Consider the following 72089-nt stretch of genomic DNA (forward strand, 5'->3'; position numbering starts at 1 on the left):
ATTAATTAGGCAGTTTTATTATTTGGGCCCATTCAGCTAATTTGATGTTTTTAATCTAATTTCAGGAATTAATGAAGCATTGGGCTTGAATCTAGGTTTGGGCTTGAATCCAGAATTGGGCTTGGACTTGAAGAGGGCAGACTATTCTACAAAATTAGATCTTATCTTATCTAATATTAATTAGATTTGATCTCATCTAGATATTATTTCATCTAGATCTTATCTTATCTTATCTTATCTAGATTTGATTTTATTTTATTTATGGGCTTGGATTTAAAATAGATTTGTAAGCTTTGGGGCTGGAAAACTATATAACAACACCAAGGTTCTAGTTTAGGCTCTCTCTCTCTCTTCTCTCTCTCCTTTTTTGTTTTTAGTTTTAGGCCTTTCTTCTTCTTTTAGACACTTTTTCGTTTGGGAAGAATAATTCTAGTTTTCTACTGATTAATGGAAGGCTAAGTCCCTAGCGTTGTTTTGTCTTGAGGATCAAGCATAGTTCTCTTTGAGGTTCTATTATTACTGTTAAATTCTGTTCAGTTTTTCCTCTTCACTAATTACTCTGAATTTATTGCTATTAATTCATGCATGCTTAGTTCTTGATTAATTGTCTCTGCGCTTAATTTACGTTCATGCTTAATGATCGTTTGAGTTATTGGTGTATGTGTTGCTTAATCACATAATGAATGTCTTATGTTAAATTTCGCTTAGTAATTTAATTTAGGGTTGGATTAAGTGGTTAAACTGATAAAGGATAAATTCTCGCAACCTAGGATAAGAGACTTGCTTGTGAATCAAGGGGAAGCAACATGTTTTAATTTTGATATTTTCTAATTCATCTATTCGCTGTTTAATTTACAAAAGCAAACAATCCCCCCCCCCATTCATTACTTTTTTCCTACTATCTGTTATGAACATTTGGTGTATCATTGCTCGTTGGGAGACGACCTAGGATCACTTCCTAGTTACTACATTTTAATGTTTATTTGATTCGGGTACGGCCTTGATCAAATTTGGCGTCGTTTCCAGGGAGCAATGTCCAAAAATTCATAATAGCTAGTGTTGTGTTAGTGTTTAATTCTTTCGTGTTGTGTTAGTATTAGTATTGTGTTAGTATTGTTTAGTACCTTGTTATTTTGTTTATAGTGTGTTCTGTTTTAGTTTTTTTTCTGTTCAATGCTTCCCCTGTTTCAGTTTTGGTGTTTTGCTGTGAATAGTGTTTTGCGACGGATTTAGCGACCACTTTTGTTGAATATAACACTTACTGGAAAACAGAGTAGTAGTGGAAATCTCTTAGCGACGGATTTTAGAGACCACCCTTGCTGAATTAATTTGGATTTTTTTTTGGTAGCTATAGTTGTTATTTTTGGCTGAATTTTTTTGTGGTCACTTCTTTTGATCCATATTTTGTGGGGAAAATAGTTGGAGCCCTTAGTTTGGTCAGATTTTAAAGTTCCAAAAAAGTAGCAAATTTGATTTTTGTCAAAACCTCAAACGACCATAACTTTTGCTCCGGTTATCAGAATCGCAATTATTATATATGTATTTGGGGTAGAAAAAAATTTCCCATGCCGTGGCAGCCAGTTTGAGGTCTCCTTCTTCCGAAAATTGCGATTGTGTCAAAAGTTTTTTTTTTCCAAGTACTATTCTCTTATTTTTCTTAATTTATCATTTTTAGCTTCTATAGTTAGACTTTGAATTTTTGTTTGAAATTTTTTGTGCTATCTTCTCATCATTTTATAAGGTTGCTCACAAAATTTCAAGTCATTTGGATATCATTTGATGGTAGCTGTAGTTCACACCTACACTGTTACTTGCATAAGAAGACAACTAGTTGTGCATGCTGAATATAGTGTATGACTAGAGGCAATCCATCTGACTTACAACCCTTCGATCCTGAGATAGATAGGACATTTCATAGATTAGTTAGACACCATTTATTACCTTTTGAGCATCCTGAGCATTCTGTTATTGGTGATTTTGAGCATTATAGTTTGGAACATTCTGAGAACATGACACAACCTCCACCCTGTGAGAGGACTCTAAGGGAAATTACTGCACCTGATTTCACCTACCAAAGCTTGTGCATCCAATACCCTGATGAGGATGTCCCATATGTTCTTAAAACTGGACTGATCCACTTGCTTCCAAAGTTTCATGGCCTTGCAGGTGAAGACCGACAAAAGCATCTGAAAGAATTCCATATTGTCTGCTCCTCCATGAAACCACCAGATGTCTAGGAGGATCACATATTTCTGAAGGCTTTTCCTCATTCTTTAGAGGGAGTGGCAAAGGACTGACTTTATTACCTTGCTCCAAGGTCCATCACGAGCTGGGATGACCTCAAGAGAGTATTCTTAGAAAAAAAATTTCCTGCTTCTAGGACCACGACCATCAGAAAAGATATTTCAGGAATTAGGAAACTCAGTGGAGAGAACTTATATGAATACTGGGAGAGATTTAAAAAATTATGTGCCAGTAGCCCTCACCACCAGATTTTAAAGCAGCTTCTTCTCTAATATTTTTATGAAGGACTCAGTAACATGGAGAGAAGTATGATAGATGCTGTCAATGGTGGAGCCCTTGGAGACATGACCCCTGCTGAAGCCAGAAATTTAATTGAGAAGATGCCTTCAAACTCCTAGCAATTTAGTGCCAGAAGTGATGCTATTGTCATTAGAGGAGTGGATGAAGTAGCCATGAATTCATCTTCATCAGCCGAGACTAAGAAGCTTGAAGGTAAACTAGATGCCTTGGTTAACCTGGTAACCCAACTAGCCATGAATAAAAAATCTGCACCTGTCGCCAGACTCTGTGGTTTATGCTCCTTTGCCGACCACCACACAGACCTTTGCCTTTCTGTGCAACAATCTGAAGCAATTGAACAGCCTGAAGCTTATGTTGCAAACATCTACAACAGACCTCCTCAACCTCAGTAGCAAAATCAGCCACAACAGAATAATTATGACCTTTCCAGCAACAGGTACAATCCCGAGTGGAGGAATCATCCCAACCTTAAATGGTTGAATCCTTAACAACAGCAACAACAACAACCTTATTTTAAAAATGTTGTTGGCCTAAGCAGACCATACGTTCCTCCACCAATCTAGCAGCAACAACAACAACAGCCCCAGAAACAACAAACAGTTGAGGCTCCTTCGCAACCTTCCCTTGAAGAACTTGTGAGGCAAATGACTATGCAAAACATGCAGTTTCAACAAGAGACCAGAGCCTACATTCAGAGCTTAACTAATCAGATGGGACAATTGGCTACACAGTTAAATCAGCAACAGTCCCAGAATTCTGACAAATTACCTTCTCAATCTGTCCAAAGTCCCAAAAATGTGAGTGTCATTGCATTGAGGTCGGGAAAGCAGTGTCAAGGACCTTAACCAACAACATCTTCCTCATCCACAAATGAACCTGCCCAACTTCACTCTACTCCAGAAAAAGATGATGTCAAAAATTTAAAGAGTAAGTTACCTAACAATTTCTATGTAGGTGAATCTAAAGAGAAGCAGCATATCCCTCTTCCATTCCCTCCAAGAGCAATTTCCAACAAAAAAATGGAAGAGGCAGAGAAGGAGATCTTGGAAACATTTAGAAAAGTAGAGGTAAACATACCTCTGCTGGATGCAATAAAGCAAATTCCAAGATATGCTAAATTCTTGAAGGAGTTGTGCACTAATAAGCAGAAGCTTAAAGAAAGTGAAAGAATTAGTATGGGCAGAAATGTCTCCGCGTTGATTGGTAAATCTGTTCCCCAAATCCCTGAAAAATGTAAAGATCCAGGTACATTCAGCATACCATGTATTATAGGGAACAGTAAGTTTGACAATGCCATGCTAGATTTAGGAGCTTCTGTTAGTGTTATGCCTCTGTCTATTTTTAATTCTCTATCTCTTGGTCCCTTGCAGTCAACTGATGTGGTAATTCATTTAGCTAATAGAAGTGTTGCCTATCCTGCTGGTTTCATAGAGGTTGTCTTAGTTAGAGTTGGTGAACTGATTTTCTCTGTTGATTTTTATATTTTGAATATGGAGGAGGGATTTTCTAAAGGATTAGTTCCCATCATTCTAGGCAGACCTTTTATGAAAACTACTAGAACTAAGATAGATGTATATTCAGGCACACTATCTATGGAGTTTGGTGATATAAATATTCATTTTAATTTTCTCGATGCTATGAAACACCCCTCTGAAGATCTTTCTGTATTTCGTGTTGAAATAATTGACCATATTGTTGATGAATACATGACTTATCTTCATTCTAATCTACATGCCTGTCACTCTTCATGCATTGAATCTAAATTTGCACTTGATCTTATGACTGAATTTGATGCTGAGAGTGAATCTGTGACATCCTGGAAATTTCTACCCGGAATTTTTGGAAACAATGTATTCTGAATTATTATATATATATATATATAAGTATTATTCAGTGTATATGCCTATATGTTATTGGTAGAAGTAGGAACAGTGGGGGCTAGATATGCGGGTTAGGCTGATTAAGGAAGAGAAATCCATAACTGGAAGACTATAGGTAAATTCTTAATTAATTAGTCTAAAAATCATTGTTTTGCGTGCGACTTAAAATTTAACGAAACCAACCTCTGAACCACGCTCGGGGTCTTATTCTGAGCGTTTTGATATATATATTGATTTCTTTCGAAAACTGGCCCCGACGGACGTAGAGAAACGCGAGGAATTGGAACCAGAGAAACGGCATGCAAATCGAGGCAGGATTTTAGCGTTTCAAAGGTCAAATTTTTCTCACTTTTTGTGGCTGAGTATGGGTCACAATCAAAAGAGAAAGTGGGCCCTTTTGCTCCACTCAAATGGAGACATGTGGCATAGCTTAAATAAAATAATAGAAAAAGAGAAAATTTTTTTTTAAAACCAAAAAGCAACTCTCTCTCTCCTCACTCAGCCCCACATTTTCAGAAGCACTCTCTCCCTCTCCCTCACGTTGCTTTTCTTTCTCCCTCATTCTCCATTGAAGCTCCAAACAAAGCTTCAACCTTTGGTGCCCATTTCTGCTCCAAATCGCAAAAGGAGGGCATTTTCGGAGTCGTGAAGCGCGTCTCTACGTGTGGGACTTCGAAATTTCAGGTTTGGGTGGACTTCTTTCTCCTTTGATTTTCGTGGGTATGGGGTTTTGGGAGATATGATGGGTAGTCTTGCTAGGTTTCTGCTTTATGATGATTATTTGTGAAGAAATTTGTGGAAAGCATGTTGAACTTGCCATGTTTGGATGAGTTAAACATACCCATTCTGTTTTAGGGTTTTTATGATGATGCTTGTGATGTTTATGTGCTGAGATTGCTTATGGAAAACTGTTAGAGATGAAGGGTACAGTTAACCTAGGGTTAGAAGGTGAGAGTATGGTGTTGTGAGTGGAAAAAGAGTGAGACCTTGAGGGTTGGATGGTTAAATCTGGATTCTGTGGTATTTGGAGGTTAGAGTGAGTTAATCCTAGCTCAAAATGTCTTTTAGGACTTATGAGAAAGCTTGGGCTGTGATAGAGAGAAAAACAAATGACCAAAGTGAACAAAGAGCCATTTCTAGGGTAAATTTGGGTGTTGAGGAGTCAAATTTTGATTCGATGAAATTTTAGGTGTAACTCCAGTTTGAACAAGCTTAAATTGATGTTATAGACTTGTGTGAGGTGAGAGTTTGCTTCAAATTTACCTCATCCTCAATTTCACTTCTCAAACCTAGAAAATCCATTAAATTTAGATTTTGTGTTGCTGTGTTTTGAAGCTTGACTTTGGGTTAGACATGATTGATACATGATTTGGGACTTGTAGGAATTGATTTGGGCAAGATTGGATGAGGGGAAGTGTGATTTTCGAAATCTGCACTTATGCAGAATTTTGCTGTCAAATAGGTGCAGCAGGATTTTGGCTTTGTGCAGAAAAATGTTTGTGTGTGGTTGGCTGTGGAAAGGGCAGTGCAGAATGAGTTCTGGATGTTTGCTAGCAGATTCCAACGGTCAAAATGTAGGCTTATGTACTAAAGACTTCCAGTAAAATTTTCGAGTCGATCCAACGGTTAACGTACTGGAACGAAGGAATTGTTACTGGGGTCTTTAAGTGAGAAAAGCTGTGATTTTGGTTGGTGTTTTGGGCAGAGTTTTCTGCCTTTGCCTTGTTTTCTTGGCTGTGATAGTTTGTGCTGTTTGAATGTTGAATTACTTGGATGTTTGGGAAGCTTGGGAGGATTGATGGGGACCCGGTGTTGAGAGAAACGAGGATATGGGCTACGTGGGAGTACGTGAGCTCAGTTGGAGGTGGGCAACATGGGATTGTGGGTTTATGCGCGATTTGTGGATGTGGAAAAACTTGTTGTGCACCATCGCCCGACCTCCACCTAGTACCACATGTGATGGGTACCCCATAATCCTACAAGCTTGAGATGAGGAAGTGTAGAAGGGTGAAACTTCCTGCTTTTATTCGTTGACCACAGAGTGGTACCTAGAGATATGTCACGGGGGTCAGGAGACCTTGGGAACGTCAGGTGGGGTTCTATTGCCCAAAACCAAGCTTGACCAATCCCGACCCAACCCGGGCATAGTCAGTCAGTGAGAACCTGTGATGTATCTAAACAGGCGAGCTCCTGGCAGTCAACAGATAAAAGGAACTAAGACCACAAAGCAAGAAGGCCTGTGTGGTGGCTGGCCAGCTGTGAACTTTGATTGATATATGGGATATGGCCTCTGGTAATCGATTACCAAGGGTGGGTAATCGATTACAAGGCTTAAAAATGAAGACAGGAGGCTAAGATGGTCTCTGGTAATCGATTACCAAGGGGTGTAATCGATTACCAGGCTTGAAAACGAGGTCAGGAAGCTAGGAGAGCTTCTGGTAATCGATTACCAAGGGGTGTAATCGATTACCAGGCTTCAAAAAGGAAACTGGGAGATTGTGGAGGCCTCTGGTAATCGATTACCAATCTGTGTAATCGATTACACAGAGGAATGGGTCACTGGTAATCGATTACCAGGTATGTGTAATCGATTACACAGTGCCTTTTTCAGGTTTTCATGTCCTGAAGCTGTGTAATTCAAGTTTGGCCTCTGGTAATCGATTACCAAGGCTGTGTAATCGATTACCAGAGATGAAAAGCTTTAAGATACCCATTTTACTTGCATGTAGTGGTTATGAGACGAATTGTGTGCGGCGTAGTTAGATTCTTGTGAAAGAGTCTACCCCTTTCTTTTATTCCGTGTAGATCGTGATGGCGGCGCAGCTAATCCATGATCGAGTAGAGATGGAGTGCCTAGAGGGAGCTTGGGAGACCCTCGAAGGCAACACGAGGTGCCGATTTCGGGGCACGATTCGATTTACGGCTATTTCATTGGTGCATCCAGATGAACCCGTGCGCACGCTTCAGCGCACTGTGGAGTGGATACTACCCACGCCTACACCATACCGTCTAGTGGAGCCAGTCCAAGTGATCGAGGTGACGTCATCCGAGGAAGACCCTGAGGAGGATCCCGAGGAGCTACCTCCTGAGCCTGTTGTGGATGCTCTTGACTTTCTAGAGGGTGATGAGGACCCACTTCCTGAGGTGGATCCTCCCGAGGAAGTCATGTCGGCATCTGAGGCAGACTCTACGGAGGATAGTGGCCCGGGGGAGATGGCGATCAGCGGAGGCTCTTCATCCTAGTGGACAGCTCTTCGGACTAGTTTTATATACTTTTTGAGGGTGGGTGTATCTAGGACTGACTGTTAGGTTTACTCTTTTGTTTTTGTATGGGTAGACCTGTTGTATAGGAATTTGATGATTGTATACATGTGGCTGAAGCCACCACTGTGGACACCTTTGCTCTGGATGACACTATGTATTTTGTAAAACTCCCATATTTTGGACAGCTTTAAATGATGAATGTATTTATGATCAATCTTGTTATTTGAAAAGAAAGCATTAGCAACTTTATTTGTAAAAGAGTTTATCGACCGTATTTTATTCTTTTATTTTCACGTGACGACCTAAAGTAATGGTTGGTATACTCTTCCTTTTGAAACAGCAAAATAGTTTAGAGATCACGAGTGGTAAGAAAGAAATGACTCCGAATAGAGTTGTGAACTGGCCATTCAGGACTCTATAGTGAGGATTTTCCTTCTAAACCTAGTTATGGTGAAAAGAGAAAGAAATGAAAAAGAAAAAGAAGAAAAAAAAGTTACCATGGTTTTTGTTATTTAAATCATTACTATCAAACCAGTCATTAATTTAGGGACGCCACAGAATCTGAAATTGATATTGATTACATGTCTGGTGATGTTTTACCTCTTGAGATTGATTTTATAGAGTCAGATAGAACTAACCATGTTTCAGGAAGTACACATACCTTTGACTTTCTTTATGAGGTACAGGCTAAGAAACCATGTCTTTCTACCACTATCCAGCCAACCACACCAGAATTGAAGCCTTTGCCATCAAATTTAAAATATGCTTACTTGGATGATAGCAAAAGTTTTCCAGTGATTATATCTGCCTCCCTTGCTGATGAGCAAGAGGAGAAGTTGTTATCTGTTCTCAAGAAGCATAAGAAGGCTATAGGCTGGACCCTGGCGGACATTCCTGGTATTAGCCCATCCACATGTATGCATCAAATAAATTTAGAGGATGGGGCTAAACCAGTAAGACAGTCATAGAGAAGACTCAACCCGGTGATTCTTGATGTAGTGAAGAAGGAGGTAACCAAGCTTTTGCAAGCTGGAATCATTTATCCTATCTTCGACAGCCAATGGGTGAGTCCCGTCCAGGTAGTCCCGAAGAAAACCGGCCTCACCGTGATAAAAAATGAGAAGGAGGAGCTGATTCCTACTCTGGTGCAGAACAGTTGGAGAGTTTGCATCGACTATAAGAGGTTGAACCAGGTTACCAAAAAGGACCATTTTCCGCTGCCATTTATTGACCAGATGCTTGAATGCCTGGCAGGTAAATCTCACTACTGTTTCCTTGATGGTTTTCCTGGTTATATGCAAATCACTATTGCCCCTGAGGATCAGGAAAAGACCACATTCACCTGCCCTTTCGGAACTTTTGCCTATAGGAGGATGCCTTTCAGCCTGTGTAATGCCCCTGGTACCTTCCAGCGGTGCAAGATTAGTATTTTTAGTGATTTTTTAGAAAGTTGCATAGAGGTGTTTATGGATGATTTCACTGTATATGGATCCTCTTTTGATGTTTGTTTGGATAGTCTGGAAAAGGTTTTGAATAGATGCACTGAAACTAACCTTGTTCTAAATTTTGAAAAATGTCATTTTATGGTTGAGCAAGGTATAGTTTTATGTCACATTATTTCCAATAAGGGCATTGAAGTAGATCCTGCAAAAAAATTTGTTATTTCACAATTGCCTTTCCCCTCTTGCGTGCGAGAGGTGCGATCTTTTCTTGGTCATGCAGGATTCTACAGGCGCTTTATAAGAGAATTTAGCAAGGTAGCCCTTCCACTATCCAACTTGTTGCAAAAGGAGGTGGAGTTTGACTTTGATGATAAATGTAAAGAGGCTTTTGATTGCCTCAAGCGTGTGGTGACTACCACCCCTATCATTCAGACACCTGATTGGACAGACCCATTTGAGTTAATGTACAATGCATCCAATTACACATTGGGGGTTGTCCTTGCTCAAAAGATCTCCTTACTTCAGCTTACTTCTTTTCCACCATGACTTAGGGAGTTTTTCTTTTCTTATCTCCTCCTTTACTTTTATTACATTTGTCCGATTCTATTTGATGGTTTAATTGTCTTTAATCTTTTAATCGTGCTACATTGAGGAAAATGTGTTGTTTAAGTATGGGGGGATTGTTCTTTGGTTTTGGTTTAGTAATTTTTTTAGTTAGTTTGGTTTTCCTAGTTTTGTTAGTTTTGTTTTTAAGTATGTTGGGTTTCTAGTTTAATATTTTAGGTCAATTCTGTTTGCATGTACAACTTTGCATATTTTTCTTTGAATTATAGGATATGTTCAAGAAATGGGTAATTGTTCTGAAAATAAAAGTCTCTTGACATTTTCTGATTTGAAATCCTTATTTTTCCTCTACATGTCATGATAGTTTTGAAAGCTCAATTTGAAAGTGGTGAGAATTTGAGCCATGCATCATCATAATCTTTTGGTGTGTTTTGCCTCATTGATTGCTTGCACAATAGCCTTGGCTTGATTCTTGTTGATGCTTCCTAATTCACATGCATATTTGGAAATGATTTAGGAAATTTTGTTCTTATAAGCTTCTAGCCAAATGGACTTACCTTGAATTAATTCCTTTGATAGCCCCTTTGAGCCTATGTTCCCCTTTCTTTGTTTTGAAGCTCATTACAAGCCTTAAGTGAAAAACCATGATATTACCTTACCCTTAAGGAATTTTGGAGCTTTGGAATTGTTTTGGGAATAAGTTTGGAATAAGTGTGAGGGGTATGTTTCATTGGAAGATATAATTTTTGGCCATGCTTAATGTTTTATTTTGGCCATGCTTAATGTATTTGTATATTGCTTAGTTCTTGCTTTAATCTTCAAATTCGTACTGTAAAAAAATTGAAAAAAAAAATTCAATTGCTGCAAATTCTGCAAATTCGTAATGTTCAAAAAAAAAAGAAGAAAAGAAGTGAAGTTGAATAAATGAGGTCTTGTTATGAGGACTTGATTTGGGAGCTTTGGTTGATTTTGTTGATATTAGAGGGTTTGGGTTTACTACTTGTGCTTAATTTCCACTTATTCCCCATTGCTCCTCTATTCCTTTGGGATTTAGCTACTTATTCCATATTTTTCTTCTCTACCTTGTCCTTGGCCCCATTACAACCTTTAAAGACCTTTTGAAGCCCAAACCACATTATTAAGACGTTCACCCTCTAGATATGCAAAACCGGCAGAGAATGTCATCCTAGTTGGTGTCACCCCAACAAAATAAAGCTGTGGGAGTCTGTACCTGTTGGTTTTGTAGGTACTGTCTATCAAAAACACCAAATTACATGCATTGACTAACTTCACTGCATCAGGGTGACACCAAAAGATATCATGAACCACGTCTTCATCATTTAATTTGTGCCAATGAATATACCAATCATGTTTAAAAAGCTTCATTAGATGTTGCATTTCAATATCACTTCCTCTTTTGGAAGAACAGTATGCACTTCTTGCATTGTATATTTGTTTGATGGTCGTACAACGATTGGCATTGTGCTCCTTCAGAGTTAGCAGAATGTTTCTTGGTTTCACCATTGACTTGATCATATCAGCAATAAGTGTCTTTTTAGCTTTAGCCAATCACCAAACATATGGATGTCCAACTAATGACTTGGCTAATTCATGATTATGAATCCCACACATCAACTTCACCATCCAGCCTTGTCCTCCAACCATTGGCTTGCCACGAAGCTTGAAGGGACACCCACATTTCCTAGTCCCAGTATCTCTTCTAACAAATTCTTTCTTCCTACACCTATACTCGCCACTCCTTTCACAACCAATTAACACAAACAAAGTCCTTCCTCTACTACCAGTGTTTGTGTCAGACCTTATAATCACCGCCACAAATCCGTTTTCATGAGCAACGGATCAAGCCCACTGCAAAACATTGTCTCGACTGTCAAACACCTATAAAGCAATCCAAATAATTTCAGTTTTCTACAACATATTCATTTCATTTAATCACTCACAATCATGAACATTATTACCTGAGAAATATTGAACGCATCCGAACAATCAACATGTGGTTCATTCACACCACATTCTTCTTCATTTTGATAATCCATATCAACTTCTTCAGACATTATATTACCATACATCCATGGATCTTCGTCCATCTTAACAATATATCATAAATTTCAACAGAGACATACAACACCTAATCGAACTAGACATAACATACAAAACTATACATAATATTTTGCTATCAGTCACAACAACTCATTATTAGTAAAATGCAAAAAACCCTATGTCATTCTACATACAATGAAAATCAATTACAAGTATAAACAATTAAATTATTTTTAATTATGACAATACAAACAAAGTAATAATTAAAATAATTATAAAATTAAATAAATTTTACAAATTCAAAATTCGTATAAACCTTATGGATCAAGTTGATCCGTAAGGCTTATATGGATCAATTGTGGATCAACTTGATCCGTAAAGCTTTTACGGATCAAGTTGATCCGTATGGTCTACGGATCAACCCACTCACGAACACCCAGCAGAGAAGCAGAGATGCAGAAATGCATACCTCGTACCTCGTACCTCGTTTGTCGCTGACGTCGAACAAACCACCGCAACAATGAACACCGACCCCTTCACCTTCACCGAAAGCACACCTAGGGCAAGGAAATATCGCATGGAAGAGAGAAATGCAAGAAAAAAAAGCTCCACAGCGGAAATCACTGTGCACCTAGCTTTTTAAAGAAGATAGGGGAAGGGGCATTTTTGGCATTTTTAGAAAATGTTGGGTGCACTAGCAATAATGCTGGGTGCACTTAGCATCTCTCCAAATTCAGCCACATGCCCACATCACCATTCTACCACAAAAATAGTCAAGTCCCGTGTGGTTAATTTTCGAAACAAATTGTTAAAAACAAGTAATTGTCAAACAATAATAATTAAATGATTAGGTAAGTTGTAAATATCAGTGGTTAGTGTTATTAATTTTTGTTAGTTGGTTTAACTTTTAATTATGAAATTTAGAGTTTAATCTTAACCTAAAGTAAGTTTTTTTTTTAATTCTATAGGAAAAGTTAAATAATTGGAAATCTTTTCTTTTAACACAATAAATAAACAAGTTTTTAACATCGGTTATTAAAGACTTTCAACATCGGTTAATAGCCGATGTTGAAATTATTGGCATTACAAGTTTTAACGTTAACATTGATTTTTTAAAACCAATGTTCACTAAACTACACAATATCGGCTTTTTATGAAATTTGATGTCGTATAGTAAAAAAATAACAAAAAAAGCGTAAAATATGTAGAAAATCACATTAATTTTTTTTTTATAAAACTTGATGTTGTTTCTAAAAAATTAGATCATTTTTTTATGAAAACCAATGTTGTTTTATTCTTGCCAACATCGGTTATTAGGAAAACTGATGTTGTCAGTCAACGACAATATCGGTTTTGCTAAAAACTAATGTTGTTTTTGAGAATTAATATCGTTGTTTCGGAAAATCGATGTTGGCAAGAATAAAACAACATCGATTTTTATAGAAATCGATGTTATTTTTAGAAACAACATTGGTTTTTAAAAAAACCAATGTTGATTTTTATAATTTTTTTAAATATCCTATTTGTTTTTTTAATCACCTTAAATTAACTTGTAAACTAAAGAGCAGTCCATATAGTTTTTATCAACCAGTTTAAATTTTTTCCATGATATATAATTGAATATTTACTATGAATTAAAAGAAATATTTGAAGTAACCAAAGTCAACACATGAAATCATTTGTAACCTACAATTCTAAAATTACTTAAACTCCTGGTGTTTGATTTTTAACTTTTAGATAATATCATGTCCAGTGAATGTTAATTGCCTTCATCCTATATGGTTTCAATGGTCTTTGATCAATAAAATACTGTTTGATATAATAAAACATAAGTTAATATATAAGTGTAAATAATGACAATCATAACAAATTGAATTAGTTTTGAAGTAAAAAATTATCATTTCTCAGTTATCCTTAAAACCTCCCAGGACTATTGTTGGCATTTAATGCATTACGTAATACCCACACTCAATGTTTCCTTTTTGCTTGTTACACTAAATTGAATAGAATATTTAGATATTAATTCAAAGTTAACTGAAAATTAGTGTATAGAGTAATAAAATTTAATTTTTAAGGCATGAAACATTGTTGAAATGACTTACTTTAATTACAGTTCATCTAGCAGTAGCCTTGAATTTATTTCCTTGACTGTCGGTGAATCCCTTCAAAGCACTGATTAAGATAAACATGCATGCGTGTTGTACAATTAAAATATTCATGTCAAATTGTAATCATAAAGTAAATGTATTCTAAAATACAACCGATCTGTTAATAATTCATTCCAAGAAGTTGTCGGACCTATTGTGCGAGGAACAAAACCAGATGACAACATTGTTCTTAGGCAAAATAATTACCATTTGCTAATGTGTACTACATTGGAGAAAATTAAGTTATTATAAATTAAAGCATACATGATTTAAATTCATTTGTTCATTTTAACTTACTCATTTAAGTAGGCTCATAGGTACACATCTCTTTGTGAATTCTGCATCCATTTCTTAATATAATCTTCTGATTCAAATTGCCGATTGCCCAAATTTTTGTATGGACTGTGACTTGAGGAATTCATACACATCGGCATTTCTTGTTTACATACTTATCTCAGTTATATGCCTATTGTTGTTAAGATAAAGTAAATTATGCATGAATTTAAAACAATTAGTTTGATAATATACAATAATATAAAATGACTTACAAAATCCACAATTGTATAACATGAATGCTTAGACATTGACCACTGTGTGCTATTTTAGAAATATCTTCATTCTTTATGTACAATGAAAATTTATCATTATATACCCCAAACACGGTAGCATCCCACGAGATCACTAGCATCTACTAAAAAAATCTATCCCTCTTCTTCACAGCTGCAAACCTTACTTCAATTTCAGACTATGGAATGGCCTTTGAAAGAAATAGTCAGAGAATATGAAAAGGGCACGAAGGGAAATTCCAAAATATTTAAATGGATTTAAAATTGGAAATTTCTTAAACCAAAGAAACAAATTTCGTACAAAACAAAGGAAAGGTTAATTGGTGTTGTTTCATTGGACAACAATGCTTATTTTCTCTCTCCTATCAATGATTATTCACATGTTTATTGGTTGATTTTAGAATTGGTGAGCCTTCTTGCAAGAATTTTTTTTTGTAAGAAATAACATTTCGCTTTACAATTTTATTAAGTCCGTCAACTACACGGTATATAATGAAAAGTTATGTTTCAAAACGGAGAGGAGACCCATGCAATTGTTACAAACTTCTCATTTGTGTAATTTACTCCAACTTAAAATAACATTAAAAAAAATGTATATGTACTCCTGAAAGTTGTATGTTAGCATTAATCAAGCAACACTTGTTCTTCAAGCTCAAAACTTCTCTCGCCCCTCTCTGCTCTTCGGAACGCCATTCGCATTGCACTTTCCCCACACCACACTGCACAATCAAATTCCAAAGTGCAACCCATTTCATCATTTCCCCCCGTATAACAACCATCCACCCACCCACCAACCCATCCCATGAATTTCCCAAAAAGCCCTCAACCCAGACCCTCATCTCCTTCCTCTTCCTACATTCCACCCCACCGTACCCAACTGCACCCTCGCATGATCTCTCTCTATTCTTCTTCTTCCCCAAATCCAAATCCCAACAACAAACCCCACACCACCAGATGCCTCTTGTTTTTCTTCGCCCTCCTCTTCTTCACCGCCCCCTTCCTCTTCTACCTCTTCTCCACCGCCCTCCAAATCCACTCCTCCCCAAAATTCGCCGACTCCCGCCCCGCCTCCTTCGCCCTCGCCCTCCGCGCCGGCCCCCACGCCCTCCGCCTCTCTGTCTTCCACTTCCTCGGCCCCGCCCGTGCCCTCCTCGCCGCCGCTCACTCCGCCGCCGCCTCCCCCGGCTTCGACGCCGGCCCTGACGCCCTCCGCGGCACCGTTGCGGAGCTCATCAAGTTTGCCAAGGGGAGGGTGCCCAGGAGGGAATGGGGCAACACCGTGGTGCGGCTGGACGCCACTGAGGAGGTTGAGGGGCTGGGCGTCAAGGAAGCGGAGAAGGTTCTGGAATGTTTCAGACAGGCTTTGAGGGTGTCCGGGTTCTTGTTCAAGGATGAATGGGCACGAGTAATTTCGGGTTAGCTGTGTTTCTTTTTAGTGTACAATGTTCCCATTGAAGTTCGAACCTTTTTTGTTTTTTTAATCGGCAAATGTTATAGGTTGGTTCTTAGTTTTTGTTAGTGGGAGGATTCAAACCCATGACCTCATGTGTACTACCTCAATCCCCAATTACTAACTAGGCTGACACTAGTGGTTCAGATTAGTTGGGGTTTGGTTCAACTTATTAGAGAAAATTTATATACTAATTATTTTTTTTTAAAATTAAGTGAAATGCACAGTGTAATTACAATGTTAGCCGATCACATGTATGGTGAATTTATATACTAATTTTTTTAAAATTAAGTAAAATGCACAGTGTAATTACAATGTTCTACTTTAGAAGTCATATTTAGGATCATTTCTGATTGGTTGACTGTGAAATTTATTTTATGCTAATAATAATGCACTGAGATTAAACTCTGAAGTGCTAACAATTTTTTGTGTTATGTTTTTGGTTTTGGCGTGGTTGTGACTGCAGATGTGGTGCCTCTAGGGAAGTGTTGGGCAATGCAATTATAGTCTTCTAGATGCTTGTTCCATTTTATTATTGAAGATTTTTAAGATGCAATAATTTGTAGTTTAGTTCCTGAAAGTGGTGACTTGTATTGTTGTGGTAGTACACACTCATGTTTTAAATTGTGGTTGTAATGAATAATTTTGCGAAAAATTTGTGAGCAAATGCAGCTACAATTGCAGTTGTGATATGGTTATCTAGACCTTCAAAGCTGCAACATTGCAGCTCTGGTAGTGATTGAAGACAGCAATTTAGAACCATGACTATATATGTCTCTACAAATTGATCTTTGAGAGTGTTAATTTCATAGGAAGTTTACCCTATTAAGTTGTTACCTTGTACACAATTTCTTCCTCAATAGACTAGTTTATGTAGATGTCAGGGAACACAAGTTTCTAATTTCAAAGACTAAATTATACTCAGATTCAATGTTAGTTTTTGCTGGAATTTATGCTAGAATTGGTGATTCTGGTTGTCTTGAAATGAAATTACGTTCTTGTATAGATAGCTGTTTCATTTATGATTTTAGTTAAAGTTAATATTTAATTCTGTCCTTGAAAGTGCACATCTATGCAAATTGGTTACCAGAAGTGTCAATTTGCTGACGAGTTTACCCTATCAAGTTGTTAATTTCAAATAATTTCATCCCTCAAATGATTAATTTGTATAGATCATAGATGAAAACTTTTAGGATTAGAGCAGCACAAGTTGACACTTCCATGAACCAAATTGCATATTAAACTCCTTTATTTATGAATGAGGGAATAAATAATAAATTATGGTGCTGTTTTACTCATAATGTAGCTGTGTGATTAGCTTTTGTCTTTCACAAGTTTTCGAGATTTATTGGAATTAGGATCCTGTTCCAGGAAACGTACGAGACTTTGCTGCTTGGTAAATTTGAATTTGTCTGTGGTTAGGTGGTGGTTTATGTATTAGAGCTATGGTGAGACTGTTCATTGTTGTCAATTGTAATTCTTAGTAGTTAATGTTTGGAGCTGTTGTCTTTACTGTGTGCTTGGGTGTTGCACATATATAAAAGTGGTTTTTTAGTGTTGGAGAAGGGATTCTAGTTCTCTGGAAAGTAAACTAGAGATATTATGAACTAGATAACTAAACAGTCACAAGGAGATGTAGAACACCCACCTGAATTCACTAGGCACACATCTTAGAAATTATATAACAGTGTGATTTATTACTACTGTCTCTTATGAAGTATTTGGAAAGTTTTACTGATTTTATATTTTTTACCATTGATTTTGTTAGAGATGAAGTTATTCATCTCAATGATGAAGTTTATAATCTAAATATAGGGGAAGAACAAGGCATCTCTTCTTGGGTTGCTGTAAATTATGCTCTTGGAAACTTGGGACGAGAGGCTCAAGAAACAACTGGAATAGTTGAACTTGGTGGGGCTTCTTTGCAGGTTTTTTCATTCACTATGATGACAATTTCATTTACTTTATACGGCAATTTCATTCATATACAGATAAATACATATGCATCAATTCTTATTTCTGCATAGGAACATGTATCACTAGAGCTTTCTTTGCACACCTGTTGTAATTTACATTTTGTGATGCATTGGTATTAATTGCTTTTTTTTTTCCTCTGCAATCTTGATGATGGGCCATGATGAAAAAATCTTACTGGCCCAAGAACAAGTGGCGATGATCAGAATATTTTTTGTTAGTTTTGCTTTTAATCACGGTTACTAGGTCAAAGGTGTTTAATTTTTTCTATGGATGGTGTGGGGATTGGATTATAAATCACTGTACATAATTGTTGTTTTGACATTGTTATTTTGATATTTGTTTTACCAATAAAATTCCTTGTCTTATTCCTTTTGATGGACAGGAGGGAAACCTGGAGATTTGGATAATTCTTTTTTCATAATCATTTGTAAAGAAAATTACTCCTAGCATATGTTTTCTTGACCGGGTTATATGGCTTGTTTTGTTTAAAAGTAAATAGTTACTGTTAGCCATAGTTACTGGTATTGTGAGAAGCTTTAGTTACTCTGTTAGCCATAGTTACTTGTTTTTATAGCTTTGTAGCCTGGTGTCACGAGCTTTATATATTAATCAAGGATCACACATTCCCACAGTTGCATTTTGTATTTCATTTTTGTTCTATGATGCATTTTGCCTTTTCTGTTTTGGAGATATCTTAGTCTCCTTTTAGCTCAACTTCCCATTGTTTAATTTATTCTATAATACCAAAAGTTTCTTTCAGTATCCAAAAATAAATTATTCTTTATGGACATATCTGGTCAATTTCTGAATAGGTTTTGAACTGTTTTTATTTATTGTTAAATGTTAGTTGTTAGCGGAGGGATTCAAACCCCCATGACCTCTCCCTGCTTCCCTTCTCCTTTCACCACCAACACCAAGTGAACCTTATATCTCCTATACGTTTTGAACTGTATATTGATATTTGCAGGTTACATCAGCTAAACTTAATGCAGATTTAGCTCAGTCTTTGCGAACTATAAGATTGTCTGGGGTTACGTACAACCTTTACACTCAGAGTTGGCCCCAACTGGGTCAGGTGCTCTTTAGCTTTTCTGAAGTCTGAAACCAATTACATGTATTTCAAATTTAATTGTTTTGGTTAGAAAATGCATATTAGTATGTGCTATCAAATTATATAACTTTTACTTTTCTACTAATGCTAATGAGATTAAGTTTATGATTTGTCTACTTTTTGGAAAAATAAAAGTATATGCATAGTCTGTGTCCACTGCTAGCTCTTTTTCAATTTATGAAATCATTAATATGTTTTTCAAATTTCAACGTTTTCAACAATTCATATTATGATTTCAAATTATATAACTTTTGCTTGCTTTACAGATGCTAATTTTGCAATTTATGTACTTTTTGGAATAGTCAAGTAAGTATATGCATTGGTGTGAGATTATGAATCTGTCTTGAGCAAGGGGCTGACTTTTTATAATTATTAATTAACTAATTGAAATCAATAATGTATTGAAAAGTTCACAACCAAAAATGAAAAACATCTGAAAATTTGTGTAATAAATCATTTTACATATCAATATATAAGTGGAATTAAAAAGCTTACTCCTTTGTAACACTCAGATTGAGTGTTTTAGCTATTCTAGAACATTGCTTCAAAACCAGATGTGGAAAGTGAATAAAAAAGCAGCTTCCCCATATTGGTCACACTGGACCTAATCAGGTCAGTGTAATAATAGAAGTATATAACTGGGACACCAAGCAACATAAATTATGTTGTGTCATGATTCCTGTAAGAATTATTTACTGTGTGTTATCGCTTCGGACCACCCAAATTATTCTTATTTATAATGAAGGAGGTTTACTAAAGAGGGAAACAAAATAATGAGTAATAATCTCATACGAAACTGTTGTAATTAAAACATATCAAATCATATCTGACACTCCCCCTCAAACTGGAGCATATATGTCATATGAACCAAGCTTGTTACAATGTGGTAAACCCAACAGAAACAAAGACGGTTCCAGTTGTGTGGTTGTGCCGAATAAACCTCAGCAGCAGCCAACGAATGCCTGTAGTGGCGACGGGTATTTTTCCGCTGTGAATAAAGCATGCCCTGAGGCAGAAGGAGGCGGTTTCAGTGTGACGCGTCATGCATCGTGTTCATGAACTTCTCTTGCCGGAAAAGGGCCCTGTGTGGGGTCACTGTGGCAGTGTGCTGAGTTGGCTGTGCACGTGGGCAGCATGACGGTCTTTGGAAAGGACACTGGAAAAGCTTAAACAGGTCACTGAAAAGAGATAGAGTCGATGGTGTGGTCACACCGGACATAAGAGTACTAAGAGGCGGACATGCAGCGTATTGGTAATTGGTAATAGAAGCGAAACTATCGGAAGCCACGAAAAAAAGCCAAACATGGTCTGTTGGAACCAAACAGATGCAAACTGAGGTGCTGGGTTCGCCAGAGAGAGACACTTCTGATCGGAGAGAGGTGCTCTTATTTATAATGAAATAGGCTTACAAAATAAGGAAACAAAATAATGAGTGATAACGGAAATAATTGCATACTAAACTGCTGTAATTAAAACATATCAAATCATATCTTTGACAATTCCGAGGAGCCTGTCCATGATGCCAAGCAGCCTTTCTTGATTCATAAACCCTTCACTTTCAATTTGAATTGTGAATTGTATGAATGTTTTCTAGCATATTATACCCATTATCTATTATACACATGACACAAGATCTGTTTGGATAAACTTCTTCATAAGCACTCATGGGAGAAGAAAATAAGAAGGAAAATAAAATGAGTTTCTTCATATGCTAATATGTTGAAGCTCTCATATTTTCTTCTCTAAAAGATGATTTTTAACTTTTTGCATAAGCTAATTTTAGCTTCTGGAGAAGCTTATTTCATTTTTCTTATTTTTTCTTCTAGAAGTGCTTATAGAGAAGTTTATCCTAACAGACCCATAGTCATGCAGTGTTAGGAACTCAAACTGAAATTGAAAGGTGAAATGAAAGAATAAATCTTTATTATTTTGGATGAATTGAAACTGAACATATAAGGAATCCAAGGAATTCCTTCCTTGTAGTGGATCAATGCTTTGTTATCCTCTACTTGTAAAAAACCACTCAATACTCAATCAGTTACAACTACTATTTAGCAACTTTCTCAACAAAAATAGCTGTCAATCTACTAACAATTTTACAGAACTAAGTACTGGGCCATTTCTCCATTATTGGTGTCTTCCTGTGGCCTAACTAGCTGTTTTTGGAGTTTACCTTCCTAACCTTTTTTTTAAATACTAAAAGATTTGTTGTTCGTGTTTTCTATTGTTTCGCAACTGTTTGTTTCAATCAAATTTAGGTCACCTATGTTTGGTGATATGCCATGTTCTGTTGTAACCAAAATCTAAAATCCTTGTGCAGGATGTGGTATGGAAATCATTAGAGGAGGGACTGAAATATAGAGAGTTGAAGCTTTGTAAGTATTGAGTTACTGGTTTTATTTGCTAATAAATGCTTTTCTTGAGCAGTAATCACTAGCTTGAGAAAAAATGTTTTTTCATCTTTAAATATGAGATTGGAAATAATTGTGAATATTTTACTGTGCAAAAAGTCTGAAGCCATAGGGAATGATGTTTTGGTTCTAATAGTAGCAAAGATTAATTTGATGGCTTCCATAGTATATTGTCCATCTTCCACTTTCTATAATTGAAGGACTAAATTTATCTAAAATTTTTTGGGAGGATCAAATTATCGACACCTTTATATGAGGGGCAGAAGTGGATTTTCACTTTTAATTTATCAGCAGTCTCATTCTTATTTGATATAACCTGTTTGACTTTCTTGGTGTAATTTTCTTTGTTCCTTTGGTGATAATATTGATTATTGAGTTCCATGGTTTCTTTTATAGATGATGATTAGTTCAGTTTGCTATTCAGTCGATATGCTGGTTGCTGGCATTTATTTGTGCATATAGAAAAAACTAAAAGAATTAGAATAAAACTATTGTTCAAATAGATCAATGAATTTTTTGCTTTGTATGCTTAAGTTCTAAAGAAAAATACAATACCACTTGTGAATGATTAGTTTGATATGCTTGAATAATTAACTGCTAGTTTTTGTTTATTGATTTTGCAGCTTCAAAATCTAGCAAAAGAAATATAATTAATCCTTGCATTCCTAGAGGGTATGAGTATCCTCAGATCACCAATGCAAGTGATGTAAAACACCCAATCTTCCAACCAGCTGGAAATTTCTCAGCATGCAGGTCCAAAGCTGTGTCATTGTTAAAGAGAACAGAAGGTTGCATAATATATCTTTTGATATTTCACTGTTTTAGCATAAATTTGATCATGCATGCTCCCTCTTTCTTTCAATATTTTTCAATGTGCTTTAATGTGGCCCGCTGCTTCATAAATAAATTTAGCCTTGTCTTGTGTCTGATGGATGTTAATATTTTTCCCTGTAAAATGTCTCATAATTCTTTCTTATGTTGATAGTTTTTAATTCTGGACCAGTCTTGGGGTTGGTTTAGCACTTGATAGGTCCAGCAAACTGTCCCATTCATGTTCATATGTATTATGATTTATGAGTAATATCTGTTTAGTGTAAAGGGCAATGCAAATAATCATATATAGTTACACGCTTACTATGCTTTTGCGACAATAGAGGATGGATATTTTAAACTGAAAGTGCTGAAGAATCTTTTGTTGAACCATCGGTATGTCCTCAAAATCTGTTGATGACTTGATTTGGGGGGTTTGGAAAAGGAAAAGAAAGATCTTGGGAAGAACTGCAATGATTATTGTGCCAAGTAATTTAGTAGTGTCAATGGTCAACTCAAATTGCTGAACTTTTAAGTGTAGTTATCTTACATTTTAAGTATAGACAGTCTTTTTGGTTTCTTGTAGTAAGCTGTGTTTTAATTTCTCCAACTTTGCAAAGCCTGTAATTTGGCATTTTTCTTTCACTGCTTTATCCTTTTTCCTCCTGGGAATGAGAAGGTGTCTTATTCTCTTTATTTATGTAAATTTTTATTTTAAATACATTCACCAATGATGTTTTCTCTTTATACAGATAGATGCCTGCATCCACCTTGTAAAATTACTTCTTCCTTTTATGAGTTATTAGGTGAACAAGTTTCAAAAAGCTTCTTGTATACTTCTGAGGTTCGTAAGCGGTGACAATAATTTGGTTTTTTGTGATCTTTTCTACTATTACTATTAATACTGGTTAAGTTGTTTATTATTATCATTATTATTTCATAAGTAAGGTTTGTAGAGTGGGCTGGTTAGCTGTTCTGTTGCCTTTTTTTTCTAAAGCCATTACAAACCAAAAAAGCCCATGCCCCTTTTCTTCTAAATCTATTACAAATAGAAAAAAGGCTATGACTATTATTATAGATTGTATTCTTTCTACTATCATTTTTTCAGGTTTGGTCAACTATTTATATTTAATCTGACAGACTGCTCAATCTAGTGAAAAGATACAAATAAATACACTACTGCTGCCAGATGCCACAATTCATGACAAATTATTTTCAACCTATTTAAGATTTCAGTCTTGTTAATATAAAAACCACAATAACCTCTTTTGTTACACATTTATAGAAGAAATAATATATTCTGATTTGGGCAAGGAAAAGATGTCACCAAGCTTTTTTATTATGATCATCATCTACTAATATGGCTAATGGTTATGTATTAATGAGAAGTGGTCAACTTCTCTTTACAAATATGCATGCCTCTATGTAAAATGTATGCCTTTATCTTATAAATTTGTGTTAATCTATTTAGGCCATAATGTATTTTGAACTATTGAATTAACCGTATCACTGTATATGTGTTGCATTGCATCATATCCATGTCGTATTTAGTATAGGGGCTTCATAGGTTCTAATCTAGATGAGATTTCTGTAAGTGATGTTTCTAGACATGCATATTGCATTTATATCGAATATTTGATAATTGAGTACTGTTTAATGTGTATACCAAACTTAGCTTCTTACTATATCCTTATTTTGCTTTGTCACCAGTCCTTTTCATTATTGAATGGGAGAAAAAAAGCTGAAAGCTTAATCTCATCTGACTTATTTATGCCTTGTTTGATTTCTGTCAGATTCTTAGGATGGCTCCTAGGACTTCTTTGTTTCAATTGGAGGCAGAGGGCCGACATTATTGTGAAGATCATTGGGATGCTCTTAAAGATCTGCATAATGAAGTTGATTATATGGATTTATTGAAGTATTGTTTCTCTTCTGCGTATATGCTGGCATTATTGCATGATGTTCTTGGGATTGCTATGGAAGAGAAAAGGTATTATTACTTTATAAGAAAGTTATATGAATCGAAAATGAAACCATAGACAGTCTATGTGACTAACTCAATTACCCAAAATATATAAATATATGGATGTTAATGTATTGTTTTTTAATTCAGCCAATGTTAGTTGTTAGATGTTAGTTTTTGTTAGTAGGGAGGATTCGAACCCACGACCTCCCCTCTCCTCCCTTCACCATCAAATCAATCTTATAACCCTCTGGACTTTCATTGTCTTTCTTTATCTCTCACTAATTTTATTTGGTATATTAAAAGAAAAGAGAAATAGCTCGGGAATTTTTTAACTTGTAGTTGGGTTTCCCTTCTTTTTTTCTTTTCATAAGTGCATGCCAGGTAGCTAGTACATAATTTGTTGCTGTAATTGAAATGAAAAGAATTCATGCTGTCCACTTCTATTCAATTGAAAAAATATAATGATCCTTTAATGTGTATTGTAAATATGTGATCTGTCCTCATAAATGCTTTCTGCCTTGTGATTGTTGAGTATATGAATTAAAAGCTATATTTTGAAGTCATTATTGAATTTGCTTCCACTGTGTTTCACTCAATGATCTTTTGATTTACCTCCTCAACCCTTCATGGAAGGACAAGTATTGAGATAATACTTATCTGCAGGGTTGGATTTGGGAACCGGAAGATTAACAGTGATGTTGATTGGACACTTGGATCTTTCATAACTGAAACAATGGCAGAACCCCTTGAATTGGAACATTTAGATACAGGGATGATTGTTGGGAATGAATCAGTCACATATTTTTCATTATTTGCATTTCTTTTCTTATTCATGCTTGCTGCATTCTTTGTACTGCAATGGAGAAAGCCACAATTGAAGACAGTATATGACCTTGAGAAGGGACGCTATATTGTTACACGTATACCCAGGTGACACTGTTACCTCTTCCTAGAATTTGTTAGATTCGATTTTCTTCATTTGTGAAGCACATGCAAGTTGATGTTCTTTTCATGTTCATCCTAAACATCTCAGAAAGTTATGCTCCAGAGCAATATTGATATTTACTTACCAGATTACAGCCCCTATTATGACACAGAAAAGGATTTTTGGCTGTTTCATGATTATAATTTTTTTCTCCTCCTTCATATGGCTTTCTTTTCCAGATGTGGGAGAGGGAAGGCGAAAGAGAAGCCTTAAAATCTTGCACATTATATTTGTAATCAAAAGGGATGAGTAGTTAGATGGTTATGGTAAATTAGGTAGTTAATTAAATTTTATCTAGTATATAAGTCCCACTGTATCCTAATAGTTATTTTCTTTTTAACAATTTTGTCAAATTGATATTTTCTTGATTTTAATTTCTCTTTGTCTTGGGGGCTCTTGCCATGTTTTCCTGCAGAGGCAAGAGGCCTTAAATACTGCCGTTGTAAATGTGTAGTTTGGTAAGAATTTTTATTGGTTCAATTTTACGTTGTATTTTAATTGATGAACAAATGATTTAGTATTTTATGCAGTAAAATAGTTCAACTTTATTATTTTTATTATTATCAATTACGACTTGCAGAATCAAATTTTGCATGCCCTAAATTATATTAAATAAAAGGGTAATATGTATAAAATATTTTATATGATGCATTTTCTCGTTTTAAATTTTTTTGGGCCATAGTAAAAAAATATATACAAAAAATATTCAATATTCATTGCATTATAATATAAACAAACTGTTGATTATGGAGAAAACGTGTTTCTTTTTTTGTTTTTAAATTTTATTTATTTATATAGATTATTGCAATTTAATGGCTTGACTAAAATAGATTGACAGTATCTTTATCAGTTTCATAATTTTGTCAGTGTTGTATAATTTGGAACTTATTTTATTTAAGACTTGTTTGTTTGTTTTCTTGAGACTTGCTTTTGTTTTAGCTACTACTTTTTCTAATAAATTAACAATTTCATATCTCAACATTTATTTCAACAGGTGACTTTTTTGTTTTATTCATGATGTCTAATCCTCTGCCATGTTGGTTTAAGTGTAATAGGGTTTAATCTTCTTGAGCAAGGTTTAATTCGAACCTTGTGGGTAGTGGCGAAGCTTCTTTGGAACTGAGAGGGGCCATTTCTCCTCGAACTTTTTAAAATTTTATACTTGTATATTTATCTGAACACGCTCTTTCTCTCTCTCTCTTTCTTTCTTCTTTCCTGCTGCAGAGGTGCTTCTAGGTTTAAACATAACACTAGTATACACTTATTAATAACGGATGAACTTGAGCATATTTCAATGCAATTCGTGAAACTTAACTAGACAATGTAAATGTGTAATTGAGATACGAGACATATACAACAGCCCACGGAGGATAACTTTCTTTGGAATGTAAGAGAAGAAAGTTTACAAGCAAGCTATCAATATTATATTAAATAGAGTTCTCTTTGGAATATAGTTCATAAAATTATAAGTGAATGTTTTGTTATGGAGTAAGTGAATGGTCAAAACATCTTTTAACATATTAGTTCCTTCTAATGAGATTTTTTTAATAATATTCTTAAATACTTTTAATTTTTTCTACTAGATTATTAACTATTTTAAGCATTAATAATATTTTTCACACACTAACTATTTCATTAAATAGTTATATTTTATAATAGAATTATATTATGTATTCTTCAAACTCATTTCTTGTATCACTTATGTATCTCATTTTGTATAGGAAAGTATCATATAACTTAAACCTTCAAAGTTTTATTGTGTGCAGATTTTCCATGTGAGTTTTTTCATGAAAATTATTTTTTATAATTTGTGATTTTCGTGCAATTTTTTCTACAAAAATTACTAAGTTTTGGCAAAAATGCGATTATATTCTTGATTTTGTTCAAAAAATCAGAGAAAATTTTAATATTTTTGTGCATTCTTGTACAAATGTTCTTTTTTATTCTTATTTTCGACAAAAGATTTTATTTTTTATATAAAAAACTTAATATATCCTATTGATCTTTCACAAAAATAATTTACAAATAAACTTTAATGTTTTAATTCAATATCATATGAAGGTATAATTAAAAATAGTAATTAATTAAGAAAACAATTAATATTTCTTTGATAAGCAAATGTTATTAGTTAGTATTGTTTGTTTTAGTTGATATAAACATGTGATCTTTGTCCTCTTTACTTCACTTCTAGACCAACCTTATATCTGCAAGAATAATTAATATTTGAATGGTACTAAGTTGTTAAAATCACCCATATAAGAACATAATCAAAATGATTATTATACATTATAATTTTAAATGTTTTAGCTCCTCCAGGGCAGGAAGGGGTCAAAGCCCCCCTCCCTCCCTTGACACTTCTTATGTATATAAGTATATATTTCTAAGTTAGTTAATGTAAAATTAATTATCTGTTATTATTTTAATAATTATAATAATGATTAAGGTTGATTAATGTAGAATTAGTTATGTTTGTTATTATTATTGAAATAAAATTATGTAAAAGTAGTTTTGTGTTTGTTGTCTTTATGATGATCACAAAGGTTATTATAATTTAAAATAAAAAATAATTTTAATTTTATGCATAAAATAGTAAATATATTTTTAAAAATCATTACTCATTAAAAGTTAACATTTAAATAATTATAATGGAAGAAAAAAAAATTAGCTCCCCCTCCCTTTTCATAGGTTTCTAGATTTGTCCCTAAACTTTTTCTCAAGTGCTGCCATCAACACCTAAGGAATGTTAAGATGAGGCATGAAGAAAGCCAAGTAATCTTTCTAGGAACTCAGTTAAAAGAGGTTGAACAATCGCTCGTGATCCAAGTTTTGGATGCTAATGTCGATTTGTTCGCATGGTCGGTAGTTGATATGCCTGGCATAAACCCAAACTACCATTGCCATCGGTTGTCGATATGCCAAAATGTTAAGCCGATAGCATAGATGAAGAGATAAGTAGGAGAAGAAAGACGAAGGGCCATCCAAGAAGAAGTAAAAAATCTTATCATTGCAAAGTTCATCCGAGAAGTACAATAATTTGTTGTCATGGCTATCAAATGTTGTCATGGTAAAAAAATCTAATGGCAAATGGCAAATGTGCATGGATTACATAGATCTTAACAAAGCTTTCCCAAAGGATGATAACCTTTACCTACCATAGATAGACTGGTAGATGGGGCAGTAGGCCATCGCCTTCTTAGCTTCTTTGACGCATACTTGGGGTACAACCAAATTTGAATTCATCCATGAGATGAAGAGAAGACAACCTTCATAATTGAGTTTGGTACTGATTTCCAATATTTACTTCTCCCATTATTTTTCCTTTATTGTTGTCTCCAAAAGTGACATATCCTCCATCTTTTGACACAAAGTTAGTGAGTTTGGACTTGTCACCCATCATGTGCCTAGAACAACCACTATTCAAGTACCATAGTGAATCCCTTGCTTTTAGACACACCTACAAAACAAAATCAATTAGAGAGAGGTGGTACCCAATTTAAGTTGGGTCTAATGGGGTTAATCTTCATAAATAAATCTTTTGAAATCTAGATACATTTTCCTCTTGGAACATCAAATCTCCTAACATAGCATTTATATGATGCATGACCTCTTTTCATGCAATAATGACATGTCTTTACATTTCTCTTAGAATACACTATGGTCCTCTTTTTGGAGACCTTGTTTGGGTTCACCCCTTTTGAGGATATAAACTTTTTTTTCTTTGAAAATGAGGTTTGCTTGTTATACCCCAAGCCTGTCTTATTTGAAGTATGCTTTTGCACACTAAGCATGTGATTGAGATCACTCTTTCCTTTGTTTAATTTTCCAAACAGACCTTTAAGATAGGAACGCTTAGTTTGCAACTTCATACGTTCAACATAGTGATCCTTTTTGAAATTTTCAAACTTGGTTTGTAAAGACTTGCAATCATCCATGTTAAAAGAATTAGAGGAACAATCACAACCAACGACTTTATATTTTGAAACAATTTTTTCATTTTCTTGTTTCAATTTTTCTAGCTTACCTTGTGTTGAAGCCAATTTAGTGATATGCAATTTCATATCGCTTTTAGCTTTTTGTTCAAAACAACAAGCCTTTGAGCTTCTTCATGCATTTCATTAAATGCTTCCAAAACTTCTTCAAATTCAGGATTTACCTCAGTTTCTTCAATGGTTGATGAGTCATACATTGACTTCGCCATTAAGCATACGTTTGCAGTTTCTTCATCACTAGAAGAATCAGAGGTTGTTGATGCATTATCTTCCCAAGCTATGTAGGATTTCTTTTGTTTTTTGTCCTTCTTTCCTTTTTGCCAACATGTTTTCTAAGGTAGATAGGACATTTAGATTTGATATGGCCTTGCTTACCATATTCGAAGCATGTGAAGTTATTGTTGTTGTTGTTCTCAATCTTCTTGGATGATTTAAAGAATTTTGTCTTTAAACTTCTTGAGAAATTTTCCAAATTTTCTTACCATCAAATTGAATTTCTCTGCATTTTCCTCACTGCTAGAACTATCCTTGTATTCTTCCTTTGAGGAGTTAACTTTCAGTGCAATTCCTTTCCTTTTCTTTTCTGTTTCTTCTACATAAGATTATTGGGTTAGTTCATGTTCATGAGAAAGCAATTTACCAAAGAGTGTAACGACCCGCCTCATTGCTACAATATCACCATTCTAATAACTGAAAAATTAAATTCTTTTTCTTTCTTTTATGAAAACTCCATTCTTTTTGCTTATGAAAATCATAGTAAATTTGAATTTCACAATTATATATACATAAATATTCATTCATTCATACACACACACACACACACACACACACACAGATATATATATATGTGTCCCCAAACACGCACCAATGTTTAACCGAATACATGAATATTAATACAGTAGTTCAGTATACATCATACACATAATGAAGATTAAACCAGTTTGTAGATATAATTAAATTTGTGATTTACATCCTTAATCCAACAAAAGAAATCATGAACCACTGTGGAGGAATTGATTAACAAAACACAACTCTCTCCCCAAAATAATCCCAACGTCATCACGTCGGCTTGGCGGCTCCTCCACAAAATCTCATCCTTGCACCCTACTGCTGTCATTCTGCTCCCACAAACAAGGTTCGCGATCATCACAGGTATCAACCACACGATACAAAATTGCAAGGGTGAGTTCATTATAAAAAGAACCAATGTTAAATCAAAATAATCACAATTAGCAAGAAAACATAAGCAAACATCATGAGCTTACACAACATTCATTATCCAATACTCACATCCAACAATTGTTCATTGTCCGCATTCAACAATTACTCATCATCCATATTCAACAATTTCTCATCATCCATCCATGGATCCAATCAAGACTGCACAGAATGATGCATGCACCTGACTCAACTCTCAAATGCAATGTGGTACGTACCAACAACCAAATCCCAAGAAATAGCCTAAGCATGTCCACACGACACTCTCACTTAGGAAACCATTCAGAGATCATTGAGACCACCCGGTTGTGCACGTAACTACCCCCCCATAGGTGATCAGCCTGGGGCCCAAAGGAGTTCCCTACCAGGTGACAAGCCCCCTCAGTACAAAGTACACTCTGCCACAATTATTCTATTTCCTGTGTCATATGAGCTATGAACATGGCCAAAAGCAAGTGCCAAAGACCATGGACCAATTAAAGCGCCTAAGCATCCCCTCAGAATTGCTTAGATTCTTTAACCAATTTAGTTTCCTACACAAGAGATGTCCGACAAGGTCAATGCACCCCCCATGAACATACACTACATACGACGTATGAACGTGACCAAAAGCAAGTGCCAAAGACCATGGACCAATTAAAGCGCCTAAGCATCCCCGTAGCGAATGCTTAGATTCCTTAACCACTCTTGTCCCCCACGAATGGGCCATCCGACAAGGTCAGTGAACTTCGCCCCCCACGAACATACACAACATGCACTTGTCAATGCATTTCAAACATCATCAACATTTCATTTTAATGACATCACCAATAACCACAACAACCTCATTCTATATTGACATAACCATCAATAATAACATCAATTCATGTTGACATGATCACCATTAACAACGTCATCTCAAATCAATATCATCGTAAATATCAACATCACCACATATCAATTAAAGTCACCAATAGCAACATCTACAATGAGTCGCATTCCGCATGTAAATATATTTTCCATGCCTGAGGTTCACACTCCCCAGGTCTTTAAACAACACAAGTTTAATAAACAATAATGTTATTCATCGACAATAGATGTATCGCATCCCATTCGTTAAAAACATAGTTTTTCTTGAAAGAAAATCAACATGCAACAGGGACAAGCAGATATTCTCATAGCTAGGTTCCCTGACCCTAACTATGGTGTCAAAACGGTAAATTTTATAATAACTCCCTTCACCTATCGTGAGCTTCCTGTTGGCTCCTCTTTGCGTCACTTAGAGGTCTCTCTCTCGTTCGTGCCTGTCGGTCCAACGCAAGTCTCTATTACGCCAAAACGAAAGGAATTTTAGCATAGGCTTCAAAAACAAGGTCAAAGGCAACATTCGGGGTCAAATACCGTTGTCAAAACATAAAGGGATGAGGGGTATTTCGGGTTCTACAGAAAGGAAACATGTTTTTGAAATTCCGATCACGCTAATGTGACCGGGGTTTAGTGAATGCCGCAAAAATAACCTCATGGTTATAAAAAGATAACTTTTACAATGTCTCATTCTTTAGGGTTTTTCAAAGGAAGTGTAAAAATACCCTATTACAGTACCCAACACATAAGAGACACTAAAAAGAACTCAAACTAGTTAGGAGAAGGCTTAGAAGTCAAGATTACCTAAGAGAAACTATGAAATGGAGGATTGAAGGATTTTCTCCATCGAATCTTCGAGGAGGATTTTGAGGATTCCGCTCCGATTAAAGTGTTCCTCTTGGTGTGGGGGTTCAATGGCAAGTAACGGCGGCTCATGGCGGCCACCAGTGGTCTTGGGTGGTGGAAAATAAGGTTTTAGGGTTTGGGAGACGTTTTTGAGGGAAGAGGAGAGTGAAAATCGTGTTTTTCACGCTAAAGACGTATTTATAACCTGTAACTTTCGCTTAGCGGACCTGTATCGCTAAGCCGAAGTCCACTTCTTGCACTTAGCACAAGGATTTAGGCTTAGCGCAGCCCCCTCTATACTAGGGCTCGCTTAGAACACCTTCTGGGTGCTCAGTACACTTCCTCTCGGTTGGAATTGGGCTTAGCGTAGCTTTGGGCCACTCAGTGCAATTCCCCTCGGTTGGAATTGCGCTTAGCGCGCCTTTCTCGCTTAGCGGGAAACCAAAAGTTATTATTGTCAAGATCCCAATGGTCAGACTGTAGAAACATATCTTAGGGATATCCAGACAAAATATGAAGACGATCCAACGGTTAACGAATCCGGTATCACAATTTCATTGAACTAGGTTTTGGTAAAATCTAAAATCTCATTCTTTCAACTTAGCTCAACAAAACTCCACATAATTCAACATCCATATCAAGAAATTCACACATGACTAGTTCAAGTCATACTTCAACTCATTCAAGTCTATCATATAGTCAAACAACACAATAAATACAATTAAACATCGATTTCTAACTTATAATATTTCAAGGTGTTACAAAGAGAGCTTTCATCATCATTGTAGCTAAATTCTTGGATTCCTTGATTGCTATAATCTTTGGTTCCCAAGTTATTGTAAGACAATTTAGAATCTTAATGTTCAACTCTTCATCTTCAAACATTTTTCCTAGACCATGGAGATGGTTCACAATATGAGTGAATCTTGTTTGAAGTTCTGAAATGGTTTCCCCATTCTTCATTCGAAACGCTTCATACAAGAGTGTGCTTTCTTGCTCTTCTCATATTCGTTGTGCCTTCATGATTGAATTCAAGCATATTCCAAATTTCCTTAACACTTTTGCACCTTGCAGTATGAAAGAATTCATCAGAATACAAACCAGAAGTTAAAATGTTTTTGGCTTTTTGATCATCTTGCACTTTTTTTTTTCATCATCTCTCATATGATCCCATTCTTTAGGTATTAATTCACCATTCATTTCTTTAGTAGGAATGAAAGGACCTTTAATGATCGCATTCCATGCACCGAGATCAATTGATTGAACAAAGATTTCCATTCTCTTTTGCCAAAAACAAAAATGTTCACCCTCAAACAAAGGAGGTCGATTCAAAGCTGCACCCTCTGTGAAAGTGATTTGTTTTGAGCCCATCTTGATAGAAAAACTATGATCTGGAGTAACTTTCAAGACTTAGCTATGATACCAATTGAAAAAAGATGATGGAACTCAATAATCCAAGAGGTTAGGTGTCACAATGTTGATGGAAGCTTGCTTGTGGGGCTTCTATGGAGGCTGGATCTTTGAGCTTCAATGAGGTCCTTTAATGGTGATTTTCCACCATGGAGATGCAGCGGAAGACAAAGGAGAAGAGGTGAGAGGAGGCGCCATCCACTAGGGAATAAGCCATGGAAGAATGAGCTTCACCACCAAGATGAGCCTTGGATAAGAAGCTTGGAGAGGATGCTTCAATGGAGGAAAAGAAAGAGGGAGAGAAAGCGAGAGGGGGGAGCACGAAATTGAAGGAATAAAAGAGGTAGAGAAGTGGAACTTTGAAGTATGTCTCACAAGACTCTCATTCATCAAAGTTACAACAAGTGTTACACATGCTTCTATTTACAGACTAGGTAGCTTCCTTGAGAAGCTTTCTTGAGAAAACTTCCTTGAGAAGCTTCTTTGAGAAAACTTCCTTGAGAAGCTAGAGCTTAGCTACACACACCCCTCTCATAACTAAGCTCACCTCCTTGAGAAGCTTCCTTAAGAAGATTCCTAAAGAAGCTTGAGCTTAGCTACACATACCTCTCTAATAGCTAAGCTCACCTCCTTGAGATGAGAAGCTAGAGCTTAGCTATACACCCCCTATAATAGCTAAGCTCACCCCCATGACAAAAAACATGAAAATACAAAAAAAGTCCTTACTACAAAGACTACTCAAAATGCCCCGAAATACAAGGCTAAAACCCTATACTACTAGAATGGCCAAAATACAAGGCCCAAATGAAGGAAATACCTATTCTAATATTTACAAAGATAAGCGGGCTCATACTTAGCCCATGGGCTCGAAATCTACCCTAAGGCTCATGAGAACCCTAGGGCCTTCCCTTGGATCTCTAGCCAGTCTACTTGGAGTCTTCTACCCAATGCCCTTGTGGGGTAGGATTGCATCATTCCGTCCACCTTGGAAAGGATTTGACCTCAAATCCCGAGGTTCTTCATACTCTGGGCTCCTTCCCTCAACACCTGTAAAAAGAACAAAAACATATGTAGTAGTGGTGTTTGGTATGTTGAAGTAAGGTAAGGTCTAAAAACCCATTTCCTGGGCATCTTCCCATGAAAGAACATGGTTTCTCACCAACTCAATGAGTGGTGCTACAAGTATAGAAAAATATGAGACAAACCTTTTGTAAAAGTTTGTTAAGTCATGGATGCCCCAAATTTTTCTTATACTTGGTGGAGTGGGCCACTCAGGAATGACCTTTATTCTCTTAGGGTTCATGGGAACCCCTTGATCACTATTTGAAAAATTAAGAAAAGTAACGCAATAAAACATACCTTTTTCTGTATTTTCATATTGATTATTCCTACCAAAAAGTATGACAAACCTAAGGTGTCCCATATGAGTACCTAAGTTTGTATTGAAACTAAAAATAAGAACAAACCTACCTAATGGGTCCCTATGTACACAAATCATGAAGATGTTGGGTGCATGAGTGATTTTACAAAAGAGTGTTGCACCACTCAAAACATTCATCATACCACCTATTTTAGGGACTTGGTGCCTAATAATACCTATTTTGGGCACCAACAAAGCACAAGGATTTAAGTTCTTGCGAACCAAACCCTCATCCAACAACTTCTTTACTTGAGGAATAAACTCAAGCCCAAGAGGTGTGGCAATGCTAGCAAGTGCCTTTTTACAAAAGAGAAAATGTGGAGGTTGTCTAAGAGGGAAAGTTTCTTTAATGTTTGTCTTTATTGTAAAATGAGTTTCCTTCTTAGCTAAACTCTTGGAGGAGACACTTACCTCCTTACACTTCTCTTTAACCACTAATGGTTGTCCTTCTTCTTGGGGGTAGATTTCTTCACTAGATTCTTCCCCTTTTGCTTTTTCACTTTCACTAGAGGAAGGTGAAGTAATAGCCTCATCTTGGCTACTATAAATGTCTTGGCCCCTCATAATCATGGTTTTTGTGGTGGGGCATTGAGAAGTAATGTGCCCTCTTCCAAGACATTTAAAGCACTTTATAGAGCTAGTTTTCTCTTGCATACTAGCCTTAGGGGCTTGCTTTTCTATTGCCTTCCCCTTATCATCTTTGGGCTTAGAAGGTGTCACCCCAAAGATGCCTTGACCTTGGTCTTTCTTTGGATAAGAGTGAGAGCCATAAGATTTTGACGTAGACTTCTTTTTAAGTTGTTGCTCTACCCTTATTTCCCAATCTAAGTTAGCCTCTACATTGTCCTTCCTATGGAGGTATGGGAGGTTAATGTTATCCTCTTGAGGCTTTCATTCCTTTTTCTCTCCTATGGGAGTGAAGTCTAAAATGTGACCTATGCCTTCCTTCGTAATAGTCACGAAGTTCTTCACTTAGGCTCTTGCAAGAGTTATGACTACTATAGGAGGCATATTTTTCTCTTTTCATTTCTTTCATTATTTTTCTTCTTTCTTCCTCTCTTATTTTCTTTCTTTCATCTTGACTTATTTCTTCCACTCTTTTTTTTTTTCCTTTTTCTTTTCTCTCTTGTTTTTCTTTCCATAACTTGAGGGAACTCAACTCATCTAAGATTCTAGATAAAGGGTCTTTATGACTAGTACCCTTGCCATTAACACTAGATGAATGATGACTCATGTTGGTTCCTAAGTTGTGGTTCTTTCTTGTTGGAGGTTTGAAAACAAAAGGCAAAAGAAACTATGGTTGAAACTAGCCAAAATAAACACTAAAAGAGGTGTGAAAGATAAGGTAAAAACTAATTGGTAAAATGCAAGCTATCTAGGCGGTTTGACAATGGAAGGTAAAAGAAATAAGCTACGAAAGTAAGCAAGAAATGTAAACTAGGCGAATCCTAAGAGTGTTTGGATGACCACATTTAAGGTTCCCAACAAAACACTCACAATCCTAAGGGAAAATTGCCTAAAATTATTACACACAAAGGGAAGTAGGGTGACCTATTGGAGGCTCCCAACTTACTTCCAATGAAAGGCCTTTTTGTTACAAAATTTGAAAGCAATGAAAGTAATGTAAATTGTCAATTACAAAATTGCAAAAAGGTCCTCAATTTTGGTGGTTTTTCTCTCTTTGGTGATTCAAAAAATTTGGAGTGCTTCTTAGTCCAATAGCTCATAAGGTGGTTGGCCCCTTGCTTCTTGACTCAAATTCTTCAAGGGATGGCACCAATCCTCCTTTCCAATTCCCTATATGGCAACTCACAAACAAGGAAACAAAGAGACAAGCAATAACCAAAGACCAAAAAATGAAATGAAAGTTAAACCAATGGAATTTTAACAAGACATTTTTTCAAGGATTATTCAAAAATTAAAGCAATGAAAAGGACATAGAAGCAAGTTAGGACTCAAAGATAAACTTAGAATGACTCTAGAGTAGAGTAAAAAAACTAAAAAAAAAGACTCAACAAACCTCTAGCTTTGGCACTTGTTTTCAAACTAATTTTCTATTGAAATTTCGGAACTAAGATTGGTATAACATAGGTAGCAATTATAGAATAAATTTTGAGCCAAAACAACAAGCACACTTCCCTTTCACTTTTTTTTTGGATACTGATTTTTCTGCCAACTTGTGTTATTTTTATTATTTTTTCCTTTTATACAAACCACCTGGTTCTTTTTTTATAACTCTTTTTCAGATGTCTAGAAAATTCAGTAAAAATTTCAGCTCAAAATTCAAAGTAACCAATTCTCAGTAATTTTTACAAGTTTCTATGTCCAAGCTGCCAGCACCAGCGAGTTTTTTTTTTTTTTTTTTTTTTTTTTTTTTTTTTTTTTTAAGCGTGGTATATTGATTGCCTTGGGCCTACTTTCAACCTTCCTATGTATGTTGAACTCACTAGGATTGTTTACCACAGTTTTAGGAGTTCAATATTCACTTAGGATCAACATTTCAGCCAGCAATTCAATCACCAAAACTCAAATTCACAATAGATACAATCAAAAGGAAACCTAAAAGTTCAAGAAAATGTTCACAATCAAAGACTCTCTAAGAATTTTGCATGAACATGTTAAGGACTAATTAACATGAAAGATTTGACTCAAATCAAATAATAGGCTAAAAGAATTTCATACACTCATGAACAAATGAGTTAGACAAAGAAACAAGAAAATAAAATTCAGCACAACATAAGAAATCTTATGTGACAAATTTCATGACTAGACATGACTTCTATGACAAAACTACAATAGGTGAACAAGTCACTCTTGATTTTTGAGCTTTTCTTCTACTTTAATATTTTTGTAAGAATTTTATGGTTTAGGTTTCAGCCACAAAAAATAACAAGAAAAAACTCAAAGGAACCTAAACTCAACACAATTCATGGTTCAAGAACAAGAACAAGAAATTTGAACCATAGAAAATCAAATCTAGCTTATATAGCAAGTTTAATCGGTGGAAACTCTAAAGAATCATGTTAAAAACATTTAGCACAAGACATGTGAGGAGATACATGGAGAAAAAAATGAAGAAACAACAATGGAAGAGAAGGTAAAGCAAAAAAAATTAATGGAGGTTTAAGGAGCACCTAGTTGAAGCTCTTGTGCTCTGATTACCACTTGATGGAAGCTTGCTTGTGGGGCTTCTATGGAGGCTGAATCTTTGAGCTTCAATGAGGTCCTTTAATGGTGATTTTCCACCATGGAGATGCAGCGGAAGACAAACAAGAAGAGGTGAGAGGAGGCGCCATCCACTAGGGAATAAGCCATGGAAGAAGGAGCTTCACCACCAAGATGAGCCTTGGATAAGAAGCTTGGAGAGGATGCTTCAATGGAGGAAAAGAAAGAGGGAGAGAAAGAGAGAGGGGGGAGCACGAAATTGAAGGAATAAAAGAGGTAGAGAAGTGGAACTTTGAAGTATGTCTCACAAGACTCTCATTCATCAAAGTTACAACAAGTGTTACACATGCTTCTATTTACAGACTAGGTAGCTTCCTTGAGAAGCTTTCTTGAGAAAACTTCCTTGAGAAGCTTCTTTGAGAAAACTTCCTTGAGAAGCTAGAGCTTAGCTACACACACCCCTCTCATAACTAAGCTCACCTCCTTGAGAAGCTTCCTTAAGAAGATTCCTAAAGAAGCTTGAGCTTAGCTACACATACCTCTCTAATAGCGAAGCTCACCTCTTTGAGATGAGAAGCTAGAGCTTAGCTACAACCCCCCTATAATAGCTAAGCTCACCCCCATGAAAAAAAACATGAAAATACAAAAAAATTCCTTACTACAAAGACTACTCAAAATGCCCCGAAATACAAGGCTAAAACCCTATACTACTAGAATGGCCAAAATACAAGGCCCAGACAAAGGAAATACCTATTCTAATATTTACAAAGATAAGCGAGCTCATACTTAGCCCATGGGCTCGAAATCTACCCTAAGGCTCATGAGAACCCTAGGGCCATCCCTTGGATCTCTAGCCAATCTACTTGGTGTCTTCTACCCAATGCCCTTGCGGGCTAGGATTGCATCAAATGTACCTTTCAGCGGGAGAGCGAGGCGAGATAGAAATGTGCTTCTTCCAAAAAGGAGAATGCCCGGGAGTCACCACCAACGTTTATTCGAGAAAAACGTTAGAAAAACCAAAAAGAGGTATGCGAATTTTGAAAAAAATAAGGGTTTTAGAGTTGTTTACGTGTAGGGAAGGTATTAGCACCCCACACACCCGTCACAAGGGATGGTAGCCTTTAATCGAGTGTGCACAACATGACTTCAAAATTATTTATTTTCCCTTTTTATATTTTTTACTTTTTAGGGTTGACAAGGCTGTTGTCCTTGCTCCTATGTATCCTCAGGTGCGATGAAGAATTTAGACCTACGTAGTTCTTTAAGGTATGAAAGTTTGTGTGTTAAATTGATTTTATGTTTTTCTGAAAGATTGATTCTAATTGCAAACAAAAGTAGTTTAAGGCATTGGACCTTGAAACAATGTTTTAAACTTTGAAAAAGCGGAGAGAATCGTTAAGGCGTTAGACCTTGAAATGATCTTATGATTTTTGAAAAGAGGAGAGAGTCGTTAAGGCGTTGGACCTTGTAACGATCTCAAGTGATATTTGATAAAAAGAAATTGTTGAATCAAGTGGCCTCAGAATAATTAAGAAGGGGGGTTGAATTAATTATTAACGAACCTTTACTAATTAAAAATATACCTTTCTTAGGCTTTTACTAAAATGTTAAGAAAGTAAAGAATAGAAATATTAACTTAACCAAAAGTAAAAGCGCTAATTAAAGTGCACAACGGAAATTACAGAGTGTAGGGAAGAAGAAGACAAACACAAGAGTTTTATACTGGTTCGGCAACAACCCGTGCCTACATCCAGTCCCCAAGCGACCTACGGTCCTTGAGATTTCTTTTCAACCTTGTAAAATCCTTTACAAGCAAAGATCCGCAAGGGATGTACCCTCCCTTGTTCTCTTTGAACAACCTAGTGGATGTACCCTCTACTAGAACTGATCCACAAGAGATGTACCCTCTCTTGTTCTCAGTTACAACAACTGATCGAGGTCGTACCCGAATCAAATAAACATGAAAATGCAGTAACTAGGAAGTGATCCTAGGTCGTTTCCCAACGAGTAGTGACAAACCAAATGTTCATAATATACTTGCAGTAACAGTAACGATTGGGGGGGGGGGGGTTTGGTTGTTTGGTAATTAAAGAGTAGAACAAGTAAACTGGAATACGAAAATACTAATATTAAAAACGGGCTGCTTCCTCTGATTCAGAAGCCATTCTCTTATCCTGGGTTATGGAAAATTCGTCCCTAACAGTCAACCACTTAATCCAACCCTGTTTCAATTTACTAAGCGAAAATCAACTTAGGGTTTTCAATACGTGATTAGGCACCACATACACCAGTTAGCCCTTCGTCCATTAAGCATGAACGCAAGTTAGACTCAGAGGCAATTAATCGAACACGAAGCGTGCACTGATTAATATTCACGAAATTGGGATAACTGGTGAAGGGAAAACTGCCAGGAACCCACATTACAAGCGAAACCTCAAAGAGAGTTGGGCTTCGCCATCAAAAGGAAACAACACCAGAAAATCTAGCCTTCCATGGATTCAAACAGAAAACGCAAATGAAACATGAAACAGAAACATAAATGAACAGAAACGTAAATGAAAGTAGAAGAAGAAGCACGAATGAACTCGTAATTAGAAGCAGAAAACAGAAATTTGCATTAAGAACGAAAATTGTAACAAGGGAACAGAAAAACGTGAAAACCTAAAACCAAAGCTCTGAATAATGAAAATAGCAGAATAGAATGCCTTGCACGAATCCCAAGGCAGCTATTTAAAAAGAGTCACTCAAAGTCACTGGGCCCTATTACAATACTCTGGCCCAAAACGAAATAAACACTGAACAACATAAAATAAAATTGCAAAATTTCCTAATTAGAAATTAACTAAGGTAAGCGCTGCTTTATTTGCCCTCTTCAAGTCCACAACTAAAATCCGGATTAAGCCCAATGTTTCATTAATTCTTGAAATTAGATTAAAAACATCAAATTAGCTAAATGAGCCCAAATAATAAAACTGCCTAATTAATTGACAATTAAGACCAATCAATAATTAAAATGGTGCAAAAAGGGTTTAGAAAATAGAAGAAAATGATGACACATCAACAACCCAAGTAGATGTACCCTCTACTTGTACCACAAAGGATGTACCCTCCAATGTGTTAAGACAAAGTTCTCAGGCGGTTAGTCCCTCGAAACTTTGTGAAGGGGGAAACAAAAGAATTCTCAGGCGATTAGTCCTTTGAAATCTTTTGTATAAGGGAAAGGGAAGAATCAAAAGAATTCTCAGACTATATCGTTTTGAATTCTTTGACAAGGGAGAAGGGAGACACAAAAGAATTCAGGTGGTTAGTCCTTTGTTCTTTTGGAAAAGGGAGAAGAGAGACACAAAAAGAATTCAGGCGGTTAGTCCTTGGTGAATTCTTTTTGGCAAAGGGAGAAAAGAATAAAAGATATAGCACACTTCTGTTTTCAAGGTTTGGAAAACCAGAAAACTTTAGAAAGCTTTTGCAAAGGAAAAAGAAGAAGAAGAAGTTCAAGAAAATGTTCAAAGAGATTCAAAGGTTGTAAAGGAATATGTGGAAAAGTTGTTTGTAAAGGTTGTAAGTGTTGTTCAAATGCAAATCAAGGTCTTGGTTTTATAGACTCTTCAAGTCTGGTCAAGAAAACCATTGGAAGAGTTATAACCTTTAGAAAAAAATCTGAAAACCTTTGGAAGAGTTACATCTTTTGATTTTTGTTCAAAACTTGTCACTGGTAATCGATTACCAAATCCTTGTAATCGATTACACAAGGCTTTTTATGAAAGGATGTGACTCTTCACAAATGAATTTGAATTTCAACGTTCAAACACACTGGTAATCGATTACCAATATCTTGTAATCGATTACACCATTTTGAAATTAATTGTAACGTTGTAAATTCAGTTGAAAGCTTTTGAAAAACAAACTTTGCCATTGGTAATCGATTACAGGAATCTGGTAATCAATTACAAGAGAGTAAAAACTCAGATGAAAAATAAAATTGTGCTATGTTTGTTTTTTTTGAAAAATCTTTTCAATACTTCCCTTGTGAAGTCTTCTTGATTTCTTCTCTTGAAAGATCTTGAATTCATCTTCTCTTGAATCTTGAAATCAAATTTCTCTTGATTCTTGAATTGTTCTTGACTCAATCTTGAAATCATTCTCTTGGGATTTTTGTCATCACCTTTGTTATCATCAAAACAACTTGAATCAATCTTGATTCAACATCATGAAGCTTGCTTCTACAGAAATTAGTTATGAGTTGGTTTTATCTTGGTTTATGTTTATTAACCTTTAATCTTTTTTAAAGATAACTTGCGGCACTAATGATCGGTTAAAACCTACTTTAAAAAAGGGAAGAGATTACCGATGATAGAAAAGGAGATGAAGGTGCACAAAATGCCAAAGAAGACCCCTAAGGGTGCATAGATCATGTTCAAATTCTTAAAATCAAACACTAAACGAATGATGAACGAAGAACATAAAGCGAAGAATGATGTAGAGGTTGATCACGACCGTGATTTGGCAGTGCCTCGACCTTGTTTTCCTCTTCTTTCTCTCAATTCCTTCACTTCTGTACCTTCCAACCCCTTCCTCAGCCCCCTTCACGCCTATTTATAGCAAAAAAAGGCATTTGGTGGACCTGCAGCTCGCCCAGGCAAGCTGGTTACTTAACATGGAGGTCTTTTGGTGGCCCAGGCGAGCCAGAGGCTTGCCTGGGCGAGCTAGGGTCTAGAAAACTATGTAAAAAGACTTTTTTGCCTCTCTTTTTTGGTATCTTTTGCATTCCTGATCAAAACATTAAACGATCCTTTGTTTTGTGTGGTAATTGGCGTCGAACAACGCAGTTTGGCTAGCGTGAATAAAAAACATCAATGAATGACAATCCCCAGACTAAATTAAGGTATGACATAGGGTGAATTGGTTTTCAAAACAAAACTTAATTTTAAAACCAGTTACAAAAAAAACTTCTTTTGTATGAATCATATCACAAAATCTTTATGAACCAAACTCAATCTATACTTAATCAATCAACCTTTATACAAGATCCTTCATTAACATCCTTTCTTTCACAAAGATAAATCCTTAACCTTTCTGAAAAATTGATTAATATTTGAATGAGACAAAAAGATAAGATCAAGAGAAGAAATACACTTTTTATACTATTTCACTCTCTATTACTAGAAAAGCTAATCCAATTATCTAATCCAAAAGTAGAATTTGATTTCCACTATGTATCAAGAATCCTTATAAGAAATCACAACTGTCGTAACCTACCCTTCGGCGGGAAGGCGAGGCGAAACATAAAAAGGTATGTCTTCTCATGAAGAAAACGTGTGGAGTTGCCACCAACGTTTATTCGAGGAAAATGTTTGAAAAACCAAAAAGAGGTATGTGAAATTTGAGAATAAGGGTTCGGGAGTTGTTTATGCACGGGGAAGGTATTAGCACCTGTTAGATTTCCCCTATGGTTACTTTTTGGTCCAATTTTTCTTCATACAAATATGTTCAAGGGAAATCCGATTCGCCGGAAAGCGCATCGAATCGTCAAGTATTTAAAATTAAAATAGATGAATCCGAGTATCGAACTCAGGGAACTAGTATTAGACAAGGTTAAATTCAGAAATAAGGCATTGTTGAAAGAAACATTGATAATTGATGATTTAGAATAGAATTAAACTAAGCCTAGGCTAAAAATAGTAAAAATGCAAGTAAGTAAGATTGATAGCAGTAAGTAAAGGTGTTGGGTCTTTCTAACAAACCAGTTGATGTATATAAAGATGTTTCTCTAATCAATCATGCTTTTGTGTTCTATGTTGTAGCCTAAATTACTAAACCTCAATCCCTAGTTAGATTGAATCAATCCAAGCTTCGCCCTCAGATCCCTCTTGTTGGACTAGACTTAATTTAGACATCCCTCCTAGGTTTAGACTAACTTAAACTAAGCTTCGTCCTAAGATCCCTCTTGTTGGACTAGACTCAGCTTAAATAGCTTACGAAAGTTTAGACTAATTTAACCTAAGCTTTGTCCTTAGATCCCTCTTGTTGGACTAGACTTAGATCAAACAACATTATTGTAACAACATACTTAAAACCAAAACTTAATCCGCAAATCCCTCATTTAAAACTAAGTTTCAGTCCTGTTTCAATCAAGTTCTAAGGCAACAATACATTTCCCAATGCTAAAGTCACCTAACTATGCACACAAATGGGTGATCAGACCAAGAACATACAAAATTTAAGTACTGAAAGAAGCATTGAACACAAGAAACACAATCAATTAGATATTAAAGTAATTACATCATCTGTTCTTTAGAAATTCCCAACAAGGGTGTTTAGCCAACCATTACAGAAAAACCCTAATAATAATGAGATTAAGAGTAGAGAATAACTGCTCCTTACATAAGAAGGGGGATCCCTCCTCCTCTTCTCAACAACTTCCAATCACTATGCAACTCACTAATGTCTCTCTAAGTACAAAACCTAGGTCTCTCTGCAAAAGCTGCTCCTCTTGATGCCTCTAGAGCTTTTTTCCCGAAATAGGCACTATGGTGTGCTCTGAAATTCTCTGCAAATCATCTACATACCCTAATTCTGCATAAGACAGGCTTTAAATAGGCTCTGAATCCGCAACGTTGCACTTAGCGCGAGTAAGTGGATTTGAGCTTAGCACCAGTCATGCGCTGAGCCTGGTTGAAGAAAACTATTGCGCTTAGCGCACTGATCTCGCGCTTAGTGCGTAACCTTGATATTGATGCTCTGCCAGATTCTTTTGTGGTGCTAAACGTGATGAAGTTGCGCTTAGAGATGGATGCGTGCTTAGCCCCACTGATGAGTTGAGCTCAACTGTCACTTTTAGCACTTCATGACTTAGGTTGTTTTTAACCTGAAATTGCACATATTTCATCATTAAATCCAATGGAAATATTCCAAAGGAAACTTTAACAATAAGGCAAGATTTATTTACAAATTACTTACAAAAATAACCATAAATTGGGGAACTATACAAGTTTTGCCAAATGTTTTCTATACAAAAGTTAGTTGTATAAGACGACTAACAAACTCCTCCAAATTTACAGTTTTGCTTGTCCTCATGCAAAGAAAGACCAGTTCACTTGTCCTCAAGTGGCAACCTACAGTGGTCACCCAAAAATGGTGTTTACTTCACAGAGAAATTCAACCATATGAATTGAATATCATGGAGTGCTTCAATAAATTGCTTTTCACAAACATGCAACTTTTCAAAGATAGGAACACACACATTAGAGTCACAACTGAAATAAGCTAGTAAGGATGGCAGAATTCAAGGAAGGATCATCAACCAAAACCTCACAGTCATTGTTTCACTCAAGCTCAAGTGTTTAGGCCCATTCCATCATAAACAACTAACACAAGTCCCAACCTTTGCATTTCATCTCATATCATACAACAATGAACATGCAAAATGAATCCGAAGGACTTTCTAGGCTTGTAATGAGGTTAGGTTGCCAACAAATCATGGTTTTTCTAGGATTCAAAAGCTTAGGTTCTAGGAGAGCATTCATTCATAGATAAACCTTCACTTTTTCATTCATTCCCACCCCATACTTGCTTTTTATTTAGGCACTCAGTTTTTTTTAACACAATAAAGAGAAACATTATGCATATATACAAAAATAGTGTGTGTATGCTGTTTACTTTGACCATTTCAATTCTTACCCAGTGTCTCCCCCAAATTTGGAACAAATTTACCTTGATAATTACTCCCCCAAATTTGGGACAAATTTGCTTTGAACGAAGCTTCTGTGGATGATGCTCTCCTACAACTTAAGACAAGGTAGCAGGAGATAACACTGTATAGGCTTAGGGTTCAATCAATCAATAATTCATTCAGCTCAAACTGGGTGCAAGGGATAAATCATTCAAGCACTTGGTCAGCTTTTTGGCTAAGTGGCTATCACAATCAAACATGGCCTTCATCATCCTCAATTTCATGCATTCAGTCCATACTTCAGAGATTCACGCAAAAATCAGTACTAAATGATAGTCATTTCTCTCAAATTTTAAGGATCGCACTTTCACCGGGATACGGTTAATGCATTCCTTCACAATCAATCTGACAAACTGACTAACATTTTCAGTCATAGTTCCAATCACATGCTCATTCTCTTCTAATGGCTGCAAGCTTCATCAAGACAAACATCTAATCATTCCAATCCACTCAATTCATACACTTGCTCAATCAATTCATTCTCAAACACTCATTTCATACAAAACAATCCACTGCATAACATTTTCAATCAGTTCACTGTTCAAACAAGCTTTCTGTACAAGCAATCAAACAACTACACTACAACTGAAATTTAAATAACTGAAATTTAAAGAACTAAAACATAAAGACTGAAATTTAAATGACTGAACATAAATCATAAAATAACTGAAATAAACTAAATTGTTCAAATTGCACAAATTTAAATGTCCTGCTCCTGTGATTGCTCCCGTGCATGCTCATTGAGATCCAACACCTGAGCAGCTGGTGAATCCTGAGGAATAGGCTGCTCTAGCTCAGATGCTGTTGCAGATGGCATGGAATCATCACGTATGGGTACTGGAGATGGCTCTGGAATCTGGTCTATGGAAATCTCCTCCTCCTAAGCCATGTGCACACTTGCAGAAAAATAAAAGGGCTAAGGAGGAATGAGCTCATCCTCCCCCTCTGCTGCTGCTGCTGGCTCCTTTGGCTCAGGCTCATGGGCTGTGGAGGTCCCACCCCCTCTAGAAGGAGAAGGTTGGGCTCCTGGCCAGGCCACCTGCACGTCAAACTCATCTATGCTCATGATGGATGGCAGACCCAAGCCCTGAAGGCTCTGCATGATAATGGCATGCCCCCTGTGTAAGCTCTGGAGCATGGAATGAAGCATCTGTGGTGTAAATATAAATTCTGATGGTCCTATAGATAAAGGAGCTGGAAGCTAGAATGGAGATGGAGCAGGAATGACTGAAGTCTGTTAGTCGATGAATACGACTAACTTTTGTGTATAAAACCTATATAAATTGTATCAAACTCCTCCAATTTATGGTTATTTTGTAGTGTTGTAATTACTTTTTGTTAAAGATAGGTAATAAATACTGTCATACCCTAATTTCGTCCGGGGATCATCTGTTTGTTGGGATGTGACCCTCACTTGACCACTTCGAGGTACTTGACACCCATTGTTAGGCAATCCGTGAAGTTCCGCGACATGTCGGGAGTTGAAAAGAAGTGTTAATGTGCAATCCATAAAGTTCCGTGACATTCCGAAAGCCAAAGAAGGGATAATTGCGTAATCCGTAAGGTTTCGTGACATTATGGAAAGAAAAGAAGTACTGTTACGTAATTCGTAAAGTTCTGTAATGTTACAAAAAAAGAATCAGTAAAAAAAGGCAGGGGGTGTATTTAGTAAACAGGGGTGTGCAAATAGCAATCAGGCCCACTTGGGCCTTCCAGGATCTTCCAACAGAAGGCGATACCTTCTGGTGGAAGCAACCCAGCTCGCCTGGGCGAGCTGGGCGGCAACCACCTCCCTCTTTTCCCCTATAAATAGGGGAAGGAGGGCAGAACAAAAATGTTCAACCCTCCTAGTATCTGAGAATCACTTAAAATTAATGAGAAAAATTGTTTTCGTGAATAAAATCCAAGCCAAGGCGGTTTCGTAACGCTTCTGAGACGTTTCCGTGGGCGATTTCGTGAGGATTTTCCATCGTTCTTCATCGTTCTTCGTTCGTTCTTCGGTCTTCAATCGGTAAGTTCCCGAAATTGAACTTTTCAATTCATTCTATGTACCCTTAGTGGTCCCCACTTGTTTCGCATGCTTTTACTTTTATTTCATTTACTTTCTGTACCCCTTTTGACGTGCTTTAGTCATTTATTTAAGTCATTTTCTCTCCTAATAAAAAATAAAATAAATTTCCACCGATCATTTGAATTATAACATCTTTTAATTTCTGTTAAAATGAAATCCGACCGTTCTGTCATGCCGTAACCACGTTTAAAACCAAAAAAGAGGCAAAATAATAATATAATAAGCAAAAAATATCTTTTAACAAAATAAAAAAAAAAGTCAATTGGACATTTTTCTTTGGGATTTTTCTTTCTTAAATTGACTAAAAACCAAAGTGAAACTAAGGCTAAAATCAATTCATAAACCAAGCTTTTGTCATCACCTAAAGAAACCATTTTTAAGGTCCAATGCCTTGAAATGGTCCTCTTTGCTTTTATTGGTTAAACGTGGATTTTAAAGACCTAAAACCATCACATAAGCTTTGTCACTTCTTTCAAAAAACAACCAAGAGATCATTAAAGGTCCAATGCCTTAATGTTGTCTCTCCTTTCAAAAAATCGAAAGATCGTTTAATGGTCCAATGCCTTAAATGACCCTTTTGTTAAATAAAAATATATCTTGCAAAAAAAGGATAAAAACAATTTAACCAACGTTTAGTTCTCGAAGAACTACGTAGGTCTGATTTCCTTACGACAATTGAGGAATACGTAGGAGCAAGGGAAACACCCTTGTCGACCACAAAAAGATAAAAAACATTAAAAGCACAAAAAGACATAAAGACGTAAAAGGGAACATAAAACAAATTGAAGTCATGTTTGTACACTGGATTAAAGGATGCTGTCCCTCGTGACGGACGTGCGGGGTGCTAATACCTTCCCCGTGCGTAAATACAACTCCCGAACCTTTCACTTAAAGTTTGTAGACCACGTCTTTTCCGGTTTTTCCGACGTTTTCCTCAAATAAACGTTGGTGGCGGCTCCACGCATTTTCCTTTCTTGGAAGACACACCCACAAGTCACGCGTCGCCCTCCCGCCAAAGGGTAGGTTGCGACAGGGTTCCAAAAGGATCCTTACTCAAAACTAACATTCAAGGACCCAAGAAAATTAGGGTACCAAAATCAAAATATGATTATATGAATGATGGACTACTTGAAGCAAAAATGGCACATTGATAGTGATTGCTCCAAACACATGGCGGGAGATGCATCAAAGTTTATTTATACTTTTCCCAAAAATAGTGAACATGTGATCTATAGAGATAACAACAAAGGTAAAACTATTGGAGTTGGAAAAATAGGTACTGTCGCAACGTGCCCTTTTGCGGGCGAGCGAGGGCGAGGCTCATGGGTGCGCTTTCCAAAGGAGGAAAGATGCACGGAGTCGCCACCAACGTTTATTTGTGGAAAACGTCGGAAAAACCGAAGAAAACCGGTCAAAAATGAAAATTCTAAGTTCGGGAGTTGTATTTACGTTTGAGGAAGGTATTAGCACCTCTCATGTTTGTCTCAAAGGACAACAACCTATTTTTTAGAATTGTGGAAATTGTGTTACCTTAACTTTTATTTCTTTTTATTTTTTGAGGTTGACAAAAGCGGGGCTTTTGCTCCTACGTACCCTCCTTTGGAGAGGAAATCAGACCTACGTAGTTCTTTCTTATGCGTGAATCAAGTGATTCTTTTTACTTGAAAGGTGATCATTTTAAGGCGTTGGACCTTAAAAATGATCCATTTTACTTGGTAAGAAACTGAAATGATAAACTTTCAAAACCCTATTTTTGTGGACGAGCTTGACTAGGCAAGTTGATTTTACCCTTAATTTCACTTTAGTTATTAGTCAATTCAATTAAGAATGAGAAATCCCAAAGAGAAAACGTCCGATTGATTTTTTCGCTTTATTTTACCTAAAGGTATTTTTTTATTATTATATTATTATTTTACCTCTTTTTTGATTTCCAACGTGGTTACGGCACGACCGAGCGGTCGGAATTCATTTTAACCGAAATTAACAGATGATACAATTCAAACGATCGGTGGAAATTTATTTTATTTTTAGATTTAGGCGAGAAATGACTTAAATAAATGACTTAAGCACGTCAAAAGGGGGTATAAAAAGCGAATGAAAATGAGAATAAAAATACATGAAACAAAATGTGGACCACCACGGGTACATAGAATGAATTGAAAAGCTCAGTTTGAGGTACTTACCCGTTGAAGACTGAAGAAAACGAAGAACGAACGATGAATGTTGAAGAACGGTCGAGAATCTTCGCGTAATTACTCACGGAAACGTTACGGAAGCGCCTCGGCTTGGATTTTCTTCACGGAAATAATTTTCCTTAGCAATTTCGAGAGAATGAGAAGTGCCAAGAAGGCTGAACCCCTTCTCCCTTCACTCCTCCCCCTATTTATAGCAAAATAGGGGAGGAGCTTGCCACCTAGCTCGCCCAGGCGAGCATGGTTGCTTCCTCCAGAAGCAACAGCCTTCTGGAGGAAGAATCTAGAAGGCCCAAGTGTGCCTGATTGCTATTTGTACCCCCCTTTTTACTAAATGCACCCCTTCTACCTTTTTTTGGTAATTCTTTTTTCGTAACGTTACGAAAATTTACGAATTTCGTAACGATACTTATTTTCCTTCCGCAAGGTTACGAGTCCTTACGAATTATGTATTTACTCTTTTTTAGCTTTCGAAGAAGTTACGAAAACTCACGGATTGCGAAAAATACCTCCTTTCGATTTCCGTCACATCACGGAATTTTCACGGATCGCGTAAGCCTGCTTCTTTTTGATTTTCGGCACGTCTCGGGACTTCACATATTGTTCAACAAAGGGTGCCAAATATCTCGAAGCGGCCAATCAATGGTTGTATATCATCAAATTATAATCCCCAGATGAAATTAGGGTATGACAAATGCCCTTCTTTACTTACCTCTCATTGGAGATAAGACACTGATTTCGTCCATCCTGCCCTTTCCGTGATGACGATTCTCGTCTCTACTCCTTCTTTTTTTGCTGTACAACACAAAACAAAATACAAACAACAACAAGAACAACGAATATAATATACATATACACATATACACATGTTTGGCGAAGGAACCGATCCGGAAAATAGAAGAACATATTTCCCAGTCACCAGAGGCTCCGCGCTTGATAATGGAGGACACATGAACAACGCTAGGCAATGACATTCATGGGGCTCCGAAAAAGGTGGAGAATGGAGGATTTCCTTGAGGGTCCGCACTTAGGCAATCATGAAACATAGCTCCAAACTCGAAGGTGGAGGACACATGAACAGCGCTAGGCAATAACATTCATGGGGCTCCGAAAAAGGGGGAGAATGGAGGACTGCCTTGAGGGTCCGCACTTAGGCAATCATGAAACATAGCTCCAAACTCGAAGGTGGAGGACACATGAACAGCGCTAGGCAATAACATTCATGGGGCTCCGAAAAAGGGGGAGAATGGAGGATTGCCTTGAGGGTCCGCACTTAGGCAATCATGAAACACAGCTCCAAACTCGAAGGTGGAGGACACATGAACAGCGCTAGGTAATAACATTCATGGGGCTCCGAAAAAAAGGGGGAGAATGGAGGATTGCCTTGAAGGTCCGCACTTAGGCAATCATGAAACATAGCTCCAAACTCGAAGGTGGAGGAGACATGAACAGCGCTAGGCAATAACATTCATGGGGCTCCGAAAAAAGGGGGAGAATGGAGGATTGCCTTGAGGGTCCGCACTTAGGCAATCATGAAACATAGCTCCAAACTCGAAGGTGGAGGACACATGAACAGCGCTAGGCAATAACATTCATGGGGCTCCGAAAAAGGGGGAGAATGGAGGATTTCCTTGAGGGTCCGCACTTAGGCAATCATGAAAGACAGCTCCAAGCTCGAAGGTGGGGGACACATGAACAGCGCTAGGCAATAACATTCATGGGGCTCCGAAAAAAGGGGGAGAATGGAGGATTGCCTTGAGGGTCCGCACTTAGGCAATCATGAAGCATAGCTCCAAACTCGAAGGTGGAGGACACATGAACAGCGCTAAGCAATGACATTCATGGGGCTCCGAAAAAGGTGGTTGGCAGGACCGAACGGTCCACCGGGTTTTTTCCACCTAAAAGGCAAACAGGTTTTTTTAAAGAAAAATATATCATTCGCGAGAGCACCATATCTTAGAGAAACAATATACTTGTGCTAAGGGTAATCTTCCTTGTAATCGAGAATGAAGGGCAGGATGTCAACTTTTAGCTTCTAAATGAACATGCAGGGGAAAGATCGGGCCAAGCTGAAAATAAATCACTCATAGTGTATAAAACTCACACAGGCAAGTGTTTTATCCTATTCCCAAACCATAACTGCACCATGACTTTATTTTGCACACAACTTCCTATCGAATCAAAGATCAAACGTACGATCACAGACCAATAGGATTTTCTCGAGGGTAGTGTTTTTGGAGAGGAAGCTGGGTGTTTCGGTCTTTTCCTCTTTGTTCAGGTGGGGTGGGATATCGCTAGTCGAGAACGACCTTGAATGGCAATCTGAAGGGGAGAGACACTAAAAATGGGTTTTCCTTTGCCGGCAGTCCCTTACCTTGCTGAAAATTTATCTGGTCTGAAGATCTTCCGTTCTCTTTCTTTCATTGATCGAGAATTGCCTCTTTTCCCTTTTTACTTCCTTTCGATCTTTGATCGGGAATCCTTCTTTCCTTTCTTTTGTTCTTTTCTTTATTTTCATCTTTTTCTTTTTCTTTCTTTCCATTTCTTCCTTTTCTTTCTTTTCATTTCTCCTTCCCCATCCCTTTCCTTGGGAAATCGGGTTTTAGCATTCTATTCGCTCTCCCCTGAGGAGATTCCGCTGTCCTTTGCTTCGGGGAAGGAATGAGGATTCTTTTTTATAGGCCAATGTTCAAAAAGGTCTAAGGTTGTGTTTCAATGGGGTCTTTTATCGTGGGAACCCAATCTTGATATCTGGGGCGAATCAAATTTGGGTGTCAAGGTGTCGATTTCGGGCTGAACTTCCATGTTATTCCATAAGGAACGCGTGACAATGATGATTTGAAAACACCGTGCAAAATTAGTCATGGCTACAGCCAGGTGGGCACTCAAACATCCCGTTTATGGCATTGTGATACTACGGTTGGGAATTTACACAGACAGACCCAACGTTTCCAAGTTATGTTCTTTCATCAGTTCAATGAATTCATCCATTCTTATCTCGGTTTATTCCGGAAAATAAACTCTTAGCATCAGTCCCTTGTTTCCAGAAGATACGTTTGCTCTTTACGAATGATTTATACTTCTTAACTATAACATGTTGACCTTTGCGGTCTTTCTTTATTTTTCCTTTTTGTATCATTTTTATATTCACAAAACTTTTCTTTGTACATCTACATGACGAACTTTTTCTGTAAACGCATTAGAACTCTTTCTCTTTATGTCACACGGTCTATATACAAACCCTATTCATGTTCAAAGATTTTTTTGGTTTTTCCCAACACACACTTATGGTTCACACAAAAGTTTCTTCATATACACTCGTTGCTCACACACACAAGGATTCCTTTCCACGCATCATTTACACACACAAAAAAAACCTTTTATACACACTTTCCTTTTTCTTTGTATACACAGACATTTTATTCACAACGCTTCTTTCTTTTTATTAGGATTTTTGGTTCATTTCATTTTTTAGGACGATGTTCCTAAATGAAAAACTCTACACGGTCCCGGAATTTCAACTAACATTATTGACAACAATGAAACAAGTACCGACGTAACAACTCAAACGATATGTATGTACAAAACAAAAGTCAAAACATGAAACAAACGTTACTCCCTTAGTCAAACAAAAATATATAACAGGAAAAATAGAAACAAAAAGAAATATGGATCAAGGGATCTCCCAATCATGTGGCCCCACTTCCTCCTAAGAAATCAAGTAAATCGGTCATCTCCTCGTCCTCGCGGGCCTCATCTGCCTCGTCGGGAGCCTCTGCTGGTGCCTCTGCTGGCACCTCTCTTGCCCGGGCCTCAGGCCAATCTCCAGGCCATGCGACCTTTGCCCTGAACAGGTCCGGAGTAGGGCACGGAACCAAATGCCGCAAATACTGCTCTGTATCAAATGATTCGGCTGGACCAGCCTGATGAGGTGGCGGCGTGTCTGCAGCCTGCGGAGCATCCCCCTGGGCCTGTCTCTGTGTGCAATATTTCTCAATAAAAGCTCGGGTGATGGGCGGCCGAATCACCTTGCTAGGTGCGACGGGGACTCCGAACGACTGGCAGAGTCCTGTGATCAAGGCGGGAAATCCCAGAGCCCTGTTGGACTTATCCGGGTCCAGAGGGTGCCTGGTAGGCGCCATACCTGCAAATAGATAGATGACATCAGCGATTAACTGAGCCACGTGAATGCTCATCCGTGTCAGGATGGCATACACCAGCTGACACTTCAGCAGGGGGAGGTCGGAATTATGATCGCTGGGCTGGATGTTGCTGAGCAGCAAAGTCATCCAGATCTGAGTCAGGGTGGTCATGTTGGTGCGCATGATCCGCACCCGTCTCCCGGCAGCAGTCCGGGCAAAATCCTGCCCCGGTATATATAGAAAATGGGCGATGGCCTCCTCATCGTACCCATCGGACCGGTTCCTCCTCTGGCCATACTCGCACTCCTGATCCTCTTCCAGCACTAAAGGGTATCCCAGGAACTGGCCGATAGCATCTGCATCAAACGGGATCCACTGACCCCTCACCCAGGACCTCATATATCGCACGCCCTCCTCTGTAGGCCAAGCATTGGCATAAAATTCGAGGACTATGTCTGGATCGAACTTGGCCATGGGGGTGACCAGTGATGCCCACCGCCGGCGAACTATCTCCTCCTGGAAATTGGTATACTCGTCGTCCCTGAGTTGGACACGTCGCTCCTGGAGAAATGACCATCCCTTGATGGTCTCGAAGCGCTGCTGGTGTTCAGCACTCCTAAAGCGGTGACTATCATACTCGGGAGCGGAACTGGTTCCTTCGGCCGCTTTATCCTTCCTGGATCTCTTTGAGGCAAGTTTCCTCGGGGCCATCTCTTGTGGGGAGTGAATTAAAGCGTGAAAAGGGAAGCAAAAACTCAACAATGGAAGCTTGGGGGCTGCTGTTCTCGTAGTTCACGTGAGCTTGGGGGTTTTTGAAGTGAGGGGGAAGAGTTTTGGGTGAAGAAAATGTTCCCCCTCCACCTCTTTATATTTTCGTACAGGGGTTGCTCGCCCAGGCGAGCTCAGCTCGCCCAGGCGAGCTAACCTGTACCCTTTTTTTTTTTTTGAGGGGAACATTAACCATGTATGTGCATGTATGTTCCTTATGCGATAACTTTCTTAGTGAAGACTGGTTAGATTCAATTTTAGATAAGCGTTTGGGGCACCCCATACACCAAGCGAAGAGGGCTCAAGTTATAACAAATCTAAAACACAAGGTTTGAAACCAAAGGGAGGATTGAAACCTCGCCCATCTTTTCTTTTCAAAGAAGCGAGACAAATACAGTGAATGGGAATCCCTAGAGGAAACCAAGAAGAACGAGAAAAACTCGGAAATAAAAACATGCAGCGGTCCTCTTGATTGCCCCAGACTTCAAGGTTAATATCGTTTAACTACATCGGAGTTCACGGGCGAGGGCAGCTCCTCGCCATCCATGTTGGTGAGTATCAGAGCACCCCCAGAAAAAGCTCTTTTCACCACAAAAGGTCCTTCATAATTCGGGGCCCACTTGCCTCGACTATCCTTAACAGCGTGGGACATCTTTTTCAGCACGAGGTCCCCCTCATTGAACTTGCACGGACGTACCTTCTTGTCGAATGCGTTCTTTACTCTTCGTTGATACAGACACCCATGGCTCATGGCTGTCAAACGCTTACCTTCAATGAGGTTGAGTTGGTCGTAGCGTGCTTGAGCCCATTTCGACTCTTCTAGGCCGGATTCTGATATTATCCTCTGAGAAGGAACTTCTACCTCAAATGGGAGTACTGCCTCCATCCCATAAACCAAGGAATACGGCGTTGCCCCAGTAGAAGTTCGCACCGAGGTTCTGTATCCGTGTAGGGCGAAAGGCAACATCTCATGCCAATCTTTGTATGACACTGCCATCTTTTGAACAATCTTCTTAATATTCTTATTCGCAGCCTCTATAGCCCCATTCATCTTTGGCCTATAAGGGGTAGAGTTATGATGCTGGATCTTGAAGTCCTCACACATCTCTGCATCATCTTATTGTTCAGATTGGTGCCATTGTCAGTAATGATCTTCCTGGGGAGTCCGTATCGACAAATCAGCTCCTTCTTTATGAATCTAACTACCACATTCCTTGTGACATTAGTATAAGAAACTGCTTCGACCCATTTGGTGAAGTAATCTATCGCCACAAGAATGAAGCGGTGACCATTCGACGCTTTGGGTTCGATGGCCCCAATGACATCTATTCCCCACATGGAAAAAGGCCAAGGGGCGGACATAACATTCAGAGGATGTGGCGGAACATTGAAATTGTCCGCGTATGCCTGACATTTATGACATTTCCTGACATGAGCGCAGCAATCGCTTTCCATGGTGAGCCAATAATAACCGGCCCTAAGGATTTTTCTGGCCATAGCATGCCCATTGGCATGTGTCCCAAAGGAACCCTCGTGGATCTCCTCAATCATGAAGTTCGCCTCTTTGGCATCTACGCATCGTAGGAGGGTCATGTCGTGGTTTCGTTTGTACAGGATGGTACCACTTACAAAGAAACCAGTAGCCAATCTCCTCAACGTCCTTTTGTCATTGTCAGAAATTCCTGGTGGGTATTCTTTGTTCTCGACATACTGCTTGATGTCGAAATACGACGGTTTCCCATCCCGCTCTTCCTCTATTGCATAACAATATGCCGGCCTACCTTGAGATTTGAATTCGATGTACGGCAGATCCCCGTGTGGGGCAAGTTGAAACATGGATGCCAGGGTGGCTAATGCATCAGCCATTTGATTCTCTTCCCGAGGTATGTGGTGGAAGGAAATGTCATCAAAGTACTTGGCTAACCTCAAGATGTGAGTTTGATAGGGTATCAACTTCGGATCCCTAGTTTCCCATTCTCCTTTCAACTGGCGTATCACCAAAGCTGAGTCTCCATACACCTTGAGTAGTTTTACATCAAAATCAATGGCCGCCTGAACCCCGAGGGCGCATGCTTCATATTCGGCCATATTGTTGGTACAATCAAAACCTAACCGAGCCGTGAAAGGAATACACTGATCATCCGGGGATACCAGGACTGCCCCTACTCCGTGGCCCAAAGCATTAGATGCCCTATCGAAGCAAACAATCCATTTGTCTATGTCCTCGTGCGTTCATTTCTCTTCGAACAGGGCCATGATAACTTCATCTGGGAACTCGGGGTGCATCGGTCGATAATCCTGGAGGGGTTGCTGGGCCAAATAATCCGCCAAGGCGCTTCCCTTTACCGCCTTTTGGGTGATGTAAACGATATCGAATTCAGATAATAGCACCTGCCACCTAGCGATTCGTCCTGTGAGGGTCGGTTTCTCAAAGATGTATTTCACAGGATCCATTTTGGAAATAAGCCACGTGGTATGGCTGAGCATGTACTACCTAAGCCGATGGGATGCCCATACCAGAGCACAACACGTCCTTTCCAGCATTGAGTAATTCATCTCACATGCGGTAAACTTCTTGCTCAGATAGTAGATGACTTGCTCCTTTTTCCCAGAATCATCATGCTGACCCAACACGCACCCCATAGACTCGTCAAACAAGGTCATGTACATGAAAAGAGGTCTTCCTGTTACAGGTGGCATGAGCACCGGGGGATTCACGAGACTCTGTTTGATCTTCTCGAAGGCCTCTTGGCAGTCACTGTTCCATAGGACCGCCTGGTTCTTACGTAATAGCTTAAAAATGGGCTCACAGGTAGGGGTGAGTTGCGAGATAAATCTCGCGATATAATTCAACCTGCCCAAAAACCCCCGAACCTGCTTCTCCATGCGTGGTTCCGGCATTTCAAGGATGGCCTTCACTTTCTCGGGATCTATCTCTATCCCTTTTTGACTTACGATAAATCCTAGCAGCTTCCCCGACTTCACCCCAAAGGTGCACTTGGTTGGGTTTAGTTTTAATTGGTGTTTCCGCAACCTTCCAAACAGCTTACGCAGATTGACAAGGTGTTCATCCTCAGTCCGAGACTTGGCAATCATGTCATCTACGTAGACCTTTATTTCCTTATGCATCATATCATGGAACAACGCCACCATGGCACGCTGATAGGTTGCCCCAGCATTTTTCAGCCCGAAGGCCATCACTTTATAGCAGAATGTCCCCCATAGGGTGACGAAAGTGGTCTTCTCTACATCCTCGGGTGCCATCTTTATTTGATTATACCCCGAGAAACCATCCATAAATGAGAAAAGGGCGAATTTGGTTGTATTATCTACCAATATATCAATGTGTGGCAGGGGAAAATTGTCTTTAGGACTGGCTCGGTTCAAGTCCCGGTAGTCTACACACATTCGAACCTTGCCGTCCTTTTTCGGGACTGGGACAATGTTGGCCACCCACTCCGGGTACCGCGCCACAGCTAAGAAACCTGCATCAAACTGCTTCCTTACTTCTTCTTTAATTTTTAAAGACATCTCGGGTTTTATTCTTCGTAACTTTTGCTTAACCGGGGAAGACCCAGGATTCAAAGGCAACTTATGCTGCACAATGTCGGCATCCAGACCGGGCATGTCTTGATATGACCACACAAAGACATCTTGATACTCTTCAAGAAGGGTTATCAAGCCTTGGCGGATAGGCGCGGTCATACCGGTTCCTACCTTTACTTCTTTCTTTTCCTCCGTGGTCCCCAAGTTTACCAATTCGGTTTCTTCTTGGTGAGGCTTCATTTCACATTCTTCCTGAGCGACCAACCTCTCCAACTCAGGTGATAGGACGTCCTCTTCCTTTTCCTCGTTTATCGTTTGGCTTATATCTCGATCGAAATCGATTGTCACACCCTTGTTGTTAGGATCCTCAAAGAATCGACCCTCATATCTATACCAAACAAGACAAAAGAAACAAAAACACGCAAAATGATATGAAAAAAGGTGGAGCCGCAAGAACAGATGAAACAAGATCTCTTTGTTTATTTAATAAGGTAGGTTTCACAAAACAAAAGAGAAAGGAAATCTATAGGCTCTAATTACATTGAATTAGCGGTATAGACTTCTGACTGGCTTATCACGCGCCAGTTCCCCACTTGGGAGTCGGGGTGGCATGGTTGCACAAAACTTGGTGGGTCTTGAGGGAACTCCTCTTCTATTGCGGCCACCTCCTCCTCGGACACCATTCCAGCGCTGGTGAAACACTGGCTAATACGGCCGGGCCATACCCTATCCGCCCGACACGTTCCTCCTCCCCGGCATCCCGGGCTCATACCCTAATCCATTCTTGTATGGATTTCCCTTGATATCGACCACGTCGGCATTCCCGAGGCAGTCCTTGCCTAGACCTATTCCGGGCTCAAATCCGTTCCTGAGCATAACACGCGCCACCATTATGGCCACTTTGGAGAGAGAAGGTAGCGACGAACTTGGTTCCACAGAGGCGCAGCTCACCACCTCAAAGGATTGGAAAGTCGTTTCCAATGATTCTTCCGCCGCTTCTACGTACGGTGCGGAGGAGGGGCAGCTCACTAACATATCCTCTTCACCCGACACTATCACTAAAAGTCCACCCACTGCAAACTTCAATTTCTGGTGAAGCGTTGAAGGGACCACTCCCAGGGCATGAATCCAAGGTCTTCCCAAGAGGCAGCTATAGGCGGGATTTATATCCATTACTTGAAACACCACGTTGCAAGTGTGGGGGCCTATCTGAATGGGAATGTCGATTTCCCCCATCACTTCCCGCTGAGCACCATCAAAGGCTCGCACCACCATTGAGCTCGGTTTTAAACGTGACACACTAAAAGGAAGCTTTTCCAAAGTGGTCTTCGGCATTACATTTAAACTCGATCCATTGTCGATAATTACCTTTGCGACAACGTGGTCCATACATCTCACCAACACATGTAGAGCCTTGTTGTGTCCTCTCCCCTCAACGGGAATCTCTTCTTCCGCAAACGCGATATAATTGTTGGTGGTTATATGATTAATGATGCCTTCGAAACCCTCCACCGAGATATCATGTGCTACATGGGCATTATTGAGGATCTTCATCAACAGCGCACGATGAGGCTCGAAGTTTATGAGTAGTTCAAGCAAAGAGATCCTTGCCGGAGTTTTATTCAGCTGCTCGACTACCTTAAACTCGCTTTGTTGGATGAGGCGGAGGAACTCATGGGCTTCTTCCAAAGTCACTGTTTTTCCTTGAAGTCCTTCTTTCTTTTCGGCCCTTCTTACTACTGGAGGATCTACTTCTTTCGAGGGGGTGGCTATGTCTATGGGCGCTTGGATCATGGGCGCTTTCCCTTTGGAGGGCAATTCCGCCGGGTGAGGGGAAGCGAACACCCGACCACTGCGGGTTATGCCACTGAGGCCGGTGATGTTGGTTACCTTAGCTGATAGGGAGTCAACTTCGGTTGCAACTCTTTCGTTGGACGCGGGAGGGGTATACTTCCACGGAACGGCCTTATTACTTTGATATGCAAATGGCGTTGGCTTGGGCGCCGCCCGGGGGTATATGGGTGTGGAGCCGGTCCCTTTTCTAGTAAAACATATCACTAGGGCCTTGGGGGTTAGAGGAACCCTCTTCTCTTCCGACTGCATGCAAATTTGTGGTTCTTCCCTCCCTCCTATGGACACTTCAAGCTGCCCCCAGTCCATGAGCCGCTGAAGCAATTCTTCTACCGCGGGACAGGTTTCCATGTCGTGCGACTCCCCGAGGTGAAACAAACATTCGTCCCTTTCGCCTCCGCCACGGGAGACCATGCATGCCGCTTGCAGTGATTGATAGATGAAGCGTCTAGAAGTAGCTACCTCTCCTAACCTCTTTGCCCGCGATGGCCCATCCTCTTCGACGGCGTTCACGCTAGCCCCTCCATGACTAGCTAGCGGGTTGGTTCTAACATTTGGGCCTTCCTCTTGAAATGATAGCCAACCGACACTGATTAGATGCCGTACCTTATATTTGAATGGGAGGCAGGAGTCAATGTTGTGTCCAGGAACTCCACTATGGTACGCACACTTGGCACCCGGGTCATACCACTTGGGGTAGGGTGGCTGGAGGACCTTCCCGGGTATGGCCACCACCAAATGATTCTCCAATAATGAAGGCCATAACTCAGAGTATGCCATAGGAATAGGAGGGAAGTTGTCTTTCGGGGGCGGGTGCTGAGCATATTTATAGGTCGTGCCGGGGGCTGTATTATTAACTAGCCAGGGTGCGGCTGGAGCTGTGCGTTGGGCCGGCGCTCTTTCTGCTGCGGGTGGTCCTTTTACTTGAGTCGGGAGGGAATTCCCGGCTCGGATTAAAAAATTTGGGGGATTGGGCTGGTATGAGCTTTGGATATTTTGGGGTGCTTTCATCCACGTCGGGGCGGTGGTGACCGCGTGGGCGTCTCCTTCCTTTTTCCTCGTGCCCCCTACTGGGGCTCTTCTGTTGTTGTTCGGGGCCATATTGGCAGCATATTCGAACTTGCCTTTTCGTAGTCCGGATTCAATCCTTTCTCCGGCGAAGACGAGATCCGCAAAGTTAGCTGGCATGTAGCCTATCAGCTTTTCATAGTAGAACGTGGGTAACGTATCTACCATAATTGTGATCATCTCCCTCTCCGTCATGGGCGGTACGACTTGGGCTGCGAGATCTCTCCATCTTTGGGCATATTCCTTAATGGACCCATGCTCTCGCTTAGTCATACCCTGAAGCTGGTTCCGATCGGGAGCCATGTCCGTATTGTACTGGTACTGCCTAATGAAGGCAGTTGCCAAGTCCTTCCATGATCGGATCTGGGAAGCTTCCAGATTGGTATACCATGCTACAGCTGCACCGGCCAAGCTATCTTGAAAGAAATGGACCAACAACTTTTCGTTCGTAGAATACGCCCCCATCTTTCGGCAATACATCCGGAGATGCCCTTTTGGACATGTTGTCCCTTTGTACTTATCAAAGTCTGGTACTTTGAACTTGGGAGGGATGACGATGTTGGGCACGAGACACAAATCCGCCAAATCCGAGAATGGGTAATTGCCAAGGCCCTCGACTGCTCTTAACCTCTCTTCAAGCGCCTCAATCTTTCCCTTATCTTCCGCGAAGGGAACAAATTCTTTTACGGGTGTGGGTGAGGCCGGGATATGGCAGACTATGTTCAGTTGGGGTAGTTCATGTGGGGACGGATCTTTGAGGTGGAGTAGGGGGCCAAGATGGGTATCTCTTTGCTCATTGTCTTTCCCAGGATAGTCATAAGGTGGGAGTTGCCCCTCGAAAGTAGGGGCTTGGCTTAAATCTTCCGGGGTGTTACGGGGGGTGAAGTCCGGAGGCAAGCCATAAGGATAAGCTTGCGGACTATACCTTCGACCAAACACGGCCGTGTTTCTGTCTCGGCCCGGATTTAAGGCAGGTTGCAGCACCGGCTCCGCTTCCCTAACTGTACTGGAGGCGGTTGCCGTGGCTTTATCCTTTATAGTTTTCTGGAGTTTTAACATGACCTCCGAGATGGAAGCCATTTGATCTTTTAAAGCCGATAGATCGGCCTTCATCTGTTCCTGCACGCCCTCTTCATTATCCATTTTTCTGGATCGAGTGTTATAGGGGTGCCTTGGTGTTTTCTTAGTTATGATGAAATTCCTAAAGAAATAAACAACGGTGAGTATGCCACCAAAACAAGAATATGCAAATGGATGATCGGAGCACTTGGATCCACCCCAAGGTTTTTAGATAACATGATGAGTTTAGAACTTCTCATTTTTTTATAAAAAGAACAAAGCTTTCATCTAGCCAAGATTATACAAAGGTATTACAAGAGAACCTAACGATTTCTAATTATATGGGCCATCAAATCTATCATGTGTTGACAGTAATTGATTAGCCCATGAATCTCCTCGGGGACCGTACACACTTCGGCCATGGCTTTTGCTTTGGCTAGTAGACGCGGGAGGTCTTGACTTCCATTCAAGGTCAAGGCGAACCTATCCATCCACATAGTCGCTTCTTAATGCAATGCATCAATCACCCTCCCTCTTACTTCTTTTTCGGCGTACACTTGTGCAAAATCCTCCACTAGCTTTTGTTCATGGGCCACAGACTGATTTAACTCTTCCTTGTATTGCCCTATGATAGCTAGCATGCTTTGCTCCGTGGCTTCCAAGTGTTGAGCCAAACTCCTTTTGGACCTCGCGCAAGCAACTAACTCTTCTTTCAAGATCATGCCATGCATCCGTGACCGATCTCTTTCCTCTCTTCGGAGCTTGAGCTCATTGTTGCTACCCCACAATGCTCCTCGGAATTTCTCTCGGCCATATTCCTCCTTGCGGGCCCTTTTGGTTTCTTGTTCAAGGGCTCTTGCAGTGGCCGCGTTTTCCTCTTGTAACTCAGTGCACTCTTTCCGGATGTGTGTAGCAGCTGATTTGAACTTCTCCTTGGCAAGTCTTGCCTTCCCTAGCTCCAATTTTAGAGCTTGGACTTCTTCATCTTCCTCCGGAGCTTCGAAGTTCTCCTCATCGATAACTTTCAACTTGGAGAGCCAATCTAACCCTCGCGTGTGAATTCTTAGCCATCCATCATAACCTCCGATGACGCCATTACGGATGCCCCTAAGCTCCTTGTCTTTCCTCAACGGACTCCTCCACGCCTTGTGGATTCTTTGTATAACCTTGAGACCTTGCGCGCCTAAATCTTTCACAAGGAAAGGTGAGAGACTCCCTTCCGTTGGTGCTCCCCTCATGGGGTATCCTAGCTGTCTTATGGCGAGTGCGGGATTATAATTAATACACCCCTAGTCCCTATCAATTTAACATTAGGGTAGTCCCCACACGAGAAAAGAACTCCTTCCTTGCCTTCCTTCCAACGAGGAAACCAATTGATCGCGCTGCCCCCTATCCCAGCCAAATGTTGGTCCCGATCGACTCTTCCTTTTTCGGCGCATGAGCGATAGCTTTGAAGCGGACACGGGTGTCTCGTGTCTTGTTGGAATAGGTGTGAAATCAACCACACACAGAGAGCGGGTAAACAACAGACAATCCGTGCACTGTTTTTCTCACACCTCCAGTCAAAGGTGTCAAACAAATCTGCCAAGATAGCCACCACTGGACTTTCCTTGCTATGGTGATATGCGAGGAAAGCATCAATGGCGGCTAAGTCTACCAAACCGTCAACGTTCGGAAAGAGGACAACCCCAAAAATCAGCAAAGCTAAGATATCTGCAAACGGGCCCCACTTCTCTTGGCTCGCCATATCCCTTGCCTTGCCTTTCAAGTATTTCCGAGGCAGGCCCACTATGCCGTTCCGAGTTTGCTTCATGCAATCCAACTCTTTTGCCGAATCTCCAACCACAGCTGCAATCTTGCTCAAGGAAGGAAGAAAGCCGGAGAAAAGATACGGTTTTCTCCCCCCAAGAGGGCATCCTAATATCTCCTCAAACTCTTCAATAGTTGGTACCATTTGGAAGTCCCCAAACGTGAAACACCTCAACGGCTGGTCATAGTATTGGGCGAGGGATACGACAGCTTCCGTAAATACCTCCGCTGCGGTCAAATCTAGAATCTTCCCATAGACTTTGCGGAAGGCTTGCCTTTGGAGGGGTCCCATCAATCGTCCCAATTCCTTGAGGCTAGTGACATCTAGACTTTTAACCTTGACTTGATAAAACCTTTTGCCGTTTTGATTTGTCCCCATCATTTACCTAAAAAAGGGGTGGATCAAGACTCCGACATGAATGATGCGATGCGTATGCATGAAACGGAAAGAAAACAAGATAAAGGGGTAATTCATACATACGAGACCGCAGAGACCCAATTTTAATGCTACGTTTTGGGCATGATGGCGCCTCAACGTAGCATTAAAAAGGTTACGTATTACTCTAAAGAATCCAAACATCACTAGCAAAAACTATAAACCAAAAATGCATGAGAACGAATGGCACGGAGCGTGTTTGCTCTTTGCCCCTATTTGGGAACCTATAGGACAATATCTAGGGGTCTCTAATAACTACTCCCCAACAATTCATAACTCACACGACTGTTTTCTAGAGGTATCATCACTCAAGATAATAATATTGTGGCAGTATGGAATACCAGCGACAACACATTATAAAGAGAGAAAGCTCTAGACGAGGTTTCACTATTATCAAGCAAGTCGGAGACCTAGCATGATGATAGATTCACCTCCACTCCTTAAATTCCCATGAACCCGGGTGTAGGGCCCCTTTCCTTTTTTTTACTCAAACCCGTGGGTGCTTAGAATGCAGTGTAAAGAATGCGAAATAGACAACAATTATTTGCATTTTACACAGTTCAACAAATGCACACACAAAGTTTCACAATTCCACAATTCTTAAAATAGGCCTAACTCACAAAAAGTCCCCAGTGGAGTCGCCAACTGTCGCAACGTGCCCTTTTGCGGGCGAGCGAGGGCGAGGCTCACGGGTGCGCTTTCCAAAGGAGGAAAGATGCGCGGAGTCGCCACCAACGTTTATTTGTGGAAAACGTCAGAAAAACCGAAGGAAACCGGTCAAAAATGAAAATTCTAAGTTCGGGAGTTGTATTTACGTTTGAGGAAGGTATTAGCACCTCTCACGTTTGTCTCAAAGGACAACAACCTATTTTTTAGAATTGTGGAAATTGTGTTACCTTAACTTTTATTTCTTTTTATTTTTTGAGGTCGACAAAAGCGGGGCTTTTGCTCCTACGTACCCTCCTTTGGAGAGGAAATTAGACCTACGTAGTTCTTTCTTATGCGTGAATCAAGTGATTCTTTTTACTTGAAAGGTGATCATTTTAAGGCGTTGGACCTTAAACATGATCCATTTTACTTGGTAAGAAACTGAAATGATAAACTTTCAAAACCCTATTTTTGTGGACGAGCTTGACTAGGCGAGTTGATTTTAGCCTTAATTTCACTTTAGTTATTAGTCAATTCAATTAAGAATGATAAATCCCAAAGAGAAAACGTCCGATTGATTTTTTCGCTTTATTTTACCTAAAGGTATTTTTTTATTATTATATTATTATTTTACCTCTTTTTTGATTTCCAACGTGGTTACGGCACGACCGAGCGGTGGGAATTCATTTTAACCAAAATTAACGGATGATACAATTCAAATGATCGGTGGAAATTTATTTTATTTTTAGATTTAGGCGAGAAATGACTTAAATAAATGACTTAAGCACGTCAAAAGGGGGTATAAAAAGCGAATGAAAACGAGAATAAAAATACATGAAACAAAATGTGGACCACCACGGGTACATAGAATGAATTGAAAAGCTCAGTTTGAGGTACTTACCCATTGAAGACTGAAGAAAACGAAGAACGAACGATGAATGTTGAAGAACGGTCGAGAATCTTCGCGTAATTACTCACAAAAACGTTACGGAAACGTTACGGAAGCGCCTCGGCTTGGATTTTCTTCACGGAAATAATTTTCCTTAGCAATTTCGAGAGAATGAGAAGTGCCAAGAAGGCTGAACCCCTTCTCCCTTCACTCCTCCCCCTATTTATAGCAAAATAGGGGAGGAGCTTGCCACCCAGCTCGCCCAGGCGAGCAAGGTTGCTTCCTCCAGAAGCAACAGCCTTCTGGAGGAAGAATCTGGAAGGCCCAAGTGGGCCTGATTGCTATTTGTACCCCCCTTTTTACTAAATGCACCCCCTCTACCTGTTTTTGGTAATTCTTTTTCCGTAACGTTACGAAAATTTACGAATTTCGTAACGATACTTATTTTCCTTCCGCAAGGTTACGAGTCCTTACAGATTATGTATTTACTCTTTTTTAGCTTTCGAAGAAGTTACGAAAACTCACGGATTGCGAAAAATACCTCCTTTCGATTTTCGTCACATCACGGAATTTTCACGGATCGCGTAAGCCTGCTTCTTTTTTATTTTCAGCACGTCTCGGGACTTCACATATTGTGCAAAAAAGGGTGCCAAATATCTCGAAGCGGCCAATCAATGGTTGTATATCATCAAATTATAATCCCCGGACGAAATTAGGGTATGACAGGTACAAATCCCTCTACCTCCATAGAAAATGTTTTACTTATATATGGTCTTAAGCATAGTTTATTAAATATTTGTCAATTATGTGATAAAGGCCTTTTGGTATCATTTGATTCTCATATATTCCAACAAGCCTTTTAGGTCATGAAATGATACTTGAATAGTATGACATTCTCTACTCTTTTAAATCATTATAAATTGTTGAATGCTTTTCTCCTCTCTGCTCATGATTTCAGTTTGATGTTGAAAAAGGGGTAGAGATAGATAAAAGATAAGATAGTAAGGGTTTATGAGACAACTTTTTATATATGAAATTTATGCAATCATTGCAAGGTCAAGGGGGGGTAAATGTTACAGATAGATATTCTTTTGTTTTTACTCCTAACCTATAGATAGTTGTCATCATAAAAAAAGGGAGAATGTGAATCATGCAGGTTTTGATGATGTCAAAAAGAATTTGCTTGATAATGATTGTCATCATTAAAAAAAGGGAGAATGTGAATCATGCAAGTTTCAGGTTTTGATGAAAGGTTAAGCATTGCTTGAATATTAATTCAAGATCAGGCAAACAAGATCTAGAAAAAGATAAGGTCTCAAACAATTTCATTGGTTGATCAAGCTTTTGCCTCAAAACACATTGTTTCCAACATCCAAGGCTCTGGTATTCGATTACCAGGCAGTGTTATCGATTACCAGAAGACAATTTTGAAAATCGGCTTTTAAAAAGGGTTTTGAATTTGAATTTTGAATCATGTAATTGACTTGTTTGTAATCGATTACCAACAACGAAACTTCAAAAAACACTTTGAAAAGTCATGACCCTTCAAAATATAACTGTGTAATCAATTACTAGAAACCTGTAATCGATTACTAGTGAAGAATTTCAAAAAAAGATTTTTGAAAAGACATATCTCTTCTAACCATTTTGAAAAGCCACGAAGGTCCTATATATGTGTGTGTCTAACTTCGAAAAAAAAAGAGAGAGATTGTAAGAGAACTTTATTTCCAAATGCTCTCTCAACAACTCTTCGAAAAACACTTGCAAATCTATTGAGGATTCATGCAAGAACTTCAAATTGTATTATCATCTCTAAAAGAGATAAATTCCTCTAGGAACTTCAATTTTTATAATCCACTCTAAAAAAGAGAAATATTTATGTTCTCTTAGAAAGTTAGTTGTAATCAAGAGACTGGTTGTCTCTTGGATTGCGAGAATTGTAATGAAGAGACGAGTTGTCTCTTGGAGAATCTTTGAACTCAAAGGTGAGGGATCCCAAGGTGTGTTCAGAGTCTGTAAAGGATTTACAGAGATAGTGGAAAATCTCAAGTGGGTTGCTTGAGAACTGGACGTAGGCACGGGAAGTGGCCGAATTTGTGTAATTTGAGTTTGCATTTCTCTCTTCCCTTATCTCATTTATGTTATTGCAATCAATTTTTTCATGCATGTTTAAAGAACATTATTAAATTGGTTCTTGCTTTTTCTTCTGCATTATGAGCCTATCATTTCGAAAGGGGTTAAAAGTTTGTTAGTGGGAAATTTTGAAACTTAATTCACCCCCCTCTTAAGTTATTGAGGCCACTTGTCCAACAATTCCATATAGAGTGATGAAGGTTGTCTTTTCCATATCTTCCGGTGCCATCTATATTTAATTATAACCTCAAAACCCATCCATGAAAGAGAAAAGGGCAAAATAGATTGTGTTATCTACAAGAACATTAAAGAAAGAGATATGCCCAAGAAGAGAAGCAGACCCTAAAGCCTAGGCCCAACATTATGGTTCAACCTATTGGATTACATTGGATTTGACACCGAAATCTCAGGTCGCTCCACGATTCACCAATTCTTCAATTTGAAACCCAGGGAACACGACTACACCTAACTTTGCTGCTCTTGGTTAGTTTCTTCGTCTAGCACAACAACCTATTTCACATGCATCCATCCCGCGCTAACAAAACTTTTGTAATGTGGCAGATAGGAACCCTCTCCATCTATGGTCCCCGCCCTTGAAAATGGGCTAGGCTTATTTATTTCCTTTCTAAGGCGACCCTTCTCTTGTCGGCATATGTAGGCTCGTAACCTAGACTGTACCTTCACAGTTTTCAACAAATCTCACCAAGTTTGTCGTGCGATCACCATTCTGGCCTAAACCCATTTCGGGATCATACCCATCCATCAAGGAGGCACCAGATAGATGCGGTTGCACCAGATGAGCCTCCACATAAGCATTGTTCACAATTTCTAGCGCTTGAAAAGATGTTTCCAATGACTCTTGCACAACTTCCACATGGGGTGTAGAGGATAGACAACTCACTAGTATATCTTCTTCCCCTGAAACTATAACCAGATGCCCTTCCACCACAAACTTCAATTTTTGTTGCAACATTGATGGGACCACCCCAACAAAATGGATCTAAGGCTAACCTAGTAGGCAACTGTAGGCGGGGTTTATGTCCATTACTTGAAAGGTTATATGGCACATGTGTGGCACAATTTGAATTGGGAGATCGATCTCTCCTCTTACGTCACGTCGGCTACCATCAAAAGCTCTTACCACCATGGAGCTTGGCCTAATGTGCGCTGTGTCAAATGGAAACTTATCCAATGTAGTTTTGGGCATGACATTGAGGGAAAAGCCATTGTCAATGAGTACTTTGTTGTGTCCCATCCCCTCAACCGGTATCTCCTCATTGGAAGAAGTTAGGTAATTGTTGGTAGTGATGTTGTTGACTATCCCCCTAAAGCCTTCCACTGATATGTCTTGCGGTACATGGGCTTCATTCAAAATTTTGACCAACAGTGCCCGATGAGGTTCGAAGTTCATGAGCAGTCCTAATAGAGAGATCCTGGCTGGTGTCTTGTTCAATTGCTCAATCACTTTGAATTCACTCTGTTGAATGATCCTCAGAAATTCAGTCGCCTCCCCTGCTGATATCTCCCTCTTGCTAAAATCATCTCCTTCCTCTGTATTTTTTCCAACAGGGGCCTCGTTATTTGTGGTCGGGACGACCCTCTCCCTCTAGCCTATATTCGCCTTCACCTTCCCCTTGTCTTTTGACCTTGTCGGTAATTCTGGAGCAGTGAAAATACGTTCACTACGAGTCATGCCACTCGTACTGGAAATATTTGTAATCTTAGCAGATGGCATGTCATTCCCAACACGTACAACAGACGCATCTTGCCTTCCGTGGGGCCCCTGTACGGCATATTTCCATGGCACTGCCTTATCACTTTTGTAAGGGAAGGGTACAAGCGTTTGCTGTGAAGGGCTGGAAGCCTCGAGACCTCTGGGGGGTAATGTCCTTGGTGAAATGGATCACCAAAGGCTTAGGCTTGCTTGGGTTTCTATCACCCGACTGCATGCATACCTCCCCTTCATCATTTTTTGCGCTATAGATTTCAATTTGCTCCCTGCTTATCATTCCCTACAGCAGCTCCTTAGCTATTGGGCATGTTTCCACATCGTGCGATGCCCCTAGATGCATTAAGCATGAATCTCCTTTGTCACCGTCAAGGTCGACTATACCAGCCTTGCACAATACTTCCAATATGAACCGCCGAGAAGTCGATACATCCCCTATTTGCTTCAGCCCTCAAGACTCCCATCCTTCCATTGCATTCACCACCGGGCCTCCATGATTGGCAAGTGGATTAGTCCTCAAATTCGGATTATCTTCTCGAAATGTCAGCCATCCAGCATCCATCAAGCTTCGTACCTTGTGCTTGTGGGTGTTAGTCGTCTTATACAACTAACTTTTGTATAGAAAACATTTTGTAAAACTTGTATAGTTCCCCAATTTATGGTTATTTTATAGTAATTTGTAAATAAATTTTGTTTTATTGTTAAATTTGTCTCTAGAATACTTTCCATTGGAATTAATGATGGAATCTGCTCAATTTCAGGTTAAAAGAAGCTAAATCTTGAAGTGCTAAAAGTGGTAGTTGCGCTCAGCTCACCATTTGGGCTCAGCGCGCATCCATCGCTAAGCACAGCTTTAGCATGCTTAGCATGAAAGAACAATCTGGTATAGCATTAGTATCAAGGCTGCGCGCTAAGCGCAGAGGTTGTCTTCAGCTAGGCTCAACGCATGACAGGCGCTAAGCTTAAATCCACTTACTTGCTCTAAGCATGAGGGTGGAGCTTAGCACAATGTCGCGGATTCAGAGCCTATTTAAAGCTTGTCTTGTGCAGAATTAGGATACAGAGGGCACAAAATTTTTAACAACAATTCCAAAGCACACCATAATGCCTATTTTTCGAGGAAAGAGCTTTGGAGGCAGCAAGAGGAGCAGCTTTTGCAGAGAGACCTAGGTTTTGTAATTAGAGAGAGATTAGTGAGTTGTAGAATAATTGTGAGATGCTGAGAAGAGGAGTAGGGATCCCTCTTCTTGTTTAAGGAATAATTATTCTATACTCTTAATCTCATTTGTGTTAGGGTTTTTCTGTATGGCTGGCTAAACACTCTTGTTGGGAATTTCTATGGAACAACTGATGTAATTACTTTAATATCTAATTGATTGTGTTTCCTATGTTCAATGCTTCTTTCAATGCTTAATTTCTACATGCTCTTGGTCTGATCACCCATTTGTATGTCTAGTTAGGTCACTTTAGCATTGAGAAATGTACTGTTGCCTTAGAACTTGATAGAAGCAAGATTGAAACTTACTCCAACAAGAGGGATCTGAGGATTAAGTTTTAGTTTTCTTAATATGCTGTGATGATAATCTGTTTAATTTAAGCCTAGTCAAACAAGAGGGATTTGAGGACAAAGCTTAGGTTAAATTTGTCTACACTTACGTAAGCTGTTTAAGCTGAGCCTAGTCCAACAAGAGGGATCTGACGACGAAGCTCAGTTTAAATTAGTCTAAACCTACAAGGGCTGCTTAAGTTAAGCCTAGTCCGACAAGAGGGATCTGGGGACGAAGCTTGAGTTAAGCTAGCCTAATGAGGGATCGTGGTTTAGTACTTTAGGCTACAACATAGAACATGAAAGCATGATTGATTAGAGAAATATCCTTTTATGCATCAACTTGTTTGTTAGAGAGACTCAACACTTTTACCTATTGTTGTCAATCTTCCTTACTTGCATTT

General features: G+C 38.8%; 1 protein-coding gene across 2 annotated transcripts; it reads left to right on the top strand.

Annotated features, from left to right (window-relative positions):
- The first annotated feature begins 15057 nt into the window (after positions 1–15057).
- On the top strand, positions 15058–25688 carry LOC114382629 (probable apyrase 6). 2 transcript variants are annotated; one of them, XM_028342184.1, is made up of 9 exons: positions 15066–15883; positions 17734–17846; positions 18863–18970; positions 21327–21381; positions 22041–22205; positions 22980–23071; positions 24021–24217; positions 24857–25123; positions 25358–25688. In XM_028342184.1, the coding sequence occupies exons 1-9, from the start codon at positions 15271–15273 to the stop codon at positions 25389–25391; spliced, it is 1644 nt and encodes a 547-aa protein (XP_028197985.1). In that variant the 5' UTR covers positions 15066–15270; the 3' UTR covers positions 25392–25688. The 2 variants fall into 2 exon arrangements, with proteins under 2 accessions (XP_028197986.1, XP_028197985.1); XM_028342185.1 differs by lacking the exon at positions 18863–18970 and having other exon boundaries at positions 15058–15883.
- The last annotated feature ends 46401 nt before the right edge of the window (positions 25689–72089 follow it).

This window comes from Glycine soja, chromosome 13 (genome assembly GCF_004193775.1).
Source record: "Glycine soja cultivar W05 chromosome 13, ASM419377v2, whole genome shotgun sequence".
Classification (NCBI taxonomy): Eukaryota; Viridiplantae; Streptophyta; class Magnoliopsida; order Fabales; family Fabaceae; genus Glycine; species Glycine soja.

Excerpts from the sequence above, each read along its gene's own strand:
- LOC114382629 (XM_028342184.1), top strand. The coding sequence starts at position 15,271 with ATGAATTTCCCAAAAAGCCCTCAACCCAGACCCTCATCTCCTTCCTCT. Across the intron at positions 23,072-24,020 it reads GCTTCTTGTATACTTCTGAG|ATTCTTAGGATGGCTCCTAG; the intron begins GTTCGTAAGCGG and ends GATTTCTGTCAG. Across the intron at positions 24,218-24,856 it reads ATTGCTATGGAAGAGAAAAG|GGTTGGATTTGGGAACCGGA; the intron begins GTATTATTACTT and ends ACTTATCTGCAG.